The sequence below is a fragment of the Bos indicus x Bos taurus genome, chromosome 29, assembly GCF_003369695.1.
Source record: "Bos indicus x Bos taurus breed Angus x Brahman F1 hybrid chromosome 29, Bos_hybrid_MaternalHap_v2.0, whole genome shotgun sequence".
Classification (NCBI taxonomy): domain Eukaryota; kingdom Metazoa; phylum Chordata; class Mammalia; order Artiodactyla; family Bovidae; genus Bos; species Bos indicus x Bos taurus.
In genome coordinates this window covers 7,423,344-7,485,868 of record NC_040104.1, presented here as the reverse complement: position 1 = coordinate 7,485,868, position 62,525 = coordinate 7,423,344, and the positions used below count along the sequence as shown (strand labels likewise).

Below are 62,525 nucleotides of genomic sequence, written 5' to 3'. Positions count from 1 at the left end.
CTCCCCTTCTGCCTTCATTTTTTGCCAGTATCAGGGTCTTTCTAGTGAGCTCGCTCTTCATATCAGGTGGCCAAAAATGGCCTGTATACCAGCAGATAATGCCTCATTTGCAAGTGAAATACCCTCGTGGTCCCACCCATTCTCTAAATCCCTAAAATGTCCTAGCTCAGATTGTATTCCCTGCATAGGTAGGTAAAAGGCTCCCAGTAAATCTGGCCAGTGAAACCGGGTCATAGGTCTACAGGTCTCCCAGCCTTGGCTATACCCTTGGCCCAGTGGAGGGCAGTGTTAAGTTACTTGGTTGTTTCTGACTGCACTAGCCCACCAGGCATCTCTGTCCACGGAATTCTCCAGGCAAGGATACTGAAGTGGGCAGAGGCTTTAGCAAATGAATTTCTGTCCTGTACTTCTGAACTCAAGTTATGTGTTGCAAATGGAGAAGCAAGCTCTGGGACACTGGCAAGGCGGGAGTGCTGGAATTTGAACCCTAACCTTCAACACTTCAACTCTATGGTCTACTTAAGTGCACGAATGTCCTCACATAATTATCCAGGGACTTGCCTGGTGGTGCAGTGGATATAAATTGGTCGGCCAATGCAGGGGTCATGGGTTCAATCCCTGGTGCAGGGAGATTCCACATGCTGCGGAGAGCAACAACCTACACTCTAGAGCCCAAAAGTCACAACTGCAGAAGCCTGTGCACCTAGAGCCCACTGTAAGAAGCAGCTCATGCACCTCAAAGAACAGTAGCCCCTGCTGGCTGCAACTAGAGAAAGCCAGTGGGTAGCAATGAAGACTCAGCACAACCAAAAATAATTTTTTTTTAAAGAATCAACTGTCCAACTATATGTAACAAGGACCTAGCTTATATAGCACAGGGAATATCTTGCACAGGCAATATCTTATAATAACCTATAATGGAAAAGAATCTGAAAAGTATATAATGTATATGCAATTTATATACACATATATATAATCTTCACTTGCTGTTCACCTGAAGCACAACATTGTAAACCAAATACACTTGAATTAAAAAAATAACTGTCCAGTGGGTCAGCAGCAATCTAATCTCCAACACGGTCCCTGGGCTTGGTTAAGTACCTATTCTGAATTGATGCCATTCCAGTACCTTATGGAGAAGTCTTTGTTCTTCCAGAGCTGTATTACTCCCTGGAAGGACTTCCCCGGAGAGCAAAGGAGAAGAGCGGCTAGGGATTCACCAGGGGCTACATGGTTCCTGGCACTGCTTAGGCTCAAAATTGGCCAGGATCGGGAAATGTCAGTGCCAGGGTCAGCAATAAGAAGGGCCAGAGAAGCAGGCCGGAAGTCATTTCCTCCTTGGCACAAAAAGAGAATACAGAAGGAGGCCAGCATAAAACTTCTGAAGGCTATATCCAAGTCAAGGGGCTAGGTCTCAATAATATAAATGAACCCCCAGGCAAGTCTTTTATATACCCCTTCAGCTTTACCAAGGGCTTTCACACTGGGCTTTTTGGTATTTCATTATCCTGATAATTTCAGTAGTTCTGTGGGTGCCTAATAAACATGAGTATTGGAGAAGAAAATGGCAACCCACTCCAGTGTTCTTGCCTGGAGAATCCCAGGGACGGGGGAGCCTGGTGGGCTGCCGTCTATGGGGTAGCACAGAGTTGGACACAACTGAAGCGACTTAGCAGCAGCAGCAGCAGCAGCGAGTGAGATAGCTCCATTTCGTAACCTCTCCAAACTTGTCCTGAAGTCTCCCAGGCCCAGGGCTAGTTGGTTTGGACTTGGGAAATAGATTTCTGACCTCAGTCAAAGGGTGCAACTAGGAGAATGAGACTTGGAGAGAGGGCAGGGTATACGGAAAGTGAAAAATGGGGGTATCTAGCTGGGTTGCTGATTCAGATGCTCTGAAAATCTAGGAGATGTGTCAGATCCTGGTGTCTTGGCTGGCTCTGACAAGTTGGCAAACCGGGATGTCATGTGTCCTTTCCAGGTCCTTGCTTTCCTGCTGGTTAAATGGAGATAATGTCCTGTCTACCTGCTATGGTAAGGACAGCTAGCCACAGGAGATGCAAATTTATGAAACTGGAAATGAGTGTGCTTTGCCACCATCTAGTGGACTATAACAGTATTGCACATCCTGTCCGTGGAGTGTTTCTTAATGCTACCCTTGTTCGTTCAACAAATGTTTATTTTTATTGCTGACCATTTAGGTATGACCTAAATCAACTCCCTTACGATTATACAGTGGAAGTGACAAATAGATTCAAAGGATTAGATCTGATAGAGTGCCTGAAGAACTATGACCAAAAATTCAGGACATTGTACAGGACGTGGTGATCAAAACCATCCGCAAGAAAAAGGAATGCAAAAAGGCAAAATGGTTGTCCGAGGAGGCCTTACAAATATCTGAGAAAAGAAGAGAAGTGAAAAGGGAAGATATACCCATCTGAATGCAGAGTTCCAAAGAATAGCAAGGAGAGATAAAGTGAAAGTGAAGTCGCTCAGTCGTGTCTGACACTTTGCGAACCCATGGATTGTAGCCCGTGGAATTTTCCAGGCAAGAGGACTAGAGTGGGTTGCCATTTCCTTTTCCAGGGAATCTTCCTGACCCAGGGATCAAACCTGGTCTCCCACATTGCAGGCAGAGGCTTTACCTCTGAGCCACCAGGGAAGCAAGAACACACATAGAACTATACAAAAAAGATCTTCACGACCCAGATAACCACGGTGGTGTGATCACTCACCTAGAGTCAGACATCCTGGAGTGTGAAGTCAAATGGGCCTTAGGAAGCATCACTACGAACAAAGCTAGTGGAGGTGATGGAATTCTAGCTGAGCTATTTCAAATCCTAAAAGATGATGCTGTTTAAGTGCTGCACTCAATATGCCAGCAAATTTGGAAAACTCAACTGGGGCCACAGGTCTGAAAAAGGTCAGTTTTCATCCCAATCCCTAAGAAGGGCAATGCCAAGGAATGTTCAAACAAGTGCACAATTGTACTCATTTCACATGCTAGCAAGGTAATGCTCAAAAATCTTTCAAGCTAGGCTTTAACAGTATGTGAACCAAGAACTTCCAGATGTACAAGCTGGATTTAGAAAACGCAGAGGAACCAGAGATAAAATTGCCAACATCCATTGGCTCACAGAAAAAACAAGAGAATTCCAGACAAACATTTACTTCTGCTTCATTGACTACGCTAAAACCTTTGACTGTGTGGCTCACAACAAACTGTGGAAGATTCTTAAAGAGATGGGAATACCAGACCACCTTACCTGCCTCCTGAGAAACCTGTATGCAGGGCAAGAAGCAACGGTTAGAACCAGACATGGAATAACAGACTGGTTCAGAATTGGAAAAGTAGTACGTCAAGGCTGTATATTGTGACCCTGCTTATTTAACTTAAGTGCAGAGTACATCACGTGAAATGCTGGGCTGGAAGAAGCACAAGCCGGAATCAAGATTGCCGGGAGAAATATCAATAACCTCAGATATGCAGATGACACCACCCTTATGGCAGAAAGTGAAGATGAGCTACAGCCTCTTGATGAAAGTGAAAGAGGAAAGTGAAAAAGCGGGCTTAAAACTCTACATTCAAAAAATGAAGATCATGGCATGTAATTCCATCGCTTCATGGCAAATAGATGGGGAAACAATGGAAACAGTGACAGATTTTCTTCTGTTGGGCTCCAAGATCACTGCAGATGGTGACTGCAGCCATGAAATTAAAAGATGCTTGGTCCTTGGAAGAAAAGTATGACAAACTTAGACAGTGTATTTAAAAGCAGAGACATTCATTACTTTGCAAAAAAGATCTGTATAGTCAAATGCCAGGGTCCAGCCCCAGCAGGATCCAAGGATACCCTCAGGATGGATGGCGTGGCGAGAGAGATGACACGGGTCTTATAATGGACTGGAACCTGATGGTCCGGGGTTGAACAATAGAGAAGAAAGAAGAAAGAAAGAGGTTGATATTCCTTGGTTTACACAAAAAGCCAATAAAGTCCCTGACACGGGACTTGCTCTGTTCACAGAGGCCTCAGGCGCCCTCTCGATGGGGCGAAGACACAGAGCGCTTTCTCGATTGGGTCTTAGAAGCCCAGGCAAAAAAGTGAACTCAGAGAGCCTCTGTGCTCCAGGGAATCAGCCTGAAAAAAAAAGGAGAAAGAGAGAAAGAAAGACACAGAGAGGAGAGCTCTGGTGAAATGGGATCCACAGCTTTATTTTCAAAAGGAGCTTTTATGCCCTGAGTTACACATTTCCAGAAGTGAAAGATACAAAGTCATGCAGAGTCAGCTCAACATTACATCAGTTTCACCTTCTTTGGGACCAGGATGTTTTCTGCATACCTTTTCATTTACAAGGGCCTTTGTGTTATGTGGGAGAAGGCAATGGCACCCCACTCCAGTACTGCTGCCTGGAAAATCCCATGGATGGAGGAGCCTGGTAGGCTGCAGTCCATGGGGTCGCTGGGAGTCGGACACGACTGAGCGACTTCACTTTCACTTTTCACTTTCATGCATTGGAGAAGGAAATGGCAACCCACTCCAGTGTTCTTGTCTGGAGAATCCCATGGATGGAGAAGCCTGGTGGGCTGCAGTCCATGGGGTTGCACAGAGTCGGACACGACTGAAGCGACTTAGTAGTAGTAGTAGTTGTGTTATGTACATTATCTTCTGGCCCTGTGGCCTGCCAACATTTTATGACTCTTTCCTGATAAAGGTTGGTCAACCAGAAAACTTGTTTTCTCTTTTAAAGTGTTTTTTCTTTATTTTTCCAATCTGCATCACCCTCAAAAAAGTACTAAATAAAGTTACATTTCATAGAGCAAAGGTATAATGGGTTACAACAAAGAAAGAGCTCATTAACTCAGGGTCTTATGTTGCTAATGTCAAGGCTACTACTTGTTTTTCCTACATTTCAACTATATTAATTAATGCACTCTCAGGCACACAGTGGGTAAGGGATGTGGAGACTTGGCAGCAAGCATTGGCTCAACAATGAAACCCTTCATGAGTACTATCTAATAATTTTTCATCTCTCAAAGGACTCTATGCTCATTAGGACTTTTAGAATGCTTAGGCTTCCCGTGCCTTTCATGGTTGGGGAGTTGTGAGCAATTATTTGCGTTAGTTGCAAGAGTATGGATAAACCTGTCAAGCAAGCTAAAATGAATTGAGATACTCCTTTCATGCCCAGGAGACTTATTAATTAGAGCCCTAAGTTGATTTTTTTCAGAGAAAGGTGGTCGGGGACAGCCCCCTGCTAATGTCAGAAGAGTTGGTGAAAGGCATAATATAGTAAACAGTAGACAGACAGACTTTGGTTTTGGGGTAGATGCTCAAGCAGGTCCAGGGAGTCCCTCGAGTCCTGATCCACCTTGCCTGTCAGGTCTCTTCCGCATGACCTTGTCATGGGTGGGATCTCCCATGCTGGCTCCCGGCAGTCAAAGCTATTGTTTTCCCAGTAGTCATGTATGGATGTGACAGTTGGACCATAAAGGCTGAGCACCAAAGAATTGATGCTTTTGAACTGTGGTGCTGGAGAAGACTCTTAAAGAGTCCCTTGGACTGCAAGGAGATCCAACCAGTCAATCCTAAAGGAAATCACTCCTGAATATTCATTGGAAGGACTGATGCTGAAGTTGAAACTCCAATACTTTGGCCACCTGATGCAAAGAGCCAATTCATTGGAAAAGACCTTGATGCTGGGAAAGACTGAAGGCAGGAGGAGAAGGGGACGACAGAGGATGAGATGGTTGGGTAGCATCACAGACTCAATGGACATGAGTTTGAGCAAGCTCCAGGAGATGGTGAAGGACAGTGAAGCCTGGCATGCAGCAGTCCATGGGGTCACAAAGAGTTGGACATGATGGAGCGACTGAACAATAGCAACAGTATTCCATTGCATGGATATCATCATTTGAGTCTTTTCCCATTTTTTCTAATTATGACTAAAGGTGTTATGAACGCTGCTTACAAGTCTCTGTGGATATAAATTTTCCTTTTTCTTGGTATGTTGTATGGTAGGTATATAAGTAGTTTTTAAGAGATTTCCAAACTATTTTCCAAAGTGGTTGTACCGTTTTGGATCCTCACCAGTAGTGTATGAAAGTTCCAGTTGCTCGATATTCACCATCATATGGTTTGATCATATCTTTAAATTTTAGCTATTCTCATGAATACGTAGCGATATCTCATTGTGATTTTAATTTGCATTCTGACTCTTGCTCATTGGAAGGGATGCTATGGCAAACCTAGACAGCATATTAAAATGCAGAGACATCATTTTGCCAACAGAGAACATATAGTCAAAGCTAGGGTTTTTCCAGTAGCTGTGTACAGATGTGAGAGTTGGACCATAAAGAAGGCTGAGCACCAAAGAGTTTATGGTTTTGAACTGTGGTGCTGAAGAAGATTCTTGAAAGTCCCTTGGACTGAAAGGAGATCAAATCAGTCAATCCTAAACGAAATCACTCCTGAATATTCATTGGAAGGACTGATGCTGAAGCTGAAACTCCAATACTTTGGTCACCTGATGCAAAGAACTGGCTCATCGGAAAAGACTCTAATGCTGGGAAAGATTGAAGCAGGAGGAGAAGGGGACGACAGAGGATGAGATGGTTGGATAGCATCACCGACTCAATGCACATGAATTTGAACAAATTCTGGGAGATAGTGGAGGACACAGGAGCCTGGTGTGCTGTAGTGCATGGTGTAGCAAAGAGTTGGACATGAGTTAGCACTGAACGACAGCATGACTAATGATGTTTAGAATCTTTTCGTGTGCTTACTTGCCATTTATATATTTTCTTAGGTGTAGTGTCTATTCATGGAGAAGGCAATGGCACCCCACTCCAGCACTCTTGCCTGGAAAATCCCATGGACGGAGGAGCCTGGTGGGCTGCAGTCCATGGGGTCGCTAGGAGTCAGACACGACTGAGCGACTTCACTTTCACTTTTCACTTTCATGCATTGGAGAAGGAAATGGCAACCCACTTCAGTGTTCTTGCCTGGAGAATCCCAGGGATGGGGGAGCCTGGTGGCCTGCCGTCTATGGGGTTGCACAGAGTTGGACACGACTGAAGCAACTTAGCAGCAGCAGCAGTGTCTATTCAGGGTTTTTGGCCAGTGTTATTGGGATGTTTATCTTTTTATTGCTGAATTGTAAGAGCTTTTACATTTATCAGGTTTAAGTTCTTTGTCAATGTATATTTTCAATATATTTTCTTTCAGTATGTGCCTTGACTTTTCATTTTTTTGTAACTGTCTTTTCAGAGTGGTGGTGGTTTAGTTGCTAAGTTGTGTCCAACTCTTGGAACTCCATGCACTGGAGCCGGCCGTGCTCCTCTGTCCGTGGAATTTTCCAGGCAAGAACACTGAAGTGGGTTGCCATTTCCTTCTCCAGGGGATCTTCCTGACCCAGGAATTGAACCCAGGTCTCCTGCATTGCAGGCAGATTCTTTACGAACTGAGCTACGAGGGAAGCCTGTGTTTTCAGAGTAGAAGTTTTAAATCTTCAACAAATCACTAATGTGTACAGTAACATGGAGAAATTTCAAAATAATTACATTGTGAAGAAGAAGCCAGTTTTAAAAAAATACATACAGGGAATTCCCTGGCAGTCCACTGGTTATGACCTTTCACTGCCAAGGGTGCAGTTTCAATCGCTGGTTGGGAAACTGAGATCCTGCAAAGTCAGTGACACTGTCAAAAAAAAAAGTACATACAGTCCGGTTCCATGTATACAAAATTTTTCAAAAATAAAAACTAATCTAAAATAACAGCCAAGGAATTCCCTGGTGGTACAGTGGGTAAGAATCTGCCTGCCAATGCAGGGGGCACAGTTTCAATCTCTGGTTCGGGAAGATCCCACATGCCTCTGAGCAATGAAGCCCATGTGCCACAACTACTGAGCCCAGGGGCTGCGACTACTAAAGCCCGTGAGCCCAGAGCCTGTGCCCCGTAAGGAGAGAAGCCCCCACGGTGAGAAGCCTGCACCACAATGAAGAGTGGCCTCCACTTATGCAGCTGGACAAAGCCCTCACATAGCAACAAACATCCAGTGCAACCGAAAAGCATAAGAGAAATGATTAAAAAAATAAAACAGCTGACTAGGAGTTACAAAGGAGCACAGGGAAACCCTGGGAGTAATGAAGATGTTCATGGCCTGGATCGTGGGTTTCAAGGATGTACATTTATGTCAGAAGTTATCCAATTACGTACTTCAGTTACTTGCACTTTATTGTACATTGATAAACTGTAAAATAAAGTGCACACACATGAACTAGCATTTCTCGTTCACTTACTGTGTGCCAAACACTGACCAGATGCTGGGGATGCAAAGAGAAAGAGTGGACTGTCTTGAGCAGCTCAAGACTTGAAGTAGAGCCCTCCTTGTCACTTCCCCAAGGTTGGGCTGACGGGGTGTGTTCCAGACCCATCTCTGCTCCTTGATCCTGTTTTCACAGATTCCCTGTTAGGGTTCCCTTGCCGATTCCAGCTGTGCCCTCCTCACCGGCCTCCACCCAACCTCTGATACCCACACCCCACTTGACCGGCAGTCTTTCCTTCCCCCTACAGGAGCCACTCACACCCACACACATCTTCTCCTGTCCTGTCTCTGGCCTTCCCTCATGCCTTTCCCCCTTTCTAGAATACTCTCTGTCCTCACCAATCTCCAGGGTGAATCCCACTCCTTCGAGGTTCAGCCCCCTCCCTCAGCCCTCATCTGGGCCGTCTTGCCTGGAGCCCCCATCGTGCATGATCCCCAACCTCCTGGAGCCTGTGTCTTGGTTCCCATCCAAGCCCTACCTGGGCACCGACCCACGACCATGCTCTGGCTCACTCCACTAAAACAGGAGGACCATATCGTCCTGAACAGATGTGCATGTACACGTGTGCATGTGAGAGCCCTGGTCACAGCCCCTGGTGTTGTTGCACACTTGCCAGAGCAGCTCTTACAAAATTAAGGAAGTTTTTGACAGTGACTATTTTTTGGCTGCACCATGCAGCTTGTGGGATCTCAGTTCCCCCATCGGGGCTTGAACCCAGGCTCCTGGCATTGACAGCGTGGGGTCCTAACCATGGGGCCGCCAGCAAACCCCCTTTCTTTTGTATCTTCATAACCTTTTTTATACTGCTTTTAGACTTATAGAAAAATTGCAAAAATAGTACAGCGAGATATAGTGACTTTTTTTTTAACCAAGAAACACATCAAATTGACACACTCTTACGTTACAACATCAACAACTAATTCAACATCCAGGGAAAGAGATTCATTACTGAACTCAACACAACAGTTGGGAACAATCTGGAACAAATGGAATCATGGATCAGATTTGGTTGAGCCAAGAGCACTCAGCTTTGGACGGCAGTCCTGCCAAGCCTGAGAGTGGGCAGAGTGGAAACAGAACGGGTGGTCCTAGACTTGCAGGCCTAAGGCAGGATGCTAAGTGAAGTGGGAACTGTTGGAGGGTCTCGAGCAGTGGAGCCAGGTAACCTGCCTTACCTTCTCTAAAGATCTCTCTAGGGGCTGGAGAACAGGGGCTTGCAGGGGACATCAGTTGCCTTAGGACCCAGCAACAGAGGCTGGTGGCCTGTGGCTGGGGGAGGGGCAGCGGAGGTGGTGGTGCCAGGTGACTGGAGGCCCAGTCCCCATGCTGGTGGCCTTCGGGGATGGGAGCGGAAGCGTTGGGGTTACCTTGGCTTCTGGTCTGGAAGGGTGGAGTTGCTGAGCTAGCTGGGGACATGGAGAGCTGTTTGAGTCTGTTAGACATCTGGGCTGGGCAAAGGGGAGGGTCCCCACTGTGGTGAGGGATGCAGATGGCATTTAAAACCCCAAACTCCATGAGATGACCTGGGATGACTTGCCCTGGCCAGACCAGCTGCCTGGCCTTAGTTCCTCAGCCTAAAATTCTTCCCTGGAAGCCACCCTCCCCCCTAGCCCACCTTGGCGCCTGTGACCAGGGATTGGAACTCTGAAGGCACCACTGGGATTCAGCATCACAAACCTGTCATACGGACACTGCCAATACCCAGCAAACAGTGTGGTCGTCCCCTCCTCTTCCCACCAGGGAAAGAAACCACACCAGGCCTCCTGGCAGCCCAAGTGCCCCTTTCGAAAGGGCATCATTAGTCGCTCAGTCATGTCCAACTCTTTGTGACCCTGTGGACTGTAGCTTGCCAGGCTCCTCTGTCCATGGGATTTTCCAGGCAAGAATACTGGAGTGGGTTGTCTTTTCCTTTTTCCGGGGATCTTCCCAACCCAGGGATTGAACACCAGTCTCCTGTGTTGCAGGCAGATTCTTTACCGTCTGAGCCACCAGGGAAGGTGGAGTCAAAAGGGCTCTACCTGGAACCTGGAACAATGGCAGTAGGGGTGCAGGGGGGTAGGCGGCCAACAAACCTGGGAAGGAAGATGCGAGCATGTAGAGCAGAGGGGGATGGGGGTGTCTCACCCTCATCTGACCTGGGCCACTTTCCCCAGAGAAGTGATGCTAGGGGAGGGCGAGGGTGGTGGCAGAAGCTGACAGGTTCCCAGGCCAGTGCTGAAATGGTGTTACTGGGAACCAGGCATTCCCTGGCTCAAGCAACTGACAGTCAAACAGGTGGCTCAAGCTGCACTCATTTCTGCCCATGTGGAGCCAGGCCACCTGGAGACAGTGCAATCCCTTCATCCCTTTGCCTCACTAGGCTGTCCCATCCTGCCTGCACTCACCCGCTCATAACAGTCATCCACACACCATCAGTAGTCACTGCACTGAGGTTTGAACCCAGGCAGCCTGGCACACACCCAACTTACATTCTCAGCACATTCGCCAGCCAGCTGGGCCTGGGCCTGGTGACACAGTAGGCATGGGCCCTAACACCATCAGCCCTGACATGCTCACTAACGCTGGGTGCACAGGCCCTTAGGGTCAGGCCAGAAGCCTCAGGGCTGGGAGGAGGGTAGGCTTCCTGGAGAAGCAGGCATCTGAATTCAATCTTGACAAAATGTTGGGACTCACTCATGCAAGGACAGGGGGAACGTCAGGCCAAGGGAGAGCCAAGACAGGAGGCTGAAAGTGTCCGTCCGTGGAGTTACACCCTCAATTCCAGGTGATCATGGTTCCCAACCTACTCTATGTCACCCCTGAGCTGTGGGGACCGCCCCACCCCAATCCCCACTCCAGATCTTTTCTTGGGCCTCCCCAACTTTCACTTTCTCTTGATTTCTTTTTTCCTCTCCTTCCAAAGCTTCCCTGGTGGCTCAGATGGTAAAGAATCTGCCTGCAATTCAGGAGACCCGGGTTCGATCCCTGGGTTGGGAAGATCCCCTGGAGAAGAGAATGGCAACCCATTCCGGGATTCTTGCCTGGAGAATTCCATGGACAGAGGGGCTAGGTGGGCTACAATCCATGGGGTCACAAAGACATGGGCATGACTGAGCGACTAACACTTTCACTTTTCACGACTTGCACTTATTTCTAATCTTTTGGTGTCATTCATACAAGGGCTTGGAGAAGGCAATGGCATCCCACTCCAGTACTCTTGCCTGGAGAATCCCAGGGATGGCGGAGCCTGGTGGGCTGCTGTCTATGGGGTCGCACAGAGTCAGTCACGACTAAAGCGACTTAGCAGCAGCAGCAGCAGCATACAAGGGCTTCCCTGGTAGGTCAGCTGGTAAAGAATCTGCCTGCAATGCAGGAGAGACCAGTTCAATTCCCAGGTTGGGAAGATTTGCTAGAGAAGGGATCTGCTGGAGTAGGCTACCCTTGTGGCTCAGCTGGTAAAGAATCCACCTGCAACAACAAAAAAAATTATTTAAAAAAGACCAAAAAAAAAAAGAATCTGCCTGCAATTCGGGAGACCTGGGTTTGATCCCTATGTTGGGAAGATCCCCTAGAGAATGGGAATAGCTACCCACTCCAGTATTCTGGCCTGGAGAATTCCATGGACTGTAGAGTCCAGAGGGTTGCAAAGAGTTGGACACAACTGAGCGACTTTCACTTCACTTCATACATTTGTACCCAGGACACTGATTTTTCACAATGGCCTACTTGTGCCCCAGCTGCTCAGCTCCCCATTGCTTTCTTGGATCCTATTTCTTCCTTCTGGACTCAAGGTCCTTTTTTAAAAAATATTTATTTGGCTACATGAGGTCTGCCCTAGTTGTGGCATGCAAACTCTGAGTTGTGGCTTGTGGGATCTAGTTCCCTGACCAGGGATTGAACCCAGGACCCCTGCCTTGGGAGCATGGAGTCTTAGCCACTAAACCACCAAGTCCCAAGGTCCTTCTTCCTAAGGTTCTGGAGTTCTCTCAGCAAGGATTTCTGAGTGGTAAATACTTAGAGCCTTTGTTTGAAATATCTTTATTTCACTGTCTGCTTTCACAGCCAGTTGAGCTGGTATGGCACTTTCAGTAGCCCTCACTTCTCAGCATCTGAAGATGTTGTCTGGATTCAGTTGTTGCTTTTCAGAAACTGCCTCTGTCCCACATTCTGCCTTCTTGGACCCTGAGTCCTCACAAGTTGCTTCTGGTTCCTCTGGGCCATTTGAGGAATCTCCAGATGGGAATCTCCCAAGGATGAAGCTCTTGGCATCCTACATTGCCCCAATTTCAGTCCTCAGAGCTGTCTGCCATTGAAGGAGGAGACAGGCAGAACAGGCTCCATCTTGAAAGCAGGACTCCTTCTTGGGCCGGACTGTGGACTTTGAGCTATATGCCCAGTATCTATGGAAATGATGTACTGTCACGCGAATGTATGTTCCTTGGTTCTTTGGTCACAACAAAGATTCGGAGTGACGGACATTAAAGCCCCCTCATCGTGTCACAGCTCTCAGGTCTCGAAAGGACCATGTTATAGCTCTTAGACATATCAGTGTTACAGCTCTATTTTATTTAGAAGATAGCAGGAAAATCCATCTCTGAGGTGTGAGGGCACGTAGATCCTAAGACGTGAAGAGAAGAACGCCCCAGGGCAACGAGTTTGTCTCCTCTTTTTATATGTTTATCTCTCCCTGGGCCTGTCCTATGTAAATTGGGCCAGCCAGGAGTGTTGTTTGTTTTACCTGAGGTCCTCACTCCGGTCCTCGGACCTTCTTTTGTTCTATTTTCAAGGGTTTTTCCCTTCCTTGTCTTTTAGCCACCGCCATTTTGGACTCCTTGTCCCTATTCTGCGTACCTAACAATACCAACTGGAAAACCAGACCCCCCCGGATGGAAGAGCCCCAGGGCTCGTACATCTGTGTAACCCAATAGAATCATAATTTTATTATGCTTATTGGGGTATGACCACAGGCCTGTTGATAACTGTCCACTGTTAACTACCTAGGCTTAAGGCATATGAATCACGGGTTTAACTTTGATTGTATCTTTTCCTTTGTTCAGACTAGTTTCAGGGAATTTGGGGAAGTGGGTTTGGGCATGTACACTTTGGGTACATAAGGTTTTCACAAAAACTGGTCGGGCTCCTTGGCTAAGAGGAGACTCTGCCTTGGGCCCGTCGGTGTAATAAACTGCACTCCACTATCTGCATTGTCCTTCTGAGTGAGTTTGTTTCCCAGAACATGTGGCTACAATACCATTACCCTGCTCACAAAGTACCCTACCTCTCTGCCCCATGCGGTCCTTGGGCCTCTCTCCTTCTGTGTGACTCTCCCCTCTCCTGCTCCCCACCCCAGATTCTCTTCTTCCTCCTGACTCTCCACCTCCTGCCCAGCTTCAGCATCACCCATGCCTCCCACTGCCCACTGCCTCTGCCCTGGTCCAGCCACCAGCTCCCTGTACTGCACATCTACAACCCTTCCTGAGAGTTCTCTACATGATAATTTTACCCCTTCCAGTCCTTTCCCAGGCTGTGGCCTGATAGACGCTTCTAATGTGCAAATCTGATCCTGCCACCCACCTCGTTTTCTCCCAGAGTCGAGCTCCATCACCTGACTGAGGGGCCTTCCGTGATTGCCCGATCTCACTTCCTGGTTCCATCTTCCCCACCTCAAACCAAGGACTCCTTCCAAGACTCCCACAGGAAGCAGTTGGGAAACAATTTTATCTACAAACAAACAGCATCAGATAAGCCAAAAGCAGCTACAATGGCACTTTGTCAAACACCACAGTCTATTGTGGGTAAATGTAAAACCCCTCTGGCTGGGTGAAATGCTGAACATTGTATTGTATTTTGGTTTCTTCTTTGAACCAGGAGGCATTTTTTTTTTTAACTCAACTCTATGTTTACATACAATAAAATTCATGTCTTTTAAGGATGTAGGTTGATGAGCTCTGACAAATTACCTGTGTAACTACCACCACATTCAAGGTTTTTCAGAACTCTTAATTCTATTCCATTTCTCTGTATGTTTATCCTTATGACACCACACTTTCTTGCTTACTATTGCCTTGGAGTAAGTTCTGAAATCAGGAAGAGTGAATCCTCCAACTTTGTTCTTTTTCAGGATTGTTTTGGCTACTTTGAATCCCTTGCAATCACATGTGAATTTTAAAATCAGCTTGTTAATTTCTGCAAAGAAGCCCTATGGAATTCTGGTTGAGATTGTGTATTTGTGAAGAATTGATATTCTTTTTTAAATGTTTGGTGAAAGTTACCATCTAAATCATCTGGGCCTGGATTTTTCTGTGTGTGCAGGGTTTTTTTTTTGTTTTTTTTTTTTTTTGACCACACCACGCAGGCAGCTTGTGGGATCTTAGTTCCCTGATCAGGATCAAACCTGGGACCTCAGCAGTGAAAGTGTGGAGTCCTACCCACTGGACTGCCAGGGAATTGGTTTTGATTATTAATTCAATCTCTACTTGTTATATATCTATTCACATTGTTTATTTTGTCTTGGGGGTTTCCCAGGTGGCACTAATGGTAAAGAACCCACCTGCCAGTGCAGGAGAGACAGAGATTTGGGTTCAATCTCTGGGTCGGGAAGATCCCCGGAGGAGGATAGCAACCCAGTATTCTTGCCTGAAGAATCCCACGGACAGAGGAGCCTGGTGGGTCCATAGGCTCGCAGAGTTGGATGTAACTGAAGCAACTTAGCATGCGTGCACACATTTCTTCTTGAGTCAATTTTGGGAGTTTGTATCATCTAAAAATTTGTCCATTTCACCTAAGTTATCTAGTCTATTGACATAAATTACTTATAGTATTCCTTTATAATCTTTTTTTAATTTCTATAAAGTCATTAATACAGTCCCTTTTTCCACTTTTGATTCTATTAATTTGAATCTTCTTTTTCCTTAGTCAACCCAGCTAAAGGTTTTTCAAATTTACTGATATCTTCAAAGAACTAGATTTTGGTTTCGTTAATTTTTCTCTTTTGTTTTTCTATTTTCTATTTCATTCATTTTATGTTTTTCTATTTTCTATTTCATTAATTTCAAATAAAGTTAAAATTTTAAAATTTTTCTATTTTACTGAGAAATAGACTTAATTTTTTGTTTCAGATGTACAACATAACAATTATATACAGATAGAGAGCAAAATGATCACCAAAATAGTTCAGTTATCATCCATTACCATTGTTATTCAGTCGCTAAGTCGTGTCTGACTCTGTGACCCCATGGACTTTGGCGCACCAGGTTCCTCTGTCCTCCACTGTCTCCTGGAATTTGCTCAAATTCAAGTCCATTGAGTTGGTGATACCATCCATCTCATTCTCTGCTGCTCCCTGCTCCTCCTGCCTTCAATCCTTCCCAGGATCAGGATCTTTTCCAATGAATTGACTCTCCACATCAAGTGACCAAAGTATTGGAGCTTCAGCTTCAGCATCAGTCCTTCTAATGAATATTCAGGGTTGATTTCCTTTAGGATTGTCTGGTTTGATCTCCTTTGCTGTCCAAAGGACTCTCAAGCATCTCTTCCAGCCCCACAATTTGAAAGCATCAATTCTTTGCTGCTCAGCCTTCTTTAGGGCCCAACTCTCACATCTGTACATGACTACCGGAAAAACCACAGCTTTGAGCATATGGACTTTTGTCCGCAAAGCGACGTCTCTGCTTTTTAACATGTTGTTTAGGTTTGTCGTCACTTCCCTTCCAAGGAGCAGGCGTCTTTTAATTTCATTGCTGGAGTCACTGTCCCCAGTGATTTTGGTGCCCAAGAAAATAACATCTGTCACTGCTTCCACTTTTACTCCTTCTATTTGCCACAAAATGATGGGACTGAATGCCATGATCTTTGTTTCTTTAATGTTGAGTTTCAAGGAAGCTTTTTCATTCTCCTCTTTCCCCCTCATCAAGAGGCACTTAGTTCCTCTTCACATTCTGTCTTTAAAGTGGTATCAGCTATTTGTAAAGAGTGCTCAGACAACCAATTTACCTTCTTGCATTTATTTTTCATTGGGATTGCAAACCATTTTTGTCTTGAGACAAGAAGTTTCAAGATCCATTCTCTTACCGACTTTCAAATATGCCATACAGTATTATAAACTATAGTCACCATGCTCTACAGTATCTCCCCACAGCTTGTTAATTTTATAACTGGAAATTTGTACCTTTTGACCCCCTTCAATCAATTTTCCCACTCCCCACTCCCAATTCCCACTTTCATCTTTATTATTTCCTTCCTTCCACTTGCTGTAGGCTTAGTTTTCTCTTTTTCTGATGTCTTAAGATAGACATTGAAGTTATTGATATGAGATATTTCTTCTTCTTCTTCTCTTTTGAGTGAGTAAATTAACTTTTTTTTTTTTGGCTATGCCACATGGCATGTTTGGAGAAGGCAATGGCAACCCACTCCAGCACTCTTGCCTGGAAAATCCCACGGACCGAGGAGCCTGGTGGGCTGCAGTCCATGGGGTCGCTAAGAGTCGGGCACGACTGAGCGACTTTACTTTTACTTTTCACTTTCATGCTTTGGAGAAGGAAATGGCAACCCACTCCAGTGTTCTTGCCTGGAGAATCCCAGGGATGGGGGAGCCTGGTGGGCTGCAGTCCATGGGGTCGCACAGAGTCGGACACAACTGAAGTGACTTAGAAGCAGCAGCAGCATGGCATGTGGGATCTTTAGTTCCCCATCCACGGATCAAACCTATGCTTCCTGCAGTAGAAGCATGGAGTCTTAACCAGTGAACCACCAGTGAAGTCCCTAAATGCTTTCTTTAATTATCAATTTTTAGACTTAATACAAAGCACAATTGAAATACTTTCTAAAATGACATTTGGGTAACTGCCACAAAAAACCCACCATTATTTAATAGCATTTTTTTTTCTGTTTCATGACTTAAATCTCATAAAATAAGTAGAAAAAACACAACTGATGGTTTTATCCTGTGGTAAGTCATCAAGAAACAAAGCATGGACCATTAGCAAGTAGCTCTTGGGATCTTGCAGTGAGCTAAATGAGAAATAGTTTCCTCTGAAGTCTTTGGATCTCTGTTAGTTAAAGTTTCTATTGTATTGTAGGGGAAGATACTACTGCTGGCAAAAGACAGTTAGATTTCCCTGGTGGTGCAGCAGATAGCAATCTGCCTGCCAATGCAGGGGACATGGGTTCGGTCCCTGATCTGGGAAAATCCTACATGTCTGTGGAGCAATTAAGCCCATGCAGCACAGCTACTGAAGCCGCGCTCTAGAGCCTGTGCTCCACTACAGGAGAAACCAGTTCAATGAGAAGTCCACACACCACGACAAAGGGTAGCCCCCGCTAGCTGCAACTAGAGAAAGCTCACGCACAGGAATGAAGGCCCCATGCAACCAAAACTAAATAAATAAATACATTTTTAAAATTAAAAACAAACAAAAAAAATAATAAAATTAAAAAAAAAGAAAAGAGAGAGACAGTTGGAGGGGAGACTTTCCAAAACCTACATGTATGCATAATATGTTCTTTTACATCAGCTGGTAAAGAATCCACCTGCAATGTGGTAGACCTGGGTTCCATCCCTGGGTGGGGAAGATCCCCTGGAGACGGGAAAGGCTACCCACTCCAGTATTCTGGCATGGAGAATTCCATGGACTGTATAGTCCATGGGGTCGCAGAGAGTCAGATACAACTGAGCGACTTTCACTTTCACATTATATATGTTTTTATAATGAAAAATATATAATTACACATATACAATGAAATTATATGTATACACATATGTATACATACACATATATGTAAGTATAAATGTATATATACATATATACATAATTTCCGGTTTACAAAAGGAATTCACACATTGTGAAAACTTCAAACATCACATCTCAGAAATAAATATTATGTTGCACTTATAAATTTGCCAATATTTCACTATTTTTTGATAAATTCAGTTCAGTTCAGTCACTCAGTAGCGTCCGACTCTGCAACCCCATGAACCGCAGCATGCCAGGCCTCCCTGTCTATCACCAACTCCTGGAGTCCACCCAAACCCATGTCCATCAAGTTGATGATGTCATCCAACCATCTCATTCTCTGTCGTCCCCTTCTCCTCCTGCCCTCAATCTTTCCCAGCATCAGGGTCTTTTCCAATGAGTTAGCTCTTTGCATCAGGTGGCCAAAGTATTGGAGTTTCAGCCTCAACATCAGTCCTTCCAATGAACACCCAGGACTGATCTCCTTTAGGATGGACTGGTTGGATCTCCTTGCAGTCCAAGGGACTCTCAAGAGTCTTCTCCAACACTACAGTTCAAAAGCATCAATTCTTCAGCACTCAGCTTTCTTTATAGTCCAACTCTCACATCCATACATGACCACTGGAAAAACCATAGCCTTGACTAGATGGACCTTTGTTGGCAAAGTAATGTCTCTGCTTTTGAATATACTGTCTAGGTTGGTCATAACTTTCCTTCCACGGTGTAAGCGTCTTTTAATTTCATTGCTGCAATCGCCATCTACAGTGATTCTGGAGCCCAGAAAAATAAAGTCAGCCACTTTTCCCACTGTTTCCCCATCTATCTGCCATGAAGTGATGGGACTGGATGCCATGATCTTAGTTTTCTGAATGTTGAGGTTTAAGCCAACTTTTTCACTCTCCTCTTTCACTTTCATCAAGAGGCTCTTTAGTTCTTCTAAAGACATCAATTTTCTACCGTCAACCTAGGAATATATAGGAGGACTCCCTGTAATCCTTGCATCCTAGAGGAAACCACTGACATTCAGTATACATTCCTTCATGCTGGAGAGTATGTCTGTGCACGTTTAAGGTTAGTGGAGTTATCACCACAATGATATAACGTGGATAATTTTGCAACCTGCTTTTTAATCACCTTGTAGAACAAAGCAATATTCATTGCAAGGACTGTAGGTGATGTTGAAGCTCCAATACTTTGGCCACCTGATGCAAAGAGCCAACTCATTGGAAAAGACCCTAATACTGGGAAAGTTTGAAGGCAAAAAGAAAAGGGGGTGGCAGAGAATGAGATGGTTAGGCAGCATCACCCACTCAATGGATATGAATTTGAGCAATCTCTGGGAGATAGTGGAGAACAGAGAAGCCTGGTGGGATACAGTCCTTGGGGTCGCAAAGAGTCAGACACGACTTCGCCACTGAACAAGAGCAAAGCAAATCCTAGCACTGGTTGTGCCGTTTCCCTTCGCTGGAGCCTCAGTTTCCTTACTTGTAAAAGTCAAACTAGTGATTCCGTTCCAGTTATTAATTTATTGACTCTCAGCTCCAAATTTATCATGTTTGCCTTCTCTGTGAGTGTGAATCCAGGCCCTTTACCTTTTTTTTTTCCTTTGCCAGATGGCAGAGTGTTAAATTTTGCCAGTAGAGGGCGCTAACAGACACTGCTTGAGGAAAAGGTTTTACTTCCGGGTTTTGATGAGCATCTCGGCGGACTTCCGCAGGGGGCCCAGCCTCCCCAGCTCAGCTTCCTGAGGCGGCTTTTACAGCACTGGGTCTCTGCAGTGCAGGTGGCCAGCAGCCCTTAGCCCGCAACCTGGGAGGAGTGGAACGCCTCTAGGGAGACTCTTCATGAACAGTTTTTCCCAGCATCGTAGGGGGTGGTTTTCCAGCAAGTTTCACGGGGCGTGCACAGCATTTGAGTAACTTCTCTACCATCCAATGAGCCCCAGCCATTTCCTCTCCAACAGGTCTGGATCTCAGCCCAGCCCTGGGGATGGGAGCTGCTACTTATATTTGCTATTCCTGTGCCCTTTAGAGTTCTCTTTACTTCTTACTAGTCAGTTCCTGGTTATCCCAACCCCCTGTAAATAATTTTTATATTAGACTTTAATATAAGTCTTACACGGGCTTCCCTTGTGGCTCAGGTGGTAAAGAATCAGCCTGCAATGTGTGAGACCTGGGTTCGATCCCTGGGTTGGGAAGATCCCCTGGAGAAGGGACAGTCTACTCCAGTATTCTGGCCTGGAGAATTCCATGGATTGTATAGTCCATGGTGTCACAGGGTATAAATAATATACATTTATAAAAATATAAATATAATATATTTATTTAAAATAAATATATTTATAAAGTATAAGTAATTCTTATATTAGACTTTAATATGTATAATATAAACAGTTAATAATTCTTTATATTAGACTTTTCCTGTTCAAATCACTTTGTGGTTTTTCTCTGGCACAGATCCCCTACACTGTTATAAAGATCAAATTGCAGGCAGATTCTTTACCAGCTGAGCCACCAGGGAAGCCCCAAAATATTGGAGTGGGTAGCCTATCCCTTCTCCAGCAGATCTTCCCAACCTAAGAGTTGAACTGGGGTCTCCTGCATTGCAAGCAGATTCTTAACCAGCTGAGCTACCAGGGAAGCCCAAATAATTCTTATATTAGACTTTAAGGCTAATATAAACAGTTAATGATTCTTTATATTAGACTTTCCCTATTAAAGTCACTTTTTTTTTCCCCTCTGACTGGCACAGATCCCATACATTGTTACAAAGATCAGACGAGATCCTGCAGGGAGAGCTCCTAGTTCAGTGCCTGTGGGGCAGTGAGCACTCAGAAAACAGTTGTAATATCTCTACCACAATCATCATTTCTCCATGTCAGTACCTGTAGAGCAGCCTCTTTCTTAGCAACTATTGTTCTGCTTCTATAGTATGGATGGAGTTGTGAATCACACTATTCCTGATGGAATTTGGATTATTCCAGTTTTCCATGACTACAAACAGCCCTGTGATTGCTGCACAGAAGAGCTATCTTTTATTGAGCTGCAGTAGTTACACATATTAACTCAGGAATCCTCACAACATGCCTAGTGTATTAGCTCCCATGGCTGCTGTAACGAATTGCCACAATCTTCGTGGCTTAAAACAACACATATTTATTATCTTACAGTCTGGATGTCAGAAATCTAAAATGAAGGTGTGGGTAGGGCTGTGTCCTTCTGAAAGCTGCACAAGAGAATCTGTTTCCTTGTCTTTTTCAGCTTCTAGAGGCCACCTGCCTTCCTTGGCTCATGACCTCTTCCTCCCATCACTTCACCTTCTTGATCCAACTACTCACTGTGATCCTCCTGCCTCCCTCTTACAAGAACCCTTGTAACTGCATCAGGCTGGCCCAGATAATCCAGTATACTCTCGCCATCGCAAGGCCCTTAACTTAATCAAAACAGTAAAGTCCCTTTGATTGTATAAGGGAACATATTCATAGGTTCCAGGGATCAGGACGTGGATATCTTTGAGTGGGCATTATTCAGCCTCCCACACCTATGAACTTGAAACTACTATTCCACTCATTTGACAGGTGAGAAAACCGAGGAACAAGGAGAGTAATTAACTTGCCCAAAGTCACACAGCTCATAAGCAGCAGAGTTAGGATACAGGCAATCTGGCTTGATAATCCAAGCTCTAAGGATTACATAGCGTTGTTATAAATCTTCGCATACCTGTATAAGCACTTGTGTAGAATATATTTCTAGAAGTGGAGTGACTGGGCAAATTGTTTAACAGTTATTTCCAATTCTTCCTTCATGACAGCTGTGCCAATTATTTCCCACCAGCAGTGCCTGAAATCCTGAACTGTTACCCCAACTCTTGATGCTCTAGGGTCAGAATGTTACTTGAACACACAAAATCAAAAGATTTTTACTGCTTCTTATCAACTTAGGGACTGAAAAGTGTTTCTCTTCATGAGAGGAGAGGAACAGTTCCTTAGATAATAGTAACCAAAAAATTACAGTTGGAATAAAGAAGCATTGATTTCCTGGAGAAAAGAAAATCATTTCGTTGCCTTAACATACTGTAAGACCGCAAACATTGTCCTAACACTGATCATGAAGACCAGCTTCCTGTCTTCACCAAGACTTGAACGTTCTACCTTGTCAGAAGCACTGCTTCTGAGAGTTTTATTTTCCACCTAAATGGGCTGTTTTCATCTCCCATGTCATCTCCTGAAGATCTCTGGGTAATAAATCACTTCCTTCACTGAGCCTTTTCAATCACTCCCTTTTGGGGGGCGGGGTCACACTGGTGGCATGGAGGATCTTAGTTACCTGGAGGATGGAACCTGTGGCTCCTGAAGTTGAAACACGGAATTTTAACCCCTTGACCACCAGGGAAGTCCAATCACCCTTCTTTATCTTGCAACCATGCCACATGTGTTATTTATAGCTTGCTTTTCAAGGTTTTCCATTTTCCTTCCCAGTGTATGAGACCAAATACTTCACTAACCCCAAAGGCAAACACTTAATATAGTTACTTTTAGAGTCTTCATTTTACAGATGAGGAAAAGGAGTGAAGTGACAGGTTCAAGTTCCCACAGAAATGGGATTCAAACAGGCATCTGCCTAAAGATGCTCCTGATCCTACTGTGTCTCCTCGGGAGCAAATGGCCTCCTGGTGTGCCCTTGAACCCCAGGCCTGCCTGCCCTGGGACTTCCCTGGGTCTTGGCCAAGCTTGCAGGGCTGCTTGCACTCGTCCTGGCAGGTGACGAAGGCAGCCAGCAACACTCAGGCCCTGCTACTTCCTACTGCGTGAGCCTTCAGAGCCTCAGTTTCCTCATCTGTAAGATGGGAACAACACTGGTCCCCCTCATAGGCCAGTAATGAGGAGCTGGTATTATCCCCAGTTTGTAATGGATGAAATGGAGGGTCACACTGTGAGGTCAGGCTGTTCCCTTCCTAGGCTGCTAGCCTCTGTGTGCCAAGCTCAGCTGGAGAAGCAGAGTTACAGAATCTGGGAGGCCAACCCTTTATCTGGCTCTTCTTTTGTAACTCTTCCTGGTGTCCCCTGTCCATCCTGTTGTATCTCCTCGCTGTTCTTCTGTGCACTGGGACTTTCAGATGCCCCCCACCCCTGCCCCAGCTCAGGGGCCCTGCCCTTTCTGCTCTGGTTTCCTCTCTAGGTGAGGCCCCATGCATGGCACAGGACTGATGTTTGGCAGGTGCTAAGAGAATGTGCCACTAACTAAACAACACCGCCGACCCCCTGTGTTGTTAAACCCTCCTCTCCAACTGTGATCTCTACCCCAAAGCATCACTCCAGCCCAGCCTGCCACACTCCATCATCCCACAAACACAGTTCAGGCTTAAGTGGGGCAAAGTTCCAGACTCTGTATTCTGGTATTCAAGCCCCCTACTTTCTCCCTTTTCATGACAAGATGCTCCCCACCCCCAACACTGCCAAGTCCATATTCACAATGTTGTCCCCATCTTCCCAGGGAAGTCAGAAGAATCTCTAGTTAATATTTCTATTCTGCCCCAAGCGGCCAGCACTGTCTGATCGTCCCTCTGAGTGCCCTGCACAAGTAGTTGGATGAGAAAAGGGACAAGTCTCTGCTGAGCAGCGGCTCTGTGTCAGGTAAGGCACCCTAGTTTATAGATGGGGGAACTGAGGCTCCCAGATAATGTGAGTTCCCACAGGCAGTGATGGGGGCTGGGCCAGGATTTGAACCCAGGAAATGGCGATCCACTCCAGTACTCTTGCCTGGAGAATTCCACAGACAGTGGAAGTTGGTGGGCTACAGTCCATGGGTTCATAAAGAGCCATACACGACTAAGTGACTAATTTTGATCCGGTTTTTTTTTTTTTAAATCTACTGACTTTAAGGGGTGTGTCCCTGGTGGCTCAGAGGGTAAAGAACCTGTCCGCAATGCAGGAGACCTGGGTTCAATCCCTGGGTTGGGAAGATCCCCTGGAGAAGAGATGGCAACCCACTCCAGTATTCTTGCCTGGAGAATTCCATGGACAGGCAGGCTGTAGTCCACGGGGTTGAAAAGAGTCGGACACGGCTTACCATCTGAGCAACACCTACTGACTCTGGCATCCCTTCCCCTTGAATCTGCTCCCAAGGGCATCCCAACCAGACATTTCATAATCACTCTCAGAACTCTCGTCCAGGCTCCATAGGGTGTGGCTGCGGGTCTGTCCCCAACCTTGAGTCCCCTGAGACCTTACCTTTGGAGGAGCCCCTTGCCAGCCCAGTCACTCCTGGACACTGGACTCTGTCCAGCTAAGGGGCCAGGTTTCCATCAGTGTGAAAGGCATTTGAGCTGCTGACAGACCCTCTCCGCACAGACACTGGGGGACCTGGAGGCGATGCTGGCCCTAGAGACAGAGAGCCAAGTCTGCTGGGCTCAAGGGAGGAGGGGGCCCTCTTGACCTCTTGGCTTCTTCTGGACGTGCTGGGTTGTCCCTCCTCTGCCCTTCTCCTTTCCTAGGTTCACTGCCTTTTCCCTCCCCAGGCTCCCTCCCTTGTCCCAGGGTTCCTAGACCTTCCCAGGACCTTTGTTTCACTCTGCTCCCCAAACACACTCCTTTTCAGAGGTTCTGCTTCCTTATGCCTCTCTCCCCTGGTCACTCCATCATTCCACCAACACGATGCCTCACTGGATCCTTGAGATGCCCACCGGCAGGTGGGTGCAAGAGTCTGGCTTGGGGACAGTTGCCCTCCCCAAGTTTTTTCCCACTGAACACTGCATCCTTTCATATCTTTCTATCGACTTCCTCTTCCATTTGTCTCTCTCTCTGCTTCCTTGCCTCGGTTTCCCTATCCTCTGTTTCTTCTCAAGGTCTCATCCTTATATAACGCTGGGAGGTGGACTCTATTACCATCCACATGTTAGACATAAGGACACAGAGGGGCTGAGAGTTTAGGGGACCTGACAGAGGGGCAGACCTGGTAACTGGCTGGGCCCGAGCAGTTGCGCCAAAGGTTGGTCTCCCAGTCACCCTCCGACTCCTACTCCGCCCGCCGACCACGCCCACCGACCAAAACCACGCCCATCCGGTTATGCCCCGCCCTCGCCCCGCCCCGCCCCGGCTCGGGCTGCCGGAGGACCAGGAGCTCAGGCGCCCGAGGCCGCCGCGGCGGCGGGGACGATGTGGTTCTTTGCCCGGGACCCGGTCCGGGATTTCCCGTTCGAGCTCAGCCCGGAACCCCCCGAGGGCAGCCCGCCGGGACCCTGGGTCCTGCACCGCGGCCGCAAGAAGGTGAGAGCGGCCCCGCTCTGCAGGCCGCGGTCGACCTCGGTCTCGCCTAACTAGCGCCGCCGGCTCCGCCGCGTCGCGCCCGCCTGACGTGGCTGCGGAGCCTCTAGGACTACGGGCCGAGGGAGGGGGACGGGCAGTGTCGACGTGGCGGGCGGAAGGACCGAGGGACCCACAGGCGGACCCAACCAGGGTTACGTGGGCCGGGTTCAATCTCCGAGGGGACTTGGGGAGAGACCCGGCCGGCGGCCCTTCTCTTCCGGCACTGAACCAACTCCGGGGACTTATCTCGGAGGTGGAGTGGTCAGCAACCTGAGGCCACAACCTGAGGCCCCTCTGCCCTCCCCCAGGCCACAGGGAGCCCGGTGTCCATCTTCGTGTATGACGTGAAGCCCGGTGCCGAAGAGCAGACCCAGGTGGCCAAAGCTGCCTTCAAGCGCCTCAAAACTCTCCGGCACCCCAATATCCTTGCCTACATCGATGGGCTGGAGGTACCTACCAGCTGCTCAGTCTACCCCACCTCTGTCCCTCACTTTCTTCCAGTCCTGTCTTCTGTCTTCCTGTGGATTTCCAGCCCTTCTGCGCCAGCGCCCCACCCGCCCAGATTTGACTTCCCCTTCTTTGCTCCTATCGCCATGTCTCTCATCGCTTCTTGCTCTCCCCCATCCCTCCCTGATACCCCGTGTTCCCTTCTTCAGACAGACAAATGCCTCCACGTAGTGACAGAGGCTGTGACCCCGCTGGGAGTATACCTCAAGGCGCGAGCGGAGGCCGGTGGCCTGAAGGAGCTGGAGCTCTCCTGGGGGCTACACCAGATTGTGGTGAGGTGGGGGGGCAGTGGGGATGAGAGCAGGGGTGGAGGGGCTGCAGCTACTGGGCTGTGATGGGTCCTTCTGCCCCTAGAAAGCCCTCAGCTTCCTGGTCAACGACTGCAGCCTCATCCACAACAATGTCTGCATGGCCGCTGTGTTCGTGGACCGTGCTGGCGAGTGGAAGCTTGGGGGCCTGGACTACATGTATTCAGCCCAGGGCAATGGTGGGGGACCTCCCCGCAAGGGGATCCCTGAGCTTGAGCAGTATGATCCCCCGGAGTTGGCTGATGGTAGCGGCAGAGCGGTCAGAGAGAAATGGTGGGTGACTAGGGGGAGTATGTCCCATCCTGCCCTATTCTGGAAGCCTCCTGTAGTCTCAGGACCCCTAGACTAGCTGGCACTCCCTCCATCCCCTGCTGCTTGGCTGGGGAGGGAACCAGGGTCCTCAGGGTGGAGCCCACTCCTCGCTCCCAGGATCCTCAGGGAGGAAGGGCAGGAGAAACACAGGCTTTGGGGTTAGGTGGTTCTGAATTTGAATGTTATGTCACCTGGGATGGATGTCCTTGTTTCTCTGAGCCTCAGTTTCCTGATCTGTCCATTGGGGCTAATGAAACCTGCTTCTTGAGGCTGATGGGATGATCAGCTAAGGAACACAGCCCAGGGTTTGCCATGCAGTGACTGCCTGGTGCCCAGGGTAGGTTGGAGGCCTATGCAGGCAGGTGGCAGAGTCTTGAGCAGCTCTGGTCACTGTCTCAGGTCAGCTGACATGTGGCGTTTGGGCTGCCTCATCTGGGAAGTCTTCAATGGGCCCCTACCTCGAGCGGCAGCCCTGCGAAACCCTGGGAAGGTGAGTGTCCGACTCCACCTGCACCCCAGCCCCTCTCCCCCAGCCCACCAGCCACTGCCCTGACCCTGACACTTCTCCCGCAGATCCCCAAATCACTGGTGCCCCATTACTGCGAACTGGTCGGAGCCAACCCCAAGGTGCGTCCCAACCCAGCCCGCTTCCTGCAGAACTGCCGGGCGCCTGGTGGCTTCATGAACAACCGCTTCGTGGAGACCAACCTCTTCCTGGAAGAGATTCAGGTGAGCCCCTTGCACCACCCTGGGCTCTGGCCCTACATTCCTCACCTCTGTGCGCAGATGATGGAGCTAGGCTCTTTGAGTTCATACCCTGGCTCCAACTATTGCTTATTTAAAATATTGATCTATCTGTTTGGCTGGGCCAGGTCTCAGTTGTATCTTGCAGGATCTTCCATCTTCATTGTGGCATGCCAGATCTTTAGTTGTGGCATGTGGGATATCGTTCCTTGACCAGGGATCAAACTCTGGCCCCCTGCATTGGGAGCTCAGAGTCTTAGCCACTGGACCATCAGGAAAGTCCCTCTAGTTATTATTTATGTGCGACTTTCCTCGGCTGAAGTTCAGTCCTATTAATAGTACCTGCTTCAGAGGAGCCGGATGAGGAGTCAGTGAGTCTGAAGTGCACAGTACAGTGTCTGGCACATAGTGGGTGCTTCGTGAGTGCGCCTGGCACTCTGTTAACTGCACACATACATTCCAGCCCTGGCCCTGATGTTGGCTGCAGGGTGGGGAGGAAGAGTCAGACCCAGACCCCTGCCCTCGAGGCTCTAGCATGGGGTGAATGATCCAGGTGTCCACCCTTGGGGACTCTCACTGGGGAAAAGGGACAGAAAACACGTAAATGAGGAAACGTGCTTCCCGGTTGCTGATAAGTGCCGGAAGGAAAAGAGTGAGGGTGGGGCCTGGGGAAGAGTTCTCAAGGGTGACGTCTGAGCTGTGACCTGAAGGGTGTGAAGGTGGGAGTCATGGGGATGGTAACTGGGGAAGAAAGTTCCAGGCAGAGGGAACCTCTTTGCGAGGAGGGAGCCCGCAGCTTAACCTCACTGAACCTCAGTTTCCTTATCTGTGTGGTGAGGATAATGGCGGTGTCTGCTGACCCACAGGGTTGTTGTAGGGGATGCAGAAGGGAGGCTCTGTCCCCTGCCCCAGCCTTGTGTGGGGCACAGAGAGGTGATGAGAGTGGAATGGGAGGAGTGACAGGGCTTTCATGGCCCTCCTTGGTCAGTGGAGTCTTGACTCAGATGGGGCTAGGGGGCCGTCAGAAGATGGGAACCTGCGCCGAAGGAGAAGGTGCTGGAGAAGTTGAGCCTTGCGGCCCCCGGGCAGTATGGGCAGCAGGAGCTCTGTTACATGGCGTTCTCACATGGCTGGCTCCGCCGGGCTGCCCTTCTCCTTAATGTGCGCCCCATAGGAAACAAGCTGTTTCTGGAGGGTCCCGAGGAGAATGTGGGAGGGCCGCGCCTGGAGGCCTCCCTTCCCATCGGAGAGCAGAGCGGTGGAGGAGCCCAGCTGTGACTGTCAGGGGGCAGCCTTGGATGCGGCTTGGCCTCTCTCTGGGACTGTGCTTCCCCAAACCCTGTGTCAGAGCACTAAGCCTGCCTGCCATGTCAGACTGAGCTGCTACAGCCCAATCAGGTCCTCCCCAACCCGGGTTAGAGGTCACTTCTGGGTCAGGCAGCGGCTGTGGCCACGAGGGTACAACCAAGAGCACAGGGACTATGGAAGCGTACTGGACGGGGCTGTAACACATGTCCGGACTCTCTTGCCTGGTGACCTTGAACCTCAAGCCTCTTCCTTTGTAAATGGGGGAATGAGAGCACTTCTTCACAGGGCGCAACACAGCAGAAGTGCCACACCACTGGGCCACGCCCTTCCTTTTTATTTATTTCTCTGTTTATTTGGCTGTGTCCAGTCTTAGTTGCGATATACAGGATCTTCATTGCATCATGCAGGATCTTTGGTTGAGGAGCACAGACTCTCTAGTTGTGCGTGAGCTCAGTTGCTTCACAGCATGTGGGATCTTAGTTTCCCAACCAGGAATCAAACCTGCATCCCCTGCATTACAAGGTGGATTCTTAACCAGCAGACCACCAGAGAAGTCCCCACACCCTTCCTTGACTGCTGCTTAGCTGTGTGACTTTGGATAAGCTCCTTGCCCTTTCTGTGCCTCAGCTTCCTTAGATTATTTCATCTGTGTAATGGTTTAAGAATATAATCCTGCCTGGCCATGTGGTCTATGCTCAGGAAGTGTGAGTTGTGGATAGGACAGCCTCGGGGAGGTTAGAAGGATGGAGGGAGACCATTGAGCTGACGGTGTGGCCTGTCTCGGCTCAGTGAGAGGACCAGATCTAGGGGTAAATGCACCTCATCCCTGCCTTCTGACAGCCTGCCCCGGCCTCTACCGCAGAGCTGCCGGTGAGCCCAAGCCAACAGGGCCAGGTGGCGGAGTAAGCCCTTATTCCCTGCTTCCTTGTACCATATGTTTAATGGTGCTCCTGGGATAGTGGTCTCTTCTGTGGTCCTCAGGAGCTAAGGCGATACTGATAAAGGGCTTGATCCCCCTAGTGGCCGCTTTCGTAGCGGCAGGTCAGGTGGCAGTGCCACTGACTGACTGGGCGCCTGCAGTGTGCCAGGCGCTGCGCTAGCAGCATTAGTGTGCCTTTTCTGGTTGAATCCTCAGAACAGTTATGAGGCAGTACAGTTATTACCCCATTTCACTCGTGGAGGAACTTGCCTAAGGTCACGTTTGGTTGCTCAGTCTCACACTCGCTAGTGAAAGTGAAACTGTCGGTCACTCAGTCCTGTCCGGTGGACTGTGGCCCACCGGGCTCCTCCGTCCATGGGATTTTCCAGGCAGGAATACTGGAGCAGATTGCCATTTCTTTCTCCAGGGGACCTTCCCAACCCAGGGATCGAACCCACGTCTCCTGCATTGGCAGGAGGATTCCTTACCACTTAAAGCCCCCTAAAGTCACATGGCTAATAAGTGGGAGAGTTGGGCTTTGAACCCAGGCAGTCTGGCTCCGCAAGCTTGTTTTCCTTCGGGTTGGAGGTGACCCCGTGTCCTGGCCCTTGGCTGAAGGGACCGCGACCAGGCTAATTTCTTGTTCCCTGCCTCCTGCCCACTCTCCCCCAGATTAAAGAGCCAGCTGAGAAGCAAAAGTTCTTCCAAGAGCTGAGCAAAAGCCTGGACTCGTTCCCTGAGGATTTCTGCCGGCACAAGGTGCTGCCCCAGCTGCTGACTGCCTTCGAGTTTGGCAGTGCGGGGGCCGTGGTCCTCACACCCCTATTCAAGGTGAGTGGGGCCTGGAGCCTCAGTACCTGTGGGGCCCAGAGACTGGCTGAGTGGCCTGAAGGGCAGAAGAGAGGGCCGTGGGTGGGGCCAGCCTTGCCAGCGTCCTGGGAGGGGAGCCTGGTCAGGGGGCCCCAAGCCCACTTGAGGAGCTCTGACATCCAGCGGTTCAGCAGGCCATGGCCATGTGACCAGCTGTCAGGGAGACATGGGGACCTCCTGTCCTTGGTGAAGGGAAAATCTATGCCTCCAAAATTCTTTTTCCAAAGACCCCTTGCTTCACAGCCTACAGCCCTTCCTCCATTTCCTCAGGACAGTCTCCCTGGTCTGACCCGGACACTCTGGTGCCCAGGGGTCAGCTGCTCACCGCCTCGCTTTCCTTCCTCCCTCCTGACTGTTCAGCACTTAGCTGTCTTGGCTTCTTGGGGCTGGATCCTCTCTCCCTCTTCAGATCCCAGCCTGCCAGTAGCTGGACATCTACCATTCCCTGCTCAGTGGGAGAACCCCTTCCCCAAAGGAACTTGGTGTGGGGGGAGGTGGGGAGGACAGCAAGTACATCCTGTATACATCCTGTGTAGCTGGGAACCCCCAGAACTTACAGGCAGAATCCTGTGTGCACATGGGATCTAGTGCCTGATTACAGGGAAAGGCCCAGAGCTTCTTCGAGCCTCCTAAGAGAGGCCTGACTTAGAAAGGGCAAGGGTAGGGCTAACTTGACATGGAGTCTGGGCAGAGGGGCTGCTGAGGAAATGCCCGCCTCATCCCACCACGATCACCCTGTTCCCACCCCGAGAAATCAGCAGGGAGCCTGAGGAAGTTCACTGAGCCCAGGGACATCATCCCACTCGTGTGGACGTGGCTGAGCCCCTCTTCCTGCTCCTTCTCAGGTGGGTAAGTTCCTCAACGCCGAGGAGTATCAGCAGAAGATCATCCCTGTCGTGGTCAAAATGTTCTCCTCGACTGACCGGGCCATGCGCATTCGCCTCCTGCAGCAGGTAGGGGCCGTGGGGAGAGCCTGCCCGCTTCTACTCCACCCAGACCTCACCCTTGCTGCAGGGTAGGCCCCTGTCTCACCTCTAGCCCCAGGCAGATAACTTGAGCCGTTGCTTTGGCTGCATGGGGGCCCCAGAAACCCCTCCTCGAAACATACACACAGGTGAGGGACCAGTGAGGCTGTGCTCTCAGGAAGTCAAGATAATCACTGGGCTCATTGGAGGCTTAGGGAACGCCCCCACCCAGGCCGCATGGCTCAAACGCTTCTCCCTGTGCCGCCCAGTCTCCCGGGTTGAGCCTGTTGTTCTGTTGTTCAGTCGCTAAGTCACATCCAACGCTGACCCCATGGACTGCAGCATGCCAGACTTCTCTGTCTTTCACTATCTCACAGAGTTTTCTCAAACTCATGTCCATTGAGTCAGTGATGCCATTCAACCACCTCATCCTCTGCCACCCACTTTTCCTCCTGCCCTCAATCTTTCCCAGCATCAGGGTCTTTTCCAAAGAGTCGGTGCTTCACATTAGGTGGCCAAAGTATTGGAGCTTCAGGATCAGTCCTTCCAATGACTATTCAGGGTTGATTTCCTCTTGAGGGGGGATAGCGTCTCTCTTGCCAACCCCCAGGCAGTTGGGAGCATCAGACAGGGTTGATGGGATCGGGGATGGGGGGCCGCTGCGTTAGGTATCCAGGTATCAGTCCTTCTCCAACTCCAAACACTCCAGCCTCCTCCCAGCACTCCTCTAGGCAGGGGTTATACCCTTTTTATAGAAAAGGTTGGGAGGCTCCGAGAGGGGGTGTGACCATTCCAGCTCTCCAGCACCCAGTCCCTGGTTCTTCTCAGCCCCCTCCCTCGCCCCCAGTACCCTCTTCATTCCATGTGGGCCTGAGGCCAGAGGCACGGTGCGGGGCTCAGGAGACTCCCTGGCCAGCCAGTGCCTGCTGGGTAGAGAAACCATGCCAAGGGTGGCCCCCTGGCTCTGGTGAGGGGTGGAAGGCCTCACCGTGTTCTCATGCCCCAACCCGGGCCGCAGATGGAGCAGTTCATCCAGTACCTTGATGAGCCAACAGTCAACACCCAGATCTTTCCCCACGTTGTGCACGGTTTCCTGGACACCAACCCTGCCATCCGGGAGCAGACAGTCAAGGTGGGTGTGGCCAGGCCCAAAGGGGCCACCCCTGGTTTTCTAAGGCTCAGAGGCGGCTCATCAGAGGACACAGAGGCCTTGGTTTTGGTCTGTGGCTCAAACAGGGTATGGGAGGGGCAGGCAGGCTGTTCTGCACGTGGGTCCTGGCTGTGGGTATAGCACTGCAGGTGGTCGGGGGAAGGGTGGGTATGGCTAATAGTCCTGAGTGCAACAGACATTCATGAGACTGGAGTGCAGACGGGGGTTCCCCTTCCAAAGCCTTCTGGGTAAGGCCCAGGAGCAGGTTGGAGGGCTCTGGCGGGTCTCCTCAGCACTCAGGGTCACTGGTGCCCTCCCAGGAGGCCCCTCCCATGTGTGGTACCCTGCCCACTCCGGCCCACACTGTCCGGTCTCCCGCCCTGCAGTCCATGCTGCTTCTGGCCCCAAAGCTGAATGAGACCAACCTCAATGTGGAGCTGATGAAGCACTTCGCGCGGCTGCAGGCCAAGGACGAGCAGGGCCCCATCCGTTGCAACACCACCGTGTGCCTGGGCAAGATCGGCTCCTACCTCAGTGCCAGTGTGAGTGCCCCGCACACGTGGCAGGAGTTCTGTCAGCATCACAGCCACATCCCCCAGGGTCAGGTCCCCTTGTGTGGGGTCTGTCACCCCACACATACACACACACACAGACCCAGGCCCTGGGTGCTCCAGTCCCCATGTCTGAGGGACAGAGTAAGTTGTGTCAGGTCACACAGCCAGTAGGTGGTGGCTGCTGGAACCGAACCTAGGTCTGCCTGCCCCCTCAGGGTCTGTGAACGCAGACATTGCAGCCCCCGGGCACTTAGCAGGAATGATTGAATGGGTCAGCAGGGCAGGCAGGCAGAGAGGCGTGGCCCGGCCCCAGGGCAGCTTCTGCTCTGGCCCCTGTCACTCTGAGCCGTGGGCCAGTGATCTGGAAGGACAAGCCAAGATCCAGAGTTGTCGTTAGTGATTAACTCACACTTGTTAGACTCTGGAGGCCCTGTGGTTGGCCTCTGTTGTGGCAGTTCTGGACCCCAGGACGGACCCTATACCCAGGAGCCCTCTTCCTGCCCCAGACCAGACACAGGGTCCTCACCTCCGCCTTTAGCCGGGCCACAAAGGACCCATTTGCACCATCCCGGGTCGCGGGCGTTTTGGGTTTTGCCGCTACCCACAACCTCTACTCGATGAACGACTGCGCCCACAAGATCCTGCCTGTGCTCTGTGGCCTCACTGTGGATCCTGAGAAATCCGTGCGAGACCAGGTGAGGCGTTACTGGGGCTGGGCCCTGGGGCTGGGGGTCCGGGGGTACCTGGGCCCCAGCTGGCCTGGCGGGCTCACAGGAACCTTGGAGGCTCCAGCTCTGCCCCTTGCTGCCCCACAGGCCTTCAAGGCCATTCGAAGCTTCCTGTCCAAACTGGAGTCTGTGTCAGAGGACCCCACACAGCTGGCCGAAGTGGGTGAGTGGCCCACGCTCATGTTCCCTGTTCCTCTTGCCACTTTCTTGACTGGCCTGTTGTGGCCCCCGTCTGCCTCGCTGGAGTGTCTGCAGAGCCCCAGGGGACAGATTGTTGCGCACTCTTCAACCTCCCATTTCACAGCTGGGAGAGCGCAGGCCTGGGGAGGAGGGCGCCCACTCTAGGTTGCTCTGCTTCAGTTAGTGCCGTCCTGTCGCCCTCCCCACGGAGGCCTGAGGTGTCTGTACTTGTCGCTCCTGTCCCTGCCCAGAGAAGGATGTCCACGCAGCCTCCAGCCCCGGGATGGGAGGAGCCGCAGCCAGCTGGGCAGGCTGGGCCGTGACGGGGGTCTCCTCGCTCACATCTAAGCTGATCCGGGCACATCCCACGGCTGCCCTGGCCGAGACCAACGTCCCCCAGAGACCTGCGCCTGAGGGTGAGAGTCCTGGACTGAGAGGGCTTGGAGTCCCCCCCAGGATGGTGATGGGGACACCCCCAGCCCCAGCAACCTCTGCCCTGTGCTGAGGCCTTCCTGGGGCTTAGTGGGCGGAAACTCAGTGAGCCTCTGGTCCCCAGGACTTCCTGCTCCAGCCCCTACCCCTGTGCCTGCCACGCCTACGACCTCAGGCCCCTGGGAGACCCAGGAGGAGAGCAAGGACACGGAAGAGGACAGCAGTGCTGCTGACAGATGGGATGATGAGGACTGGGGAAGCCTGGAGGTGAGGGGCCAAGGACTCCCGCGGGGACCCAGCTGCAGGGCCACAGACTGCCATTCGGGGAGCTCTCGTGGGCTTGGCCGGAGTCAGATCTTTCCTCATCTGCAAGTATCCTAAGCAGGAGTCGTGGAGCAGCCATTGTGGGTCGGAGCCGACAGCTGAGCCCCATCTCAACTCCAGAAATGAGAGGCCAAGCTGATGGTGGTTGGGTCTGCCCATCCCTCTTCCTCGCTCCCCTCCACGGCCCATCCCTCCTATGGCCTTTCTGGGGCCCGCCCTGCCCTGTGATCAGCAGAGAGAGGTTACGCCCAGGCCTACAACCAACCTGTCCTCCCTGAGGGTGGGCTCAGGATGCGCTGAGGCCAGAGTGGGGCTGTCCTAAGGGGAACGGGGTGGGCAGAGCTCCGGCTGCCAGCAGTCTCTGCCCCTGAGGCCGCAGGCAGGGGTGTGGAACTCAGGATCTCGTTCCCCACCTCACAGAGGAGTGACAACAGGCCTGGTTCAGCGTGTCCAGTTTATTGATGGGACACAGGGCTGAGGAGAAAATGAGATGGAAGACAAAAGAAGAAAGGGTGGAGCCCATAGCTAGGCGGAGACTGGGGGCTTCCTTGGCCTTTCGGGTGGAGCAAGAGGGCTCTATGGTCGTGCTTTCCTCCCCATCCTGCAGCAGGAGGCCGAATCTGTGTTGGCTCAGCGGGATGACTGGAGTACTGGGAACCAAGCCAGCCGGGCTGGGCAGGTGAGCTGGGCGGGACAGAGCGTGTGTACGGGGGAGCGGGGTGCCCCTGCTCCTCCCTCCCCTTCTCTAGCACTGTCTCCGCTGCCTCTTCTACAGGCCAGCAACCCTGGCCACAGATCCCAGGAGTCAGACTGGAGCAGTTGGGAAGCTGAGGGCTCGTGGGAGCAAGACTGGCAGGAGCCAAGCCCCCCGGCGCCACCCCCTGAGGGCACACGGCTGGCCAGCGAGTATAACTGGGGTGGACCGGAGCCTAGTGACAAAGGCGACCCTTTTGCTGCCCTGTCAGTGCATCGGGAGGCTGGGGCGCAGGTACTGGTGCCTTTCCAGTGGGAGGGTGCAGACCTGGGGTGGACCTCAGCTGAGAGTAGGTCTCCACTCCAGCCCACACCTCCCTTTTCAGTCGAGGCGAGACTCATGGGGTGATGACAACTGGGAAGGCCTGGAGACCGAGAGCAGTAAGTGTTTCTCCCCAGCCAGCTGGTTGATGGCCTGGGCCTACCTTCCACCGGGGCAGGCATGGGAAGGGAAGCCGAGACCCAGGTTGTCCTGACACCTTCAGCCCTCCCTTTCTTGTTTCCAGGACAGGCGAAGGCGGAGCTAGCCCGGAAGAAGCGCGAGGAGCGAAGGAGGGAGATGGAGGCAAAACGCGCTGAGAAAAAGGCAGCCAAGGGTCCCATGAAGCTGGGAACCCGGAAGCTGGACTGAACTGCAGGTGTGGGCCCTTCCCAGTCTCGGAGGCCCCACAGGTGTATTTATTGTACAAACCATGCGAGCCCGGTCAGCCTGGCCAGGCACATCTCACATGTACATAATCAGAGCCACAATAAATTCTATTTCACACCTGTTGTGCTGGGCTCAGTCCAGCGCCTCCAAGGAGGCTAGAGTCTGGCGCTGCCCTTTGGAGTCTGCGCCCATCACGGACATGAACATCAATTTACTTCGAAAACCAAGAGTAAAGAGAAACGATCTGATTTATCAGTTTCTGGGGAAATGCCCTCTGGAAGGAAGGCCGGCAGCGCCAGACAGACCCAACATCTGCCTGTGAGCCAGGCGGAACCGGCAGGGGCGCCCTTGGAACATGGGGCGCGGGGAAGGGGTCTACGGGCCCGAAGGGTCCCTGGGTCCGAGCCCCGAGTCGGGGCACCAGCGAGAGGCCGAGCTCGCCCCAATTGCTGGGCAGAAACCCCTCGGTGATTGCGAAGGTCCAGACCGAGGGTGGTGTCAGCGGCGTCGCTGGGGCACGCAGGCTCCATGCGTGCGGCTGCGCGCGAAGCCAGCTTTGCAGACGCAGCGGTAGGAACCGCTCGTGTTCACGCAGCGCTCGGTCTTACATAGTAACCCGCGCTGGTTCAGCTCTCGGCACTCATCGATGTCTGGAAGTGGGGGTGACAAGTGAGGACTTTAAGAGGGCGCCAAAGCTGTGCGACCCCTTGGTTTCTGGTCCGAGCCGAGCTTCTGCAGGGCCTGACCCCGCCCTGCCACGCCCACATGCCCTCTGGCCCCGCCCCCTCGGCGCGGCTCACCGACGCAGCGGGCGCGGGACGCGTCCAGCTGGAAACCGCCAGGACACTCGCACACTGCGCCGCCCGGCCGCGGCACACAGCGACCGCTCACGCAGCGACACTCGTCCGAATCCTCCTCTGAGCTGTCCTCTTCTGCGCGGGCCGAGAGAATGAGACGTCAACACTGCCCCCGGCGATGGCCGCGGACCCGCCTCTGTCCCTCCAGCTACACTCACCTCTGGCGGGCTTCCCCAGCAGCAGGGGGCTCGTGTCCCAGAAAGAATTACTTTCACTCTGCGACGTCGGGCACTGGGACCCTGAGAGGGGCAGGGGGGCGATCAGCAGTCAATGGCTTTGATTCACTTCGGCTCGGCCCCCAAATTCCCTCCGGGCCAACCCCTCTCAGGCATGCTCACCAGCGCCGCGCGGCGGGCACGGACGGCACTGGGCTCCCCAACCTCGACCCTGGCGACAGCAGCAGTCATCGAAGGTGAGGGCGGGCCCGGCCAGGGGCCCCGCACACATGCCGTCATCTCCGCGCTGGCCCCAGCACACGTCCCGCCGCTCCGGGGCACGCTCTGCGGAGGGGGACCCGGCGTCAGGGAGGAGCCCAAAGCAGGGGCCGCCCTCCCCCGCTCCAATCCACCCTCGTGGGAACGACGGCCCCGGGCCTCCACGGGGCACACAGTGTTCTGGAGAGCCCAAGATGACCCTCGCCCTTACCGGCCGGGCTCTCGGGGCGCTGGCAGTCGCGGCCTGAGGGTCCGGGTACCCAGGGCGGGCGGCACTCGCAGCGGTAGGAGCCGGGCAGGTTGACACACCGGCCAGGGCGGCAGGCTGTGGGGTCCTGGCACTCGTCCACGTCTGCGGGCAGCAAGTGGATGGGTCGGGGTGGAAATCACAGCTTGGCTCGGCTAGCCTCTCTCCCGTTTCCCCAGAGGACCGACCCGGGCCTCACCCATCTCTTCTGGGCTCAGACACTGGCGCTGCACCGGGCTGTACTCGGCCGGGGGAGTGCAGGCACAGCGGTAACCACCGCGCGTATTCTCACACACTCCGTTCCGGCAATTAGACTCGTCCAAACACTCGTCCACGTCTGAGGGGAAGAAAAGCGCGAGTGGTAGGAACCGGCCTGCAGTCGGGTGGTTTTGCGTGTCTCCTGGCTGCTTTCCCACGGCCACGGGGGCAGCTGCACTCACCCACGCATTCCAGCAGGTTCGAGTCGTAGTAGAATCCGTGCTGGCAATAGCACTCGTAGCCGGGCTGCGTGTTCACGCACTTGCCCTCCTTGCATATCTCCGCCCCAAACAATATGCATTCATCGATGTCTGCAGAGCGACAGGCCGTGGGCGACCGCACCCTCTACCTGCCGGGCCTCTGAGGCCCCGCAGCAGAGGACGTGGGGGTGGCGCTTACCGTGGAAAGGCGAAAAGTCTGCTATGGCCTTTTCCCAACGCCTACTTAAGGCGATAGGGCGGGGCTTGGGAGAGGGGCGGGGCAGTCGGTGAGAGAGTGGGCGGGCCTTATCCCAGTACCCGCAATTGACAAGCAAGCACTGGAGGGATGGGGTGGTCCAAACCGGAGGGCAGAGCGGGGCGAGCCAGGTGGGCGGAGCCATGTTGGGGCTTACCACGGTGGGCTGGGATGCCATAGTTGACAATGTTGTTGTCCTGGGTATAGCCCTTCCCGTCTGGGCAGAGGCTGTGGAACTCAGCTACAGGGAGACAGTGGCCATGGGGAAGGAAAAGAGCAGGATTGAGCACGTACGTCCTGGCCATAGGGCCAGAGCTCTGGCCTCATTTCCCACCAACTCAGGAAGGGGCCCTCTTCCCCAGTCCGGTCCCAAATGAAGAAACTGAGGTTCTGGAAAGGGGAAAGGCCTGCCCGGCTCCTGACCTGAGCTGTAGACTGGGCAGGGATAGATCTCGCAGTGGTCTCCCCAGCCAGCCCCCAGCGAGCAGCAGCACTCCTGCTGGGTGACGTTGGTGGCCAGAACACTGTCACAGAACACGGTATCATCGAAGTTAAGGTAGCACTCCTTCTTGTGGTGGGGCTGCTCCACCTCTGAGGGGAGGGGAGAGCAGCTCAGGGTCTGGCACTGTGTCTTTGCCTGTCCACACTGCCCACCAACCTCTGCCCTCTGTGCCCCCACATCGCCTGGCTCCTGGAGCTGCCACGTGAAAGCCAAGCTCCATCCTCAGTGTGGCATTCAGGGGCTGCCTGACAGGTCTGGTCCCGCCAGGGTCTCCCAGGCAAAAGAAATTTCTTCCTGTTCCTCATATTCCAGAGGGTGGGACCAGGTCCAACTCTGAGTCCCAACAGCAGTGTCTAGATTGAGGAGGGAGCCGAGAGGGCACTCACCCTCACAGCCATGTTGGTCCTGGGTGGGTGTGAAGCCCTCATCACAGATGCAAACGTAGGAGCCCTGCAGGTTCTCGCAGGCCCCATGGGGAAGGCACAGGCCTGGGTCCTGGCTGCACTCATCTATGTCTTCAGGGGGGAGAAGAGCAGAAAGAATCACTCAGAGGGAAACCAGCCCCTCTCTCCCTGGGGGTGGGCCTCAAGGGCCTCACACAAGCCGAGAACCTGAATTTCCACTTTGACTTCAAAGCACACACAACAGGAAAGCCACTCGTGTGGGTCTGTGCACAGGGGTCGATGTATACACATTCAGTGCACTGTTCTTCACAAGCGCTAACAGAATGAAGCCCTAGCTCTCAGCTCAGCATCTGGGGGTTCAGTTTGCTCTCCCAGTATCTTTGTCTCATCACCCTTTGCTCTAAACCACTAAGACCCTCAGCTCTATGTCTAGGCCAAGGTATCTACTCTCCCTAAAAACACAACTAGCTCTGCTTCCTGATCTCTGTGCTTTGCAAATACTCTTCTTTGGGCCTGGTAAATACCATCCTTTGTTTTTCTCTGCTTAGGGAATCTACTTATGCTTTAGGGAAGCCTGTTTATACTTCAAGTTCCAATACAACTGTCACTTCTTGGTTGCAATTAATCACTAGTCCAGACCTCTTTTGGCGCTTAGCACTCTGAATTGTAAGAATCAATTTACCCAGGGCTCCTTCCTAGGGGAGACTGTCTTCCTAGCAAGGAACCCTGGGTTATTACTCAGTATCTAGCATATAGCGTAGAACCTGGCAAATATTAGGTGTTCAGTAAATTGGTCATAGCAAACACCCTCTTCCAACAACACAAGAGAAGACTCTACACATGGACATCACCAGATGGTCAACACCGAAATCAGATTGATTATATTCTTTGCAGCCAAAGATGGAGAAGCTCTACACAGTCAGCAAAAACAAGACCGGGAGCTGACTGTGTCTCAGATCATGAACTCCTTATTGCCAAATTCAGACTTAAATTGAAGAAAATAGGGAAAACCACTATACCATTCAGGTATGACCTACATCAAATCCCTTATGATTATACAATGGAAATGAGAAATAGATTTAAGCGACTAGATGTGATAGAGTGCCTGATGAACTATGGATGGAGATTCGTGACATTGTACAGGAGACAGGGATCAAGACCATCCCCATGGAAAAGAAATGCAAAAAAGCAAAATGACTGTCTGGGGAGGCCTTACAAATAGCTGTGAAAAGAAGAGAAGCGAAAAGCAAAGGAGAAAAGGAAAGATATAAGCATCTGAATGCAGAGTTCCAAAGAATAGCAAGGAGAGATAAGAAAGCCTTCCTCAGCGATCAATGCAAAGAAATAGAGGAAAACAACAGAATGGGAAAGACTAGAGATCTCTTCAAGAAAATTAGAGATACCAAGGGAACATTTCATGCAAAGATGGGCTCAATAAAGGACAGAAATGGTATGGACCTAACAGAAGCAGAAGATATTAAGAAGAGGTGGCAAGAATACACAGAAGAACTGTACGAAAAAGATCTTCATGACCAAGATAATCATGATGGTGTGATCACTCACCTAGAGCCAGATATCCTGGAATGTGAAGTCAAGTGGGCCTTAGAAAGTATCACTACAAACAAAGCTAGTGGAGGTGATGGAATTCCAGTTGAGCTATTTCAAATCCTGAAAGATGATGCTGTGAAAGTGCTGCACTCAATATGTCAGCAAATTTGGAAAACTCAGCAGTGGCCACAGGACTGGAAAAGGTCAGTTTTCATTCCAATCCCAAAGAAAGGCAATGCCAAAGAATGCTCAAACTGCCGCACAACTGTATTCATCTCACACGCTAGTAAAGTAATGCTCAAAATTCTCCAAGCCAGGCTTCAGCAATAGGTGAACCGTGAACTTCCAGATGTTCAAGCCGGTTTTAGAAAAGGCAGAGGAACCAGAGATCAAATTGCCAACATGTGCTGGATCATGGAAAAAGGAAGAGAGTTCCAGAAAAACATCTATTTCTGCTTTATTGACTATGCCAAAGCCTTTGACTGTGTGGATCACAATAAACTGTGGAAAATTCTGAAAGAGATGGGAATACCAGACCACCTGACCTGCTTCTTGAGAAACCTATATGCAGGTCAGGAAGCAGTAGTTAGAACTGGACATGGAACAACAGACTGGTTCCAAATAGGAAAAGGAGTACGTCAAGGCTGTATATTGTCACCCTGCTTATTTAACTTATATGCAGAGTACATCATGAGAAGTGCTGGGCTGGAAGAAGCACAAGCTGGAATCAAGATTGCCAGGAGAAATATCAATAACCTCAGATATGCAGATGACACCACCCTTATGGCAGAAAGTGAAGAGGAACTCAAAAGCCTCTTGATGAAGGTGAAAGTGGAGAGTGAAAAAGTTGGCTTAAAGCTCAACATTCAGAAAACGAACATCATGGCATCTGGTCCCATCGCTTCTTGGGAAATAGATGGGGAAACAGTGTCAGACTTTATTTTTGGGGGCTCCAAAATCACTACAGATGGTGACTGCAGCCATGAAATTAAAAGACGCTTACTCCTTGGAAGGAAAGTTATGACCAACCTAGATAGCATATTCAAAAGCAGAGACATTACTTTGCCAACAAAGGTCCGTCTAGTCAAGGCTACGGTTTTTCCAGTAGTCATGTATGGATGTGAGAGTTGGACTGTGAAGAAAGCTGAGCGCTGAAGAACTGATGCTTTTGAACTGTGGTGTCGGAGAAGACTCTTGAGAGTCCCTTGGACTGTGAGGAGATCCAACCAGTCCATTGTAAAGGAGATCAGTCCTGGGTGTTCATTGGAAGGACTGATGTTGAAGCTGAAACTCCAATACTTTGGCCACCTCATGCAAAGAGCTGACTCATTGGGAAAGACTCTGATGCTGGGAGGGATTGGGGGCAGGAGGAGAACGGGACAACAGAGGATGAGATGGCTGGATGGCATCACCAACTCGATGGACATGAGTCTGGGTGAACTCCGGGAGTTGGTGATGGACAGGGAGGCCTGGCGTGCTGCGATTCATGGGGTTGCAAAGAGTCGGACACGACTGAGCAACTGAACTGAACTGAACTGAAACTCTTATTGGATGAATGCATTGAGGGGTGAGTTGGCACATAGTAATAAGCATCATCTAATTACTGTCATTATTACTGTTATATTATTTTCTGTGAAAGAGTAAGATGAATGAGTGGGTGGATGGATGGATGGAAAGACAGATCAACAGTGTGTCTAGGAGATGACTGCTTGCTGCCATTGCTCCTTGGGAGTTCTCAGCCAATCCCCCCATACCTTGGCATTTCCGGCCGCCTACCAGCCGATGCCCCTGGGGACAGAGACATCGATAGGAGCCATTGGTGTTGATGCAATCACCCCCAATGCAGGCTGCAGGGAAGTCACACTCATTGATGTCTGTAGGGAATCAAAGGGGTGGAGAATCTCAGGGACAAAGCCCACTCTCACAGCCTAAGGCTTCCGAAGAGCCCTGGGTAGGGCCCACACCCCATGGCCTATCTTGGATCTGGATGGGGGCTGGCCATGGAGTGGTGGGCTTGCTCACAGTAGCCCCTGGGGTTGGGGCCTGGGCAGTGAAGGTCTGGGACAGGGGGGAACAGGTCAGCCCCCCAGCTTGAGGTCTCCCCTCACCCTCGCAGCGGCTCCGGTCCCTTGACAGATGGTAGCCAGAGAGGCACTGACACTGGAAGGAGCCTGGAGTGTTGGCACAGATGCCGTTGTCGCACACGTCCCCAGCCTCACACTCGTCCACATCTGTGGGGCACAGGGGCCATCAGAGGGCTAGGACGGGGTGGTCCTGTGTCTCTGCTCCCCTCTTCCCACTCCTGCCCACGGCCTGGAGCACCAGAGCTGAGGCAGGTGGAGCTGGAGACAAGCATGGGCCCCTTACCCCGCCCCTGTGTGGCACACCGTGCCCTAATGACCAGGCCAGGTGCTGGCAGGAACCCTGGGCCATTTCTGGTTCCAAAGAGCTCAGGCCTCCCCATCCTTCGTCCACCCTCACCAAACAATCCTCGCCTTCTGCCCCGGGTTCATGGCCCCAGCTGCTCTGGTGGCTGCTCCCGCCCCTCCCCCACTGCCAGGGCTCCCTTTATAAGTAAGCTCCCCTATATCTTCAGTCTCACAGAATAATTTCTCCCGCTTGTGCAGTAAAGGGACTTGGCTCTGAGAGCACGCTTCTGTGCAGTCCTTTCTGGGGGGAGCTGGTAGTCACCCACACCCCAGACCCCTTCCAAACCCCGCACTTCCTGAAGGACACCTGAACCCCACCCCGGCCTCCCACCTCTCTATTGCCATCAGCACCCACCTCCCTAGTGCTCTCCCTTTCCCTTTCCCTCTCCATCCTGGGTGTTTTCAACATCCATTTGGCCAGCCAGGCCCAGCCTCTGATCCAACAGTCCTTCCCTCAGTGTCTGCGACCTCCACTTCAACGCCAGCCACTTGCTCTCAGTACAAGGGACTGGGAGCTGCCCCGCCATCTCCAGGCCCCGGCGTCTCAGACTCGGCTCCTTTCGCACTGCCTCCGCTGCTGCTCTCCAGGCCCCTCCTCACCTCCTCTCCCCAAGGGCCCCTGAACACCTCTCCTGCCTCCCCTCTGCTGTGGCAAAGCCAGAGCCCTCGCCTGCTTCTCAGGATGCCGGGTGCTGAGTGCGGCTGAGGCTGGCCACCACGCGGAGCACCCCAGGCCACTCCACTCCCTGTGGCCTTCAGCTGGGCTAGATCCTCTGCATGGCCGTACCACTCTCTCCTCCTCCTCTCAGGCCTTGACACCGGGGAGGCCTAGGGAGCCCCATGCCCTTCAGCAGGTCCAAACTTGTGCCGTTCTCCTCAGCCCACAGCCTCCACCCCACTCGCTCTTCCTCACCTGCTGCCTCCGTCTTCTGGCCTCTCCTCAGGACACAGAAGCTACCCTGCTAAGGCCGCCTTCTCATCTCCCTGGTTAGTTCTTAGTTACAAGGACCTCTCTACTGCATTTAGCGCATCCTCCTCTGCCCTCGATGCCTGCCCTCCCCAACCGGCCCCCCAGGCCCCCCGTTCCCCCGTCTCCCGCTCCTATCCCCCTGCCTTCTGCCAACCTGGCAGTGTCCACCATGCTCCGCTCACTGGACTCACCCTCCTTGACTGCACCCCATGGCTCCACAGCTCCCCTAGTGTGCACCCCGAGGCTCCACAGCTCCCCTAGTGTGCACCCCGAGGCTCCACAGCTCCCCTAGTGTGCACCCCGAGGCTCCACAGCTCCCCTAGTGTGCACCCCGAGGCTCCACAGCTCCCCTAGTGTGCACCCCGAGGCTCCACAGCTCCCCTAGTGTGCACCCCGAGGCTCCACAGCTCCCCTAGTGTGCACCCCGAGGCTCCACAGCTCCCCTAGTGTGCACCCCGAGGCTCCACAGCTCCCCTAGTGTGCACCCCGAGGCTCCACAGCTCCCCTAGTGTGCACCCCGAGGCTCCACAGCTCCCCCAGTGTGCACCCCGAGGCTCCACAGCTCCCCTAGTGTGCACCCCACGGCTCCACAGCTCCCCTAGTGTGCACCCCCCAGCTCTACAGCCCACAGTCGCAACTGGGTGTGTCTGGCCCAAGGCTTCCAATCTATACCGCCGGCCCTCTGTGGGAATCACCAGCTGAGAGACCCACAGGGACCACACACTCAGCTGTCCAACAGGAAACTTAATGTCTTCCTTCTCAAACACGCCTCACCCCAGGGACCCTATCCCAGTGAACAGCACCCACTGAGTCACCCAAACTAGAAACCTGGAGACCCCTTACTCCTCTCTCTCCTTCGCCTTGACATCCCCTTAACAAGCCCAGGTAACTCGTTTTAATATTTCTCTAATATCACACTGTCTCATGACCATCTTTGAGGCCACTATTATCACATCCACCACTGTCTCTGTCCTGAGTCTCCACCAGACCTCCAGTCCTCTGCACAATGGGCATCAGGGAACTTTCTAGAACAAATAGCAAATGTCATTCTTCCCCTTAAAATGCTTCAGGTGCCTCCTAATACCTTCAGGGCGAAGCTCAACCTCCTGGGCAGGGCTTAGGTGGGCCCTTCAGGAGGTGGGGGCCTGCCCCTCACCAGCCAGCCTCAGCCCCACCCTCTACTTACACCTTACTTTCCCTGTACACTCTGTGCTGGTGTTCACAGAACCTGGCATACTCTTCCCTCTCTCCTTTCTTTGCTTGGCTAACTCCTGTTGATCCTTTAAGACAACTCACGCCTCCTCTTCTCCCAGTCCCCCTGAGGTTTCCCAGAAACACCCAGACTCCATTGAGGCCGACAGCCCTGCGCTCCACAGTCGGTGTCCATGGTTCTCCAGTTTCTCTGACTCTCATCCCTCAGCCCATCTCCTTATGCATAAGAAACATTATTGTCGGTGCGGGGAGAGGACTACTGACACCCCCTTTCTTCTATATCTCTTCCACTCCATATTCAAGTAACTGCTTTGCAAACGCAGCTCCAAGCCTTGCCTCCTAAGATCCTTCCTACCTAGAAATTCCGCGGCCCCCTCCTCCGTCAGGTTGCGGAGAAAGTGAGTGAGTGGGTCAGTGAAAGGAAGGTGCCTGCGAATTAGCTGTCTCCCGGCCGACAGATGGAGTAACCCGGTCCCCAACTTCGACGATCGAGTAGGTGGAGGGACGCAGGGCGGGGAGGGCTGTCGCTCACCCAGGCAACTGCGGCCGTCCTGCGCGGGCGCATAGCCCTGGGCGCACGTGCAGCGGAAGGAGCCCGGAAGGTTCTCGCACCAGCCCGGAGAGCAGGGGTTGCCCTCAGCGCACTCGTTTACATCTGCGGCGGAGAAGGCTCGCCTCGGACCCCGCCCCACTGGACGAGGTACTGTGAGGGGATGGGAGACCCTCCTTCCAGAATTGGGGGAGGGTGTGGAAGCCGGGTTCTGGAGCCGACTCCCACGCCAATAGCCCCGCCCCATCACCGGGGCAACTCCCGAAGGGCCCCGTCCTCTTGTGATCGAAGCCCCGCCCCACCCGGGCCCCAGCCTCATGCTCACCGCGGCAGGCCCCGCCCCCCTGGCTGCGGTAGCCTGGCAGACAGGCAATGCACTTGAAGCTCCCAGGTTTGTTCTCGCATTTGCTATCCGGGCAGGTGCTAGGGTCTCGGCACTCGTCGATGTCTGCGCAGTAGGAAGGAAGAAGACTTGTCTGGGGACAACATTGCCGGACAGGTGCTCAGGGGCCTCGGCAGGGCCTCCCTCTGTCACGGATCGACCAGGCGAAGCGGGCCCTCTGGGTTCCAGTCCGAAACCTCCGAGAGGCCCAGGGGTGGGCAGAGACGGGAGTGAGGCCCTCCGCCCCCACCCTAGGCCGAGGCACCACTGAGGACCCGCGTCGGTCCGGATGGGTCTTCCCCACCTTCGCACACGGGCGGTCTGGAGGCTTTAAGCCGGTAGCCGGGGTAGCAGTTGCACTTGTAGTGTCCCGGAAAGTTGATGCAGAAGCCGCCGTCGCCGCACAGGTGGGGCTTTGCGCACTCGTTCAGGTCTGAGCGGGAGGAAGGGGGCGCGAGGGGAATGCAAGGCGGCGGAGGGGGTGACATGCGGTCGGGAGAGCCCCTCGGGTCCGCCGATCCCCGGGCCCGCCCCCGGCCCCGGCCACGCCCCCGGCCACTCCGTGCTCACCCACGCAAGAGCGCCCCCCGGCGCCGACGTGCAGGCGGTAGCCTCGGTTGCAGTGGCAGTTGTAGGAACCGCCGGTGTTCATGCAGATGCCCCGCCCGGCGCCGCAAGGCTCCGCCTCGCATTCGTTCACGTCTGAGAAGGGCGCGCAGGTGGGGAGACGTCACACGACGGTCGGGAGCCAGGGCCGCCGCCGCGCTACCCACTCTCCACGCTCACCCACGCAATAGCGGTGCTGCGGATGCGACCGGTAGCCGGGATTGCAATGGCAGGAATAGTCCGAGGGTCCCGGGACGCACTCTCCGTGGCCACAGATGTTCTGGTTCAGTCGGCACTCGTCCGTCTCTGCGGGGGGCGCCCGGGGGAAAAGGGCGGCAGGTCAGAGGGGGCAGGCAGGGAGCAGTCACTTTCTGCCACATTCCCAGGGAAGAACTGGACACCCCATCACTCTCGACGCGGATAACTGAGCCTGGTCGCACTATGAGTTCAGATCTCCATACAGCCATGCCCCCCATCCTAGGATTCCCTACACCTCCATCACAGATAACCGCAAAATCACAACCCCAAGTAGCCCCAAACCATGATCCCAGGTCCCTGGCATCCCCACCTCCTCAAGTTCAGGACCCTTGATACTTCTGTCTCCACTTACTATACTCTGACTCCAGTCACCTCAACACCTCAAACTCTGTCGCCTCAATCACACCAATATCCTCCAGACAAGTGAACCAACACCCCTTGCCTTAGAGACCTGCCCACCTCCCCCCAATTCCAGAAGTTTTCCTCCCCCTCTCAAGGCAGGCAGGAGCTAGTTTCCTGGGAACCCTGGCTGGAACAGGTGATCAGACTCAGGAAGCCTCCTTACCTTCTTTCCTAGTATTCACAGTACTCCCTGCCTCCCACCTCTTCCTCCTTGTGGGCCCTCCCCTGAACCCTGCCCTAGGAAGCCCCAGGAAGCCCTGGTGGCTGAACTCCACTCCCTCCCAAACACACCTGGCCAGTGGGCTCTTGCAGGCTGTTCTCTCTGCTTAGAGTGACTCTCCCTAGTCTCCTTAACACCCCATCCTCTGATAAGTGTCCCCAAGTGCCTCTTTCTCCACATTCCCACAGCCCCCAGGCTGTCACTGGGTTATCCCAGCCTGTGCAGATTTCCTGGGCAGCCACCTTCCACTAGGAGCTCATCTAGCCTCCAGTTTTCAATTGGGTTGGTGGCTTCCTTGTGGCTGGAGTCCAACCAGACATGGGCTTGAATCCGGCTCAACTGTGTGACCTGGGATCAGCTACTGAACCTCTCTTAGCCTCAGTTTTCTCATCTGGAAAATGAGGCTAGCCGTGCCCACTTCACAGAGGTCAAGAAAGTTAAATGGTATTTGGTATGTAAAACTCTCCAGTCAGTGCCTGGCCCAGGGCAACTGTTCAGCCATAGCTAGCAATTATTATGATGCCCCAAACCATGCAGACACTTCCCACAGCCTTTGGGATCAAATCCAAGCCTCTTAAAGCTCCCTGAGCTGGCCCTCTCCTAGTTCAGAAACACTGATCTATGTGTGGTTTCTCTCTTCTCCATGAAACCAGGGTTTCATGTTTCCATGCCTTTGCCCAAACTTCTGCCCAAACTGGAATGTCCTTTTCCCCAACCTGCTAGCCCATTTCTTTCCCACATTTTGTCGTTAATTTCTAACACTCTTAAAAGCTCTGTTCAGAAAGGCTTCTCTCATCGCCATTCTACATATGATCACAACACCCAGACTTCCTTCCTTCTTCTCTGATTTACTTTTGCACAGCCCTTATGAGACACACTAGATTTGGACTCATTGATCTGTTTGCTGTCTGTCTATTCCACAAGGACAGGGAATTTTTGTCTGTTTTGTTTATTACTGTGTCCCCAGCACCTAAACAGTGCCTGTGCATAGTAGGTGCTCCATAAATATTCATTGACTGTGAATGCCTTCAGACTGGCCTGACCATCACACCACCCGGATCAGCTGAGGGCAGAGTGGCGTCTCAGAGTGTTGCACGCCGAGGCTTCCCCAGCCCCCAGCCCAGGGTCTGGCATACAGTAAGCCCTTGAGGGTGTCAGCCCTCCGGAAGGATTGGAAGGGGTGAGGGAGGAGAAACTCTAAGTTGGAGGCGTGGCTTACCTGGGTCGTGACCTAGGTGGGCGGGTCTTACCTGTGACTTGAGTAGGGGCGATTTCCACCGCACTGCGGGACGGGGGCAAGTCGGGCAGGAACTGGGGCGGCGGGGGCCAGGAGATCAGCTCTGCGGGCAGCAGCACACGACCATCAGCGGGTGAGGAGGCTGAGAGAGCCGCCCCTCTCCCCGCAGGTCAGGGGGCCGGCAACTCCACACCCAGCTGCACCGCCCCCTGGTGCCTAAGCTGTGAACTTCCCCGTCAGTGACAGCCCTTGAGGACTGGTCCCTACAGGGCCCAGCTCACCCGGGTAGGGCCGGGCAGGAGATACGGTGACAGTCGGGTGGCTCTGCTGCGCTGACTGCTCTTCAATCACTGGCTGCGGGCGACAGCAGCGTGAACCCTCTGTGTCTCCTTGGCCTCCCCGCCCCTCCCACCTGAGTTCTCATACTCACTGAGTCTGTGCTCACCCCTAGAAGGGAAGAAGATGGGGCCATTAAGTGTTGGGCTGGGAGAAGGGAGTCAAGTCTGGGATTGGCAGTTGGACATGTGTGGTCAGAGTCCCTAAGAGTTCAACGATCATGTCTCTGGGTCAAGCATCAAGGATTAGATCCTGATGTCTGGGAATGTTTTCATCACAGGTCAGTGAAGCGATGGCTGGACAAGGTCCTCAGCTTGGGAGCTTATAGCCAGGGTCAAATCCCTGAGTCAGGGGTCAGAGGGTCAGATCTAGAGGCAGCATTTGAGCTGCATTAGTGTCCTGATCTGGAAATCAAAAGTGTCTTGGTGTCAGAGGATTGAACCTGGAGGGCAATAAATGATCAAATCCCGTGGCTCAGGGGTGACATCCTGGGCTTAGTTACAACACTGGTTAGGGGTCAGAGTGTCAGCTCCGGGGGCCAATGCTAGTCTGGGATTAGGAGCTAGAGGTTAGACTTGGGTCCTGTGGGTCAAAGGTCAAGGTGTCAGACCTAGGGGTTCTGCAACTGTCAGGAAACAGGAGGGATCGGGCCAGACCTCTCTCTTCCTCTGTGTCCTCAGGTGGTGGTGCCCGGCTGGGGCTCTCGGGCAGCTGCTGGGGCTTGGGTGGCCCATCGGGGTGCAGGAAAAGGGAAAAGTCACTTTCGCCCTGAATGGTGAGCGTCTGGTGGGAGGTGAGGATGTGGTACCCCTTCCCAGCTGGGCAGATCTCCTTGAAGGCAGCTGTGGCCAGAGCAAGAGGCAGGCAAGTGAGCCCTTCCTGGAGAAGCAGGCTCACAGACAGCCCCCCAGCCTCAAAGGCCCCTGGCTCACCAGTGCCATCAGCTGGGCAGCGCTGGCACCTGGCACCCCAGGCCTTGCCGACACTGCAGCAGCAGAGTTGGCGGGTGAGGCGTGTGGTCAGGGGGTGCTGGCACTGGTGTTCAGGGCTCACCAGGCGGAAACACAGGCTCTTCTCCTCCGGCTTGTCCGCTGCAGGGGCCAGTGATGGGCATGGGCATCTGGGCCTGAACGCTGCCCACGCCCCTCTTCCCAGCTGCCCCAGACCTCACCTCTTTGGCACAGGAGGCCTTGATTCTCGTGTTGTCCCTGACCCTGAATTCATTTGACCCCTGAAACCTGTATTATTCTGACCTCATGTAATACCTGAAACTTCTGTGACCTCTGAACCCATTGAGCCCTGATTCTAGCTGCTCTAGACTTGATCCCTCCCACTCATCAAGCCCCTGGTCTCATATGACACTGCCTTCTCATAACCCCTGACCCCATGTGACCTCTTACTCCAGATCTCATGCAACTCCTGAACCCACTGATCCCTGACCCCATCTGTTTTAGATCTTGCTCCTCTAGCAGTCAACCCTTGACCCCACTCTGACCTCTGTGATCTCTGATCCTTACTGTTTGGAGCCTTACCCTCCACCCATACTTGGTGACCTCCAAGGACCCCCGAGTCTCACCAATGCACTGTGTGCGGGAGGGGCCCAAGCTATGGCCAGGTGGGCAGACACAGCGATAGGAACCAGGGTTGTTGAGGCAGTCACCATGGCGACACATGCCTGGCATCGCGCACTCATTGATGTCTGCGGTAATAAGTGAGAGTTTGGTCCCTCCAGGCTGGGGCCACAAGGTGACAGCGATCTGCTCCAGGAACCTCAGGGTTCTACCCCAGCCCCGCCTCCTTCCTTCCCCCCCCCCCCCCAGTGACAACTGGCCCATACCCTGGCAGTGTGTGCTGTTGAGCCTCTTGTAGCCCTGGGGGCAGTCAGTGCCCATCTCCCCACGTACAGGCCCTGGCTTCTGCACCCCTGTGTCTGTGGAGAGAGGAGAGCATGGCAGGAGAGGACACGGGGGCTGCAGAGAGGGAAGAGACCGCACTGGGTGGGGGAGTGGGGTACTGAGGGGATCCGGGTGGCATCCAGCTGCAGGGATGGGAGGGGCTGGGTGAGGGTGTGCCCCGTGGGGAGGGCAGAGATCTCACCGAGCCAGGGCACTCACACTGCAGCTGGGGGCACTTGTGGCACTTGCTCTGGCCCCAAGCGGTGCCGATGCTCCCGCAGCAGTCTTCCTGCTTGGTGAGGCCCGGGAGGGGGTTGCTGCCACACTAGGGAGAGGAGTGTGGACAGGGGTGACAGGCTGCCCAGCCCTCACCTGGCCTCCCTCCTCGGGCCCTTTTCCTCCTCCCCCCACTCAACCTGCAGGACACCCTCCAGTTTTGAGCAAACCCGGTGGATTGGAACAGGGCGGCCCTGAGAGGCGTCTATGGGTTCACTCACTGGTTGCTTGGGCAGCGTGTCCTGGAAGCAACGGCCCAGGGGCTTCTGGGTGGGTGGCCGGGGATGCGCGGGCTTGGGGTGCGGCAGCAGGTGCTGGGAGGGGGCCGGGCCCTCGGCGTTGGGCCCTTCAATGCGGTGCACTTGGACTGAGGCCTCGGCCGGGTGGTGGACGCGCACGTTCACCACGGGGGGCGGGGCCTGCACTGGGGGGCGGGGCACGGCGGCTTCAGGGCTGCCCCGCAGCGCCGGATGGCAGGTGGTGGCGAGGAGCTCCTCCAGGGCTGGCCCCGCCCGGGTCCTGCCCACCCCGGCCAGTGCCCGCCCACCTCGGCCTCCCGGGGTCTGCCCGTTGCCTGGTACCTTCCGCTGAGATCTGTCCTGGCCCGAGGGGCACCAGGAACGTCGCATGCTGGGCAGGAGGCCCCTCCCCGGGCCCTGGTGGATCGGCGATCACCTGGACCGCGTACATGGCGTGCTTGCTGGCCACAGACTCGCCTTCTGGAGCCAGGGGCGGCAGCGCGCCCGTGGACAGGGCCCCGGCCCGGCCAAGCCCAGGGCCTGAGCCGCCAGCGCCTCCGCCAGCTCCTCCAGCCGGCACCTGGCAGAAGCGACCCGTGAAGTCCGGGGGACACAGGCACTGGTTTCGCGAGGAGCACTGGCCGCCGTTCATACAGGGCAGGGGGCACACCACTGGGGAGGAGAGGTGGGTCAGGGCCCAGGCAGACCCCTGTGGCCAGCGCCCAGACCCAGTCCCTCACCCACATCCTGTCTCTTCTTTCCCCTCCTCCCTACTTCCAAGCCACCCACTGGTTCTGTCCTCCCTGGGAAGCTGGCCTTAGTAACACATCAGATACACACACATGCTACCCTCTAGGTCCCCCAACATCCTTATACCCTAGGGGCCACTGGCATCTTGAACTTGCATCCTAGCTAGGAGACCCTGTGCCAGCTGCGTGACCCTGAGCGACTGACTTCCCCTCCCAGGCCTGTGTCCTCATCTGTAGGGCGGTCCCATCTATTAAATGAAGCAAGGCCTGTCCAAAACTCTGCACAGTGCCCAGTGCACAGAGCGTGTTTAATAAGCAGCAGCAGCAGCTGATGATGGTGATGGACTAGCCTTTCCCTCCCCTTGGGCCTTTCCTGGACACCCAGTCTCTATCTGGTGCCTCCTCCTTGCCCCTCAGTCCTTCCCCTGACTCAGCCCCCTCTGGGCTCTCCCTCCCTCTGTTCAGCCATCCCAGGGCCTGCACCTCACCACTGCCAACTTGAGCTGTACTCCGCTGGGACCTCTCTTAAGCAACTCCACCCAGGGGACCCTGTCAGAAATCAGCATTCTGCCTCCCCACCTCTTCTTGGCCTTGGACCACCACTGGGATCCCTGCCTGCCCGGTCATTCATAACTGAGTCTTGAGGCTCCAGTCTCCCCTGCTCCCACCCCAGCCAGTTCTGGCCTCTGTAATGTCTCATAATCCATCTTCCCTCCTCCCCATGCCCCCTGCCCCTCCCCTGCCTGTCCACGTCCCAAGCACCCTCAGAGAAACTTGCCTCGGGTAAAGCTCCGGCTCAGTCACAGCCCTGCTCCCAGCTAGCTTCCCTGCTTGCTCTCCGTGGCCCAGAAGGAACCGTCTTTCGGCCCATCCCCGTCTGCTCTTTCCATGTGCACCCTACGCTCCAGGACTCATCTCCTGTTTCCTACAAACGTGCCACGTCTTCTGCTTCCCTGCCTTGACCCATGCCATTTCTGCCCACTCAGAGCCTAGTCCCCATCTGTGCATATTCACATCATATCCTTCCAGCCCCTCCCCCAGGAGGAGAGCCCTTCCTCACATCCCACCCACCCTCTGCCTCAGCTCTGGGTGCCAGAGGAGGTGCTGGGGGAATGAATGAAGGAGTGAATTCAGGGAGCTGATGGGATGTCTGTCTGTCTGTCTGTCACACACTCACATCTGAAATCCAGCCTTGGGGACCTGTGCTTGTGCACCAAGCCCAGCCCCTCTCCGGCCCCTCCCCCAGGACTGCCCTCACTTGCCAGGATGGGGAAGTAGGGGTGCTGCCCCCTGGACACCTGGAGGGCCTCAGAGGGATGGCCCACATGCAAGGCCACCGGGGCCTGGCTACGAGCATCCCAGCCCAGCCCAGCCCAGCCCATCCTGCTTGGCCTCTGGGGGCCAGATTCTCAGGGCAGAAGGGGTGTGTCCTGGGCTGGGGGAGGCAGGATCCTCTCCTTCCTGCCTCCCAGTGAGTCACCCACAGCGGTGAGGGTGACCTCCCAGTGACACCCGCCCACTGTGGCCTGGGCACCGAGCCTGAGGGATGTGGGCAGCACGGATGGAGACAGCAGCCTGGGCAGGATGGCCGGGGGCTTGGGAGGCCGGGCCCAGGGACACTCACATGCACAGTCATCTCATCACACACACACATGCACAGACTCATTCTGACACCAACACAGGCTTACATAAACACTCCCATAGTCACTGCAGACGTGCACCCAAGATAACACAAAGAAACCTGTACTTGAGCCCAGTGTGCCAGCCCAAAGCCCGGGCATACCCCTGCGTGTATGCCATGTGTAAGCACGCATGCACACATCTTATGAGAAGCGTGAGCCACATCTGTGGGGTTCCTCAGATCTGTAGTGGCTATGTGAGTATAGGAGTGTGTGAGAGGGGCTGTTTTGCTGGTGCCATCGTGGGCCTAGCCTAATTACCCTGTCCAGGAGGGTAATTACTGCTGGGACACCTCCCCCAGCCTGGCCCACAGGGCCCTGGGGGAGGAGCGCCGAGCCCCAGGCCTGGCCCTTTGAAGAGCGATGTTGGGAGAAGGGTGGGCTCCAGGACCAGGGGGAGTTTTCAGGGTTTGGGGAGTTGGGGGTAGACTCTGAGGCGGAACTGTTCAGAGCTTCTGGGGGAAGCACAGATGGGGCATCAGGAAAAGGAGAGACCGAGGATCCAAGCCAGCCCCTACCTCCAGGCCTGTGCCCCACTTGTTAGGCCTCAACGCCCCTCCCCTCTAAGACCTCGCCAGTAACTAATTCCCTCACTCCCAGCCTGAGCTTGGCTCCTCCTCCCAGGGAATGCAGGTGTCTACCGCTGGCAGGCCCTACTTGAGACATTTTTTAAAGACTTTTCCTGTTTCTTTCACCGAGTCTGTTTCTAGGGGGAATACTTAACCCTTCTCTGAGACCTGGGCCAGCTGGCATCCCCGCAAAAGCCCCTGCCTGTCGACCTCGACTCCCTCTCAGAACCCAGCACTTTCCTAGAAGCCTGTGCCATCCAGGGCACCAGCATGACCCCACACCTTAGGCCTCAACCCCAACCCGAAGCTGTGAAGTCCAGGCTTCCACGCAGCCCTCCCAACCGCGACCCCAGCACTCCAGCCTCCCAAGACCCCTGAAGCCCCTGGGGCCCGCGGCCCTCCGGTTCCGCTCTCTGAACCCACGGTCGCCAGGGTCACAAGGCCTCCGCTGCCATGTCTCCCACGTGGGCTCCGGGAGCTGGCCTTCCCCGCGCCCCCCGCCCGCGCCCCCGGCCCTCACCCACGCGGAAGCCGGAGCCCGTGAGCGTGTCGGTGCTGTGGCCGTTCTCTCCGATGAGCGTCATGTTGGAGCCCTTCTGACAACTGTCCCGACACTGGCCCTTGAGACAGGTCCGCTTGCAGATCACTGGCGCAAAGACCACCTTGAAGCGCTCGCGGGCCAGCGCCCCGCCCCCGCCAGCGCCCCTCTCGCCCGCCGGCCCCCCCTCGGCCCCGCCGCCCGGGCCCAGCAGCAGCAGCAGCAGCAGCGCCAGCAGCCCCGCCGCCCCCGCCCCGCGCATCTCAGGGGCCAGGCCGCCAGCAGCCCCACGGGGCCCGGGCATCCGGGGCCGCAGGACCCGGGGGGGCGCGCCCGGGCGGGGGCGATGGTCCCGACGCCCGAGGGGGATAAGCAAGCCGGGAGCCCCGGGAGAGGCGCAGAGAGGGCAGCGAGGGACAGGATGGGAGGAAGCGCGCGTGGAGGGGACTGCAGGCGCGGGCGCGGGCCCAGTGAGAGGCAGAGAGATGGAGGCTGGACCGCGGGGAGCCCAGAAACTTCCACCGCCCCGGGAAGGAGCCCAGCCACGAGCCGGGGCCGGGGGCCTGCGGAGGCCCAAACGTGAGGCCGGAGCGAGGAGGCCGGAGCAAGTTGAGGCGGAGAGGAGGAGCGAGGGGAGAGGAAGGCCGGGCGGCCGGCCCGCTCCGCGCCTCCCCCGGCCGGGCTGGGCTCCCGCGGCCGCCGGGAAGCAGGGAGCGCGCGGGGCGGACGCAGGGAGAAGTGAGCAGTTGTTTTCCCTGGCTGGAGCGCGGCGCGGCGGCGGCGAGGGGGGCTGGGACGCTGGCCCCGGGCCAGGGAGACAGTTTTTTTCTGTTTAAAGCGTCGTCGCTGCCGCCTGGGGGAGCGAGGGTGTGCGGGCGGGTGGAGGCTAGGGGGGGCGGTCCCTGCCCCAGATGCCCGCCCCGCCGGAACCCGCCGCCGCCGCGCTGGGCCCGCTCCAGCGAGCCCTCACCTGGGACCGCTGGCCGCCCCGCCGGATTCCTCCGGGCGGGGCCAGGAGGCCCGCGCCCACCTCCGCCCCGTAGCATCCAAGTGGGAAACCGAGGCTGGAGGCGGAAGATGGGCCGGGCCCGGGGGTCGCGCGGCTGGTAGGAGGCCAGGTGGGGCTGGAACCCAGGGCTCCCAGCCCTGGCCCAGCCTCCTTTGCACATGCGGGGGTCTCACCACCCCTCAGTCACTTCTCATGAGTACCGGTCCACCCCTGCCCACTAGGACTCGAGGAGGGAGTACCCCTTCACCATGCCCTCCGTGGGAGTCCCAGGAAGAAGTCCTTGGGGTCCTGAAGAAGAGTAGATAGAGCAAAGTTTGAAATCCAGCTTGCCTGCCAACCCCCAGTAAATGGCTTCCCGGTGCCCACCCTGCCCCCGCCCCTCCGCCTTGTCTGGCCGGGCTGGCTGGGCTGGCTCTGGGCCTCAGACACTCTGGAATCGCCAAGGTCTGAGCTCAGGGCCTGGCCCCCTTCCCAGGCTAACAGCCGGGAGGAGGGGAGTGATGCCTGAGGGCCTGGGGCTGGGGAGGGGCACAGCCGGGCCCCAGGGCAGGGTCTGGCAGGGACTGGGGAAGGGCCCTGAGTTGGGTCAAGGCTGGAGAGAAGCCAGGCCTGCCCACTGGTCTGGAAGGGAGGCCCTTGAGGGCTGCAGTGGCCTGGTGCCCAGGCCATATCACCGGGTACCTGGCCAGGGGAGACCCCCGATTCAGTCTCTGACTCACAGAACTCAGCAGGGGGTGAGTATGACCAGGGTACCTCCAGAGCGGGTCACAGCCAAGACAGGGTGATACCCTCTCTCCAGGGGGAACAGGGGTTGCAGTCTGAAGGAAAAGGGGTTCAGGTACATGACTTGAGGTACACCTGTGTAAGTAACTCATGGCTTTAACTTTGAGGGTGGGCTTATTTGGGGTGACCGAGGGAGACTTTTTAGTGGACCCCTGCCCAAATTGCTCAGTGGGCTCAGGCCCTGTTCAGATAGACAGGTATTGGAGGAGTAAGATGCGGGGGGCAGTCCCGTGTCCCCAGGGGAGATAGGAGGGTATGTAGTATGGACAGCCCCCACACTCCCTCAGGGGGGTCTCTGGTCACACACTGAGGCCGGGAGTGGTACTGATGCTCACCACCTGCCAGGCATAGGGCTAAGCATTTTCCGGTCATTTTTCCCTCATACTCATCTGAACCTAACCCTCCTCTGCCTACAGTAAGATGTGACTCACCTTGGAACACAGCATAAACAAACTAGGGTTAGAGTCCTCATCTCTGAGCCTGTTTTTTGACCTGTAAATGGGGATCTAGTCATTCGACAAACAAGGAACCTCTTGCATGCTCTTTTTAAAAAATTAATTAGGCTTCGCCGGGTCCTAGTTGCGGCAGGGAACTTTGAGTTGCGGCATGTGGGGTCTAGTTCCCTGACCAGGCATCAAACTCAGGCCCTGAGCATTGGGAGCGTGGAATCTTAACAACTGAACCACGGAAGTCCTCAACATGCACTTGTTAAAAGGTAGAACCAATCGCTGCTTTCCTGGAGCTTCTGTCCTGGAGGAGACAGATACTCGACAGATCAATCCACACCTGACTGAGGCTGTGCCAGAGGTCAGTGCTAAGACAGAGAAGAAGAGGGAGCTGGGAGCGAGAGCAGTGATGAGACCCGAAGTCCAGGAAGCCCCTCTGACAAAGGGACTTTTAAGCCAGGAGCTGAAGGAGGAGCAGGAGTTAACGGGTGTACAGTCCACCCAGCGTGGGGGGAAGGCTGGAGGAGGCCTGAGGGATTGAGGGGAATTTCGGAGGGGACAGTTGACACTGTCATGCCGGGATGGGGGTTAGGAAGAAGATTCATTTCTTCCAGGAGCTGAGACAGGGCCAGCGGAGCAACAGGGTGGGGAGGTAGAGAGAGAGAGAGCATCCGGAGGCGGAGGCGGGAGGCCTCGGTGAGGAGTCTTGAGTTTTATTTTCATCGCAGTGGAACTGTATCAGAGCAAGAAGGGTGTTCTTGCTATCTTCCCAGGAGAGACGTGGTGGAGATGTGTTTGGGGGTGGAATCCAGAGACTAGGTGAAGTGGAGGGTACCGGAGAGGCAAGTGGTATGAATGCTTCCCAGGTGTCTGCCTGAGCCCCCAGGTGGGTGAGGAATGTGACAGGGGAGAGGGAGACCCACAAAGGAGTGTGGGTTCTGTTTGCAACTTGCTGAGTTTGAGATAGAGCCTCCCTGGTGGCTCAGATGGTAAAGCGTCTGCCTGCAATGCAGGAGACCGGGGTTCGATCCCTGAGTCGGGAAGATCCCCTGGAGAAGGAAATGGCAATCCGCTCCAGTATTCTTGCCTGGAAAATCCCATGGATGGAGGAGCCTGGTAGGCTACAGTCCATGGGCTCACAAAGAGTTGGACATGACTGAGCGTTTTAGATTGGACATGACTGAGAGTTTGAGATGCTTGTGTCATCCAAGTGGAGACGTCTCAATCCAGATATGTGGAGCTCAGCCAGGATGCCCGCCCTGGAGACATGGGCTTGGTGTCCTCAGCACACACGGGCATTTATAGCCACGGGAAAGGAGGGGCTCTGCTGGGGAGAAGAGGGTCGGGGAGAAGAGGGTCAGGGAGAACCAGGGAGGTCTCCTCCCCCAGGTCACAGAGAGGAGGCAGAGTCTGATGTGACTCAGAGGAAGGAGCAGCTGGAGGAAGCTGAGGAAAGAAAACCAGGAGTGTGATGTCAGAGAGCCCAGAGAAGCAAGTGTTTTGGGAGGAGAGCATGGCCAAGGGTGTTTAATGCTGCTGACAGGAGGATGGAGGTAAGGCAGCCTCTGTTCCGGGACCGCTGAGGGGGCTGAGTGACCGGGAGCCATGAGGGCCAGCACCCAGCCCCATGCTTGGCATGCAGTGAGTACTCCATACATTTACTTACTGTCATTACCAGACTCCTTAAGCTCATCAGGGCTTCCCTGATAGCTCAGTCGGTAAAGAATCTGCCTGCAATGCAGGAGACCCCGGTTTGATTCCTGAGTCAGGAAGATCCGCTGGAGAAGGGATAGGCTACCCACTCCAGTATTCTTGGCTTCCCTGATAGCTCAGTTGGTAAAGAATCCACCTGCAATGCAGGAGACCTGGGTTTGATCCCTGGGTTGGGAAGATCCCCTGGAGAAGGGAAAGGCTACCCACTCCATTATTCTGGCCTGGAGAATTCCATGGACTGTTACAGTCCATGGGGTCACAAAGAGTTGGACACGACTGAGCAACTTTCAGTTTCACTTAAGCTTATCAGAGGCCCAGCTGGAAGCAGTCGGCACTGTTACGTGGGTTATGAACATTAACCGAAGCCTGGAGCCGCAGAAGCTGGAGCTGGAGCTGAAACGCGGGGTGGGGGGGCCTGCTCTCGGGAGCCTTGGCTTTCTATAGACACTGACAGTACTTGTCCTCCTGCAGCCAGCAGGGAGGGAGCTCTGGAAATCATATTCCTCCTGTCCAGCCCAGCCTCCCAGGGGCCAAACCCCAAAGGAAGTCTGTGGGCAGCGGGGCTGGGGAGGGCACAGGGCAGGCAGGGTTGGCCTCGGGGCGTGAGGCCTGGAGGACACAGATGCAGAGTGGATCCGCAGGGCTCACTGCAACGGCCCAACCAGGGAGTGTCCGTAGCTTGTCCTCCTTTTCTGTCTGCATCTCCTGTGTCACCACACCCAGGCAGCCCAGGTTCTTGGAATCTACCAGCATGTCTCCCAGATGGAAGTTCTTCTATAAGTCCAAGGAGGCCATGACCTCTGTGCTCAGTGCAGATCACTTCGGCCACCTAATGGGTCTCCACACTGCCATTGCTTCCCAGTCCCATCCCTCCTCCACCTGATACAGGACTCACCTTTTAAAACCTCATTCCAGGACTTCCCTGCTGGTCCAGTGGTTAAGACTCCACCTGCCTGTACTCCAGTATTCTTGCCTGAAAAATCCGATGCGCAGAGGAGTCTGGTGGGCTTCCTATCTTATCCAGACTGGGAAAAAAAAAAGGATCCACCTGCCAATGCGGGGGACACAGTTTCGATCTGTGGTCTGGGAAGATTCCTCATGCCACTGAGCAACTAAGCCCGTGGGCCACAATTACTGAGCCCGTGCTCTTGAGCCTGAGAGCCACAACTACTGAAGCCCACGCAGTTAGAGCCCGTGTGGGAAGCCCACATGCGGCAGTGAAAACACAGCACAGCCAAAAAAAAAACTGATTTCAGAGGGCTTCCCTGGCAGCCCACTGGTAAAGACTCCGTACTTCCACCCCAGGAGATCGGGTTTAATCCCTGGTCAGGGAACTAAGATCCTACACAATGCAAGGCGTGGCCAAAAGCAAAAACAAAAACCTAATTGCAACCGAGCTCCTTCTCAGTTTACAAAACCTCCAGCAGCTTCCCTCTGCTCACCTGGCCTGCAAGGTCCTCTGTGCCTCCCCGTGGACCTAGTCCTGCGCGTCTCTAGTTCCTGCCTCCAGGAGGCATTTCTCTAAAACAGCTACCCCCAGCCCTTTGAGTCACATCCCGTGTTTATCTCCTGCTGGTCCTCCTCACAGCCTGAAGCATTCTTCTCTATGGGTTTGATTACATATTGTCCCTCTCACCGCCCTCCCAGGAAGCACAACCTCGCCTCCAGCTCTTAGCACATCGTGACCTGGCGGGCAGAGGGCACTGACATTTGTTGACTGATTGGATGGACTGAGACTACGAGGCTGTGAAAGATGAAACAGTTAGACTCGCTCATCTGGCGAGTAAGATGTGGGGATTGAATGTAGGCTGGCCTGATCCAAAACCCACAGGGCGTTCCTGGGAGGAGGAAGGAGACGAGTCCCACAGATAGTCTACAAACAGGAGGGCGGGGCCCTGAGGGCAATAAGGGGCTTTTAGCCCGAGGAATGGTCTGTCTGCCACAACCTCAGGGAAGGGCGCCTTTGTGTAGAGAGGTTCTTGAGGCCCAGAGATGGCAGGGACTTGGCCAAGGTTACGTTATTGGGTCTTCCCAGGCACTGGTGGTAAAGAACCCACCTGCCAATGCAGGAGACACAAGAGATGCGGGTTCGATCCCTGGGTCGGAAAGATCCCCTGGAGCAAGGTATGGCAACCCACTCCAGTATTCTTCCCTGGAGAATCCCATGGACAGAGCGGCCTGGTGGGCTGCAGTCCATAGAGTCATGAAGAGCCGGATATCCCAGGACTCAAACCTAGGGTTCCTGATGCTTCCTTAGGGACATTGGCTGGACGGGGTGGCCCCAGCCTGTGTAACGGAAGTTAGGTTTCAGGAGGCAGCATACCACAGTGGTAGTTTTCTGGAATACCTGCTGTGAGCATTGGGAAAATTCTTCATCTTCTGTATGCCTCCTTCCTCATTTTCAGACAAGGAAGTAAAGCAGCCGACATTCATGAAACCCTCGGTGGATGCTGGCCGCACTGTAAGCCCTCAGTATATATTACCCCTATTTTCTTTTCTTTCTGTCTTTTTAAAAAGATACTCATTTTTTTATTTGGCTGCACTAGGTCTTAGTTGCGGCACATGGGATCTTTTTTAGTTTTGGCATGAAAACTCTTAGTTGCAGCACGTGGGATCTAGTTCCCTGACTAGGAATCCAACCCGGACCCCCTGCATTGGGAACGTGGAGTTTCAACCACTGGACCACCAGGGAAGTCCCTATATTAGCTCTTTTCATTATTATCTGGGCCTGGGGTCCAAAATGGGCTTGCTGGGAAAATCCCATGGACAGAGGAGCCTGGTGGGCTGCAGTCCATGGGGTCGCAAAGAGTTGGACACGACTGAAGCAACTGAGCGCACACACTGGGCTCCAAAATGGGCTGCAGGTGGGAGCTGGCTTCCTGGAGGACGGGGAGAATACCTCTGAAAGAGGGCTGACTGTGTGTCAGGCTCTGTGACACCTCCCTGAGTTCTGAATGTCTTTGGGAAGCTTCTAGGCTCTGAAGAAAAGAAACGGCTCTAGGGGTGGTAGGTTCTAAAGGTGATGGTTGGAAGTTTCAGAGGCCTGGAGGGGACAGTTCTGCCCTGAAGCATCTCTCTCCAAGAGATGTGAAGTGGCCGTCCCTGAGTCCCTCTGATGTGTCCCCATGGTGATGAAGAGCATGAGAGATGGGACTGGAAAACGAAATGAATCTGTCTTCATGCTTCATGGAGCAGCTGGTATATCCAAATTGTTGGAGTAAAATGTTTGAGTTTGGGATTTCTTCTTGCCTTGAACAGAACTTTTAGATTCTCTCTCACGTT

General features: G+C 53.5%; 2 protein-coding genes and 1 long non-coding RNA gene across 10 annotated transcripts; 1 reads left to right on the top strand and 2 right to left on the bottom strand.

Moving 5' to 3' along the window:
• Nucleotides 1–11,642: 11,642 nt before the first annotated feature.
• On the bottom strand, nt 11,643–25,088 carry LOC113886555. Its single transcript, XR_003509468.1, has 4 exons — nt 24,984–25,088; nt 24,263–24,412; nt 13,877–14,023; nt 11,643–11,770 (listed from the first exon to the last, which is right to left on the bottom strand). It is a non-coding gene; the product is annotated as an uncharacterized LOC113886555 (long non-coding RNA).
• Nucleotides 25,089–25,109: 21 nt separating this feature from the next.
• Nucleotides 25,110–36,156, top strand: SCYL1 (SCY1 like pseudokinase 1). 5 transcript variants are annotated; one of them, XM_027532888.1, is made up of 18 exons: nt 25,111–25,297; nt 25,645–25,785; nt 25,993–26,115; nt 26,198–26,424; nt 26,863–26,953; nt 27,037–27,192; nt 30,107–30,265; nt 31,150–31,257; nt 32,288–32,401; nt 32,806–32,961; nt 33,480–33,668; nt 33,789–33,864; nt 34,133–34,297; nt 34,438–34,580; nt 35,248–35,316; nt 35,413–35,625; nt 35,717–35,771; nt 35,897–36,156. In XM_027532888.1, the coding sequence occupies exons 1-18, from the start codon at nt 25,187–25,189 to the stop codon at nt 36,019–36,021; spliced, it is 2,421 nt and encodes an 806-aa protein (XP_027388689.1). In that variant the 5' UTR covers nt 25,111–25,186; the 3' UTR covers nt 36,022–36,156. The 5 variants fall into 5 exon arrangements, with proteins under 5 accessions (XP_027388690.1, XP_027388689.1, XP_027388687.1 ...); XM_027532887.1 differs by having other exon boundaries at nt 25,112–25,297; nt 35,245–35,316; nt 35,897–36,154; XM_027532886.1 differs by having other exon boundaries at nt 35,248–35,625.
• Nucleotides 35,074–56,011, bottom strand: LTBP3 (latent transforming growth factor beta binding protein 3). 4 transcript variants are annotated; one of them, XM_027532883.1, is made up of 28 exons: nt 53,285–53,488; nt 52,100–52,429; nt 51,740–51,942; nt 51,462–51,567; nt 51,185–51,277; nt 50,924–51,046; nt 50,280–50,438; nt 50,004–50,189; nt 49,442–49,458; nt 49,293–49,365; nt 49,025–49,114; nt 47,075–47,200; nt 46,859–46,990; nt 46,593–46,721; nt 46,232–46,354; nt 45,889–46,011; nt 42,854–42,976; nt 42,500–42,619; nt 39,180–39,308; nt 38,715–38,882; nt 38,449–38,532; nt 38,018–38,146; nt 37,777–37,914; nt 37,542–37,682; nt 37,235–37,396; nt 37,055–37,135; nt 36,840–36,971; nt 35,074–36,689 (listed from the first exon to the last, which is right to left on the bottom strand). In XM_027532883.1, the coding sequence occupies exons 2-28, from the start codon at nt 52,407–52,409 to the stop codon at nt 36,538–36,540; spliced, it is 3,552 nt and encodes a 1,183-aa protein (XP_027388684.1). In that variant the 5' UTR covers nt 52,410–52,429; nt 53,285–53,488; the 3' UTR covers nt 35,074–36,537. The 4 variants fall into 4 exon arrangements, with proteins under 4 accessions (XP_027388684.1, XP_027388681.1, XP_027388683.1 ...); XM_027532880.1 differs by lacking the exon at nt 53,285–53,488 and adding an exon at nt 55,275–56,011 and having other exon boundaries at nt 35,075–36,689; XM_027532882.1 differs by lacking the exon at nt 53,285–53,488 and adding an exon at nt 55,275–56,011 and having other exon boundaries at nt 35,075–36,689; nt 51,740–51,864.
• Between the last annotated feature and the right edge of the window lie 6,514 nt (nt 56,012–62,525).

Coding starts and splice junctions, on each gene's coding strand:
- SCYL1 (XM_027532885.1), top strand. CDS start 25,187: ATGTGGTTCTTTGCCCGGGACCCGGTCCGGGATTTCCCGTTCGAGCTC. Junction 33,865..34,132: donor CACACAGCTGGCCGAAGTGG/GTGAGTGGCCCA, acceptor GTCCCTGCCCAG/AGAAGGATGTCCACGCAGCC. Junction 34,581..35,244: donor AGGACTGGGGAAGCCTGGAG/GTGAGGGGCCAA, acceptor CCCATCCTGCAG/CAGGAGGCCGAATCTGTGTT.
- LTBP3 (XM_027532880.1), bottom strand. CDS start 55,596: ATGCCCGGGCCCCGTGGGGCTGCTGGCGGCCTGGCCCCTGAGATGCGC. Junction 46,991..47,074: donor GCAGCACCGCTATTGCGTGG/GTGAGCGTGGAG, acceptor CGCCCTTCTCAG/ACGTGAACGAATGCGAGGCG. Junction 46,012..46,231: donor GGGGGGCGGGGCCTGCCGCG/GTGAGCATGAGG, acceptor TCTCCGCCGCAG/ATGTAAACGAGTGCGCTGAG.